The sequence below is a fragment of the Coturnix japonica genome, chromosome 2 (genome assembly GCF_001577835.2).
Source record: "Coturnix japonica isolate 7356 chromosome 2, Coturnix japonica 2.1, whole genome shotgun sequence".
NCBI lineage: Eukaryota > Metazoa > Chordata > Aves > Galliformes > Phasianidae > Coturnix > Coturnix japonica.
Window position 1 is genome coordinate 124,083,257 of NC_029517.1, and position 72,089 is coordinate 124,155,345.

The following is a 72,089-nucleotide window of genomic DNA, read 5'->3' on the forward strand; positions in this document are numbered from 1 at the left end:
CTTAGTTCTGTTCTGCTTCCTGCTGTCCCATGGCAGACCATAAAAACTTTGCCAAGAGTTACTTAAATAATGTCCATTTTCATAAGGGTGATAAAAATGTTGTTTACTCTCTGCAACTGCCAAGGTGTTTTAGTTGGATTTGGATAAATGCTTGTTTGCAACATTAGCAATTTCACTGGGGGAATCCAGGCTGGAAAACAACTATGTTTCTTCCTCCAAGTCCCAAACCACTCCCAGCTCTTTTATGTGGCTTTTCCCTTCTCTATTGCCACTTCAGCAACACAACACTCAAAGACACTTACCTATGTAAATAATAACCGTATACTAAATAATAAACAATAACCTAAGTACCAGAGTATGTCTCTCAGTTTCACAGTGATATAATTCAGCATTGTTTAATCTTCTCTTTTTGTGCTATGTCTTAAAAAGATAAAAACAGATTAATCAGTTGCAATGGCATACAAATGGTACGAGCTTGTGATGCACTCTGTGATAATCACTTATCATAGAATCACCAAGGTTGGAAAAGACGCACAAGATCATCCAGTCCAACCATCACTTATGTACACAGTCTCACACTTTGAGTAAATTTCCCAATTTATTTCATACAGATTCCATGGGTATGAATATACTACACCACATCCAACAGAAAAATGCCACAGTTACTTCTCTAGGCATCCAGTAAGGGGGTCCTAAGCTTAATATGGTTTTCCAGTGTTTTTGCCTTGATTCCTAAGCATGGAGTGCTCCTGAACCAATTCATTCAGTGCTGTTCTGTTCAATGCCATCAACAGAAGTCCTTGAGTCTTTTTTGTAGCCCAAAGCTTACGCCTTGAATAATTCTTACAAATCTTCACTAACCTCCGGTTTTTCAGCATCAAACCTTAAATACTAACTTTATAAATGGAAACAGAAGCACATACGCTGCTGCTTTCTGAAAGTCTGGAAAATTTAGAAGTTATCAATTGAGTGCAAAAACTGACAACAACTAAAATAACTAGGCATTTTTAGAAATGTTGACCCTCATTGTTGAGTATCTTCCAGCATACATCAGTAAGTGTTACTAATACCTCATCTAAAGCCACTAATTACACGAGTTTCACTGGAAGAGGAATTATATCCTCAAGACCTGGCCTTAAACTCTTCATTCCAAAAATTGTAATGAGTTAAAAGAGTTGGCACATGCTGGTGTTTAAAACAAGGAATAAAAAAGAACTCCCTGGCTTTTCCTGCTTCAGTTTACTTTAACTAGGGACCACAGTGCAAATAAACAAAATGAACTGCAAAAGCAAATATTCTTTCCCCAATAACCCTAACAGCAGTTGTGTTCTCAGGGTTTGCAAGGAAAAGGAATATCTTTTATTAGTCCAGCTAAAACAGCTGTAAGGACGTGGACAGCTTTTGGACATGCGAGCGATTTGTTCGGTATGAAAGCTGGAAAGGCTGCATTAATTCCCTCCTGTCCTCAGTATTTTCAAGGGGGTGTGAATTTTCTATGTTAACAATTTAGAATGATTAGGAACTTTTCTAAACGCATAATGATTTTGATCTGTCAAATGTGGCATTGAAAGTAGAAATTTAGGGGGGATTCTAGAGTGCAGACAGTACCTGCAGGAGGTGAAGGAGGTGCAGAGTCTGCACTTTGGGTCAAGACACTGGGGTTTAAATCAGCATTATCAGTATAAAAGAGAGCAATTTGATTTGAGCCAGATGAGGAATGCATTGACCAGACTGAGAGGGGACTGTGTACTATAATAGGTAGCCTATTCTTTAATATATCCGTACTGTGTTGAAATTTTGTTGCAAAGTACTCATTGGAGGAGGTGAGGCACGAGCCATCGTGAGCCTTCTGCTGTCTTCATCTAACCTCTCTGTGTCTCACCTTGACTCCTGGGAGAACTTCCCAGCTCCCAGGGCTCCAGCAGTACCTTAAGTTCTCTGGAAATGTAGGCAGTGGCAGACACAATTCCCTCCCCAGCATACATCACATAAACTCACAGTCAGTACATCAGAATCCTGAGACAACTCTCAGAGTAGTCATGCTGAACAGCTCACACATAACCACTGTTGACAGCTGACACATCGGCAATTGCACGTCGTATTGGCCAAGCACAGAACAAAAGTAGTTTCTTTAATGGTGAGTGAGATTTGAACTTCAGAGTTCAATTTGGAGATGGTCTGACTGTTTCTAGCTTTCTAAATCATAAAGTAAGATGACCTTTTAGCTAGTGAACTCTTCAGTGAGTGGACCAGCTGATTAGCAGGTAGCTACAGGGTATCATTTGTCACCAGTTAACAATTCTGCCTGAGACTGAGATTTCTAACATCAGGTCTTTGCTCACTACATAGCTGCATGCTAGAAGATGAAGATACGGGGCATTTTTTTACCACATGATACATCTGGAAATTCAAAGTTAACCTGCATTTGGAGAGTCTGAACTGAAAAATAAACAAAATTTAATCATCTGTGGCTTCACTGTAGCCTTGGAAACAGCTAAGGCTTGAGTGCAGCTGTGTTTGTTATTTTGGTGCTTTCCAATATACTACAGTACATTACGTCTCAGTTACAAGGAAGTTACTCTTCTGTTATATCAGTCAGGGTAATCTTCTGTACTGTGCATTTGTTGAATTACTGTTGGTGGTGTTGCCAACGCAAGAAATCTCATGCCCTCGGCATTGAACTTAACTTACAGCAGGTGTTTGCAGAGCAACCATCCATTTCACCAGTTCAGAACACTTGTGTGTTTCAGAAGACTTCACAGGGTGCCCTCTGCAAACCAGCACTGCAACCTCTCTCCCACATACGTGTTCTGGCACATCTTACCACCCCTCCTCATGTGACAGTGTTGTGCTATGAGTTTATTGATTTGGCCATGTAATAATAATAAAACTCTTTTAAGCCTCTTCCAATATCTTTTTAGCAGCTTATTCCATGGACAGAAAAAGAAAACAAGAAAAAGAAAGAGAAAGAGAAAGAGAAAGAGAAAGAGAAAAGAAAATGTAAAGGAAAAAATGGAAATGGAAAAGGAAAACGAAAGACTGGTTCTCAAAGGTTTTTGTTTTAAAAAAAGACAGATTTTTTTATACTATAAAAGATCATAAGAACCTAATTTGTGTTTTATAATGTGCTGAAGCCTGGTAGAAACAGTCTTCTCCAGGAACACTACTGAGATCTGAAAACTGAAGAGGGAGTCACTCAGAGAAAAAAAAAAAAAAAAACAGAACTGCCTTTAGCAATGGCTCTCAATTTTCTTTCCTTCTCTGGCCTCAGGATTAAACTTCTTCCTATGGAACCCATGCTGTGTCACATGGCCTGTAGACCTCACAGAAAGAGACACCCATGCATTAGCACTTCAGCATTTATCACTTACTGAGTGGGCTATAGAGGCTGCCCCAGTTTACTGAGGCCTTGTGAAGGGGTCTCCAGCACACTTGGTCTCTGCAACAGGACTGTGTTTATGTAGTAATTATAGCCATGACAGCTAATTGAGTTTTTCCAATCAATCACACTGGAAGTTTTGTTTGTTTTCCTGTGCTAGGGAGCAGGAAGGTTTTGCCCTTTTCTAAACACAGAGGAAGAAATGAAGGCTATTTTTCATGCAGAGGCTGAAAATAATCATTTAAGAAGGATTAAATTAGTGAAATTCTACTTACTTTAAGCAGAACACTTTGTGTAATGATACTAGATTTTATCCACACTTCATAGTAGATAATTAAAATAATTTAATAACAGAAGTCAATTCCCCTTCGTCTATTACATGGAGAGGGAGAATAGATGTTCTAAAGTCAGTCAATGGTCTGGAAAAGACTGACAGGTCACTGGAGCACTGCTCTCCAATGATCACCAGACTATACAAGCTCCAGACAAGAACTGCACAGCTAATCTCACATCCGGGTTTGTTTGCCAAAACAGGGAGTAGAAGGAGTCTGTTTGCTTCAAGAAATCCAGCCTGCAAGGGCAGGAGCCCCTGAGACAAGGAGCTGTGCCCTTTCTCTGTCCTGTGAACAAGTTTGACTCCAACATCCATAAGGCTGTCAAGTCCACATGTGCACAACTCCGTGTGTTGGTCACTGTACTGGGTAACTGCTCAATAGGAGAAAGGCAAATGCTTCAGCTCATTGCTTCACACAGTGGAATGGCAACTCTTCTTTCATGAAAGTACTAGCACAGGTCACATCACGATTTCTGTCATTGCATTTTACACACCTTTTTTGTTTATTTGTCACTTTGGTGACAGATTTTATTCCTATGTGAACTGTTCCTATGTATCTTTTTGGCTCACTGGAGAAATAAAAAGACACAACACATCCCCTTCATGCTGCATGCCACTGTTCAATGCACAATACTCTGAGTTTGGTAAATATCCATCTGCATCTGTTGATACCATTCCTCTTAACCTCAGGGCAGGGGAAGGAACTAATCACCTGGTTTCCGCCTTCCTCTGTTTGCAGATCCCTGAACAAATATCCATAGGAGTGTGTGCCTTCTGTAGAGCAAACTTCCTCAGTGACAGCATGGCTGTCCAACCTTTCACAGGCACAGGAAAATCATTTTAAAAAGTTATTTGCCAAGAAACTGTGAATGCTAGCTTGAAGCCATCTGTACACAGTGATCTATTGGAGCTCCCTCCCTCCTTATTTTAGGCATTTCAAATAAAACTGTGTATAGTTCCTCAAGTGGTTTAGCATAAGGAAAGCTGCAATCTGCAGTTATTGCACTATAGGCAAAGAACACTCGTATCCCACCACTACTTCAACATTCACCTTTCCTAACAGAAGGGAGAAAGTCCTTGTCTCATGGGAAGGCTCCTTGTTGAAGCACCTGGTGCATAAAGAGAAGCCTGTGGTGGTCAGTGAACTTACAGACAGGAAGAACTCTGACAAACACTGTCAGCTTGTGCTCCCAATCTCACACTTTTCTTGTTGGGGATTTCATTTAACAGCTCCGTCTACCCAGCTTCTGTCCTAAAGAACAAAGAAGCTGGAAGGTCACAACAAATGTTCTGCTTTCTTCTAGACCCAAAAAGCAACTTTTTTTTCCCAGTTGTATAAACACAAATCAATGTCCTACTTGTAAACCTAACCACTGACCTGTAATTGTGTTGCAAAATGCCACTGTGGGAAAGTGGGGAAGCCAGCAAATCAGATAACGAATGAGACTGACAGACTGTATGGAATGGGCTTCTGTTTCCTAAATGGTCCAACAGCAAGTTGCTTCTCCATGAAGCTCTAACTGATTCCAGCTTCACCTTTTATTAGCATCACTGAGCAGTGGTTGCTGGATGTTTCCCATGGAAAATGAGAGGTGAAAAATGGGATTTGATGCACCACAAAAAAGAAATGCTACGTGTTTACTTTGCTTCTGGAAGGACGAGATGCTTATCAATGGCAAATGGACAGCAGATTGCCAGTGACCCCTTTAGTCCCTCTTGAACTATTAATTTGAGGCAAACTGAGATTTAAATTATAACAAAAACTTCTGCTTCTTTTCTTCCCTTAAGACATTTTTACCTACTTCATTTAGAAAAGACTGTGTACCAGGTACTACCCCAGCTGCTCTGGAAACTGACCAAAGGTTTCTTCATTGGATTTCATCTGAAAAATTGGAATTTAACAGTACATAACTTAATGAAAATTACTGTTTTCTGATGTGTTGAATTTCTTTCTTTTCTTGCAGTGTTGCAAATGCCAGCTTCCCAGGATACTAAACATTAAAAATTAAACAAACAAACAAACAAACAAACCCTTCTATAAGGATGACATATTGTTAAAAGGTTTGGATTGCTTATGGTTAGGTGATTCAAAACATTAACTCAATTTTGTATTAATGATGATTCCCTTACTCTTTTTGCTGTAATCTCTGTTTACTTCAAGCTTTTCTCTGCTCATACCATACTTCTACCACCAAGAAGCAAACAGAAAAACTGGAGACACAAAAGGGACCAAAAAAAAAATCCAAGGCCTCAGCTATGCTTGGATCCAGTTTTTTGCTTCAACCTAAAACAAATTACTCGTAATGTGTGTGGAATTTATACTTAATTATTTTTTTTCCTAATCCTCACTGAGCACAGTTATTGGGGTGATCCCCAACAGACAGGCAGCAGCATTTGATGGCAAAGGAGTTATAAATCAGAAGTAATCAGAGATTTTAGGCTTGTATCTTCCTTAGGTGAAAGGATATATTTTTTACTTGAATTAGCTACCACAGCGTTTAGCTCTAATGAAGACAAAGTAGTTGATAGCTTTCACAGAGGTTAGTGGGTCAAAGGATACCCTGGGGCTGCCGGAGGCTTTAATCAGCTCTGCTGACATCTACCTGAATTAAACTATTTTCCTCTGGATTTTACCTCATCTTTGTATGCTGAGTCCTTTCCATTAGTTTAAAAATGCCCTCTTTCTCCCTAGTGAAAATGAAATCCTAGAGGTAAAAATAACAGCAGGTGCACTGACATTTCAAGCAGCGGATAGGAAAGCCAGCTTTTCTGTTTGTTCTACTAGGGCAGCCGCTCCAGCTGTAGTTGCAGTTCCCACTGCTGCTTTTTTGTTTTCATTTATTTCTATGCTCTAGATGTAGCTTCCACCTGCATATCAAGTTATGCCCAATCCATGGGATTATACCCTTCAGACAACTGGTAGTACTTACTAATACACCAAGCTTCTGACCCCACAGAAAATACAAAGAGTGGTGAAATGAAACAAAGGGAGCAAATCCTCTGGATAAGATGTAGCCCATTGAGAACTCTGCTGTTCTTCTTACCTAAGGTGAGAGGACTTCTCTTTCTGTTTCATCTTTTCCTGTATTATCTGTCTAATTGCAAGCTTACTGTGACTGCAATGTTCTCATCGTCATTAGGTTCCAATGACAGTATTACTTCAAGAGCAGTTCTTTAGAATGAGTTTTCTGTGCTCTGAGTCCATTTCAGTAGTGATCAGTGCATGCTAACAGATAAATGTGGCACTACTTAGACAAAAAAAAGCATAATATACTGATGCTGCATAGATTGATCCAAAAGTAATGCCTTCTGTTTATTTCCATGGAAACATCAACAGATAAAAACAAAACAACACCACTTGATACAGCCTATTCTCAACTACAAAACACTAGGTTTCAACACATGCACCACCATTAGCTTTGTGATGAAATGAGTGCTTACAAAATCTTCATGGCCATCAAGAACATGACTTGTCTTTCACAGTGATGTCACCACCACTGCAAGGCACCACCCACCACCTCTCTGTGCTCACATCCACTCTTTGGATTCCATAAATGCTCAGCAAGGATCAATCAATGAATGTCAATGGGTGCCATTATTCCACATGGAGCAATTCAGTTCCACACCTTTGCTTCATATGCATTTCCATATCAGACACCATTTTGTCAGGCTGCCCTTCTGGTGCCATCTGTCACATGGCAATAAAACAGAACGGAGTATTGGTGGGAAGGTTCAGCCTCTACTGCCACACCACCAACATCTGTCTATGATATAGTGGCCAGCATAATTAAATAGGAGGCATTACTTTCAGTACAGCCATCAAATATAGTAAGTACGAATATCTGACATAGGGATTATGACAACAGAGTTGTCTGGATCATAAAGCAACTATTAGTTTTTATTAACATTTGAAGATTTCATAATCTTCATTGGTCATTGAGCTTATTGTTCAGATCCTTCAAGAGTTGGGTTAGAAGCAGTTCAAAGTTGCTTCCTATAATGTCACTGTTGACACTCAAGACTTATGTTAGCTGAGAGAACATATGGGAAAAAAGGTAATTATTCATAAGTGGATGAATAAAGCCACTTCATAAACACTAATTTTCAGGACTACTTGTCTGCTATTTTTTTGTTTAAGGTTCAAAGTCCAAATCCATAGTTTCTTTTTCTTCTATGAAAACAAAAAGCACTCTTCTTTTCCTGGAATAACAGAATAAATTTCAGTTCCATCTCACACAGCCCGAGTATTTTAGTTTCCCTGTCTGCAAGCTCTGTTTGTTGAAAAGACATGATGTTCATTTGGCACTATAAGGAGGAAATAATTTACTTCTTCATTGCCTGTTCTGAATCTCTGAAATTTCAGAAACCATCTGAATCTTTTATATTCTTTTATAAAATTGTACAACACAATAATTCCTACCAAATACTCTGATATTCTTTAAAATTATTGTGGTTGTTTTGTCATGGGTTGTGTACATAATGATGCAGAGTAAATCTATTTTCTATATACTTGCAAAGGAAGAATGAGACCTTAATAAATTATTAATGAATACAAAATAGCAGTATTTGAGACCAGTATTCTAGATATCTCAGCTCAAAATGTTACCCAGATAGGAAAAGCTATAATAAAATCTAGAGATACTATTTGTATTTCATATTGTAATGCCTATTAGGGGAAAACTTTCTCTACTTGACTGGTAGTGAAAACTCTTCTGCAAAAAGAAGACAATAATCATTACATTAATCCTTGGAAAGAAAACTCTCTATTTGAAGTTCCTCAGCTGCCAGGCATGAGAGAAGTGTTCTAATTAAGCAAAGCCATTAAGAATGGTTAATTGTCTTTCTGAGCACTCCAAGGATCAGAATTAAGTATTTTCTCTTCCTCTGCTTTGCCATGCTAAGCGTTCGTAGCATATCTGCCACATGTATGTGACATTCTAATGAACCCCTACTAAGCTGTGAATTTACGTCACTTCTTCATTTCTCAGGAGTCATTACATTCAAAAACATCTGGAAAGTCTCAGTGCTGTTCACCTGTGACTCCTAACTGTCTCATGCCTCTTGCACTCAGACAACATGCCAGAGAACTAGATCTCTGTGCAATGAATCCTTGCCATACGGGGTTAATTTGAAAAATGCCTCATAAGTTGATCAAAAGCTGAAAACCATTAAGAGCAATTTGTTCTTTTCAACAGAAATAAGCTTATGAGCATTTTCACTTTGATGGTTTCCATTAACCAAAAAACATGGTCCTGAAGAAAGCCCCCCTCCTAACAACAGCCCTTTTATATATGAGGCCTCAGACAATAGAGCAGGATCTGGTTGATTTCCAAGCTCCGTAACATGAACTGATGGAAGAGAGAGATTGAACTTGATGTATAACATTATTTATAAAAATGAATGCCCCACTGGCAGCACAGCGGAAAGGGAAGCTGTGTCTGCATTACCAATGTGGATGTGGGAATGGGTGAAGACAGACATGAGCTACCCTGCCCACGCTTCAGGTTAGCCAGATGTAAGCCAGTTCCAGGCTGGAAGTTTTATAGTTAACTTCATGCAGAGTCAGTACCCTGGCTAATATAACCTGCCTCTCAACAAGGCTTGTTACCTCACATGCAGTTCCCAGTACACCATTTTCACATCAGAGCCTTTAGTATTTGTAGACCCAGCACAGGAGTTCAGGTCTGATTTTAGAAATAGATACAATCTGCAAGCAAGAGAATGTAAACTAGGAGATGTAATTTTCTTAGGTCTTTAAGACACATAGAATTCAAGGAGTAGGAATGTATATCTGGTAGAAACTGATAAGTTCTGACTCTTTCATTGCAAACATCAAAAACATCATTTAAAAAAACACAGCTTCCTCTTTTTTTCCTCATTACTTGGGCTGGAGGCTGTTCCAGAATCTCTCTGCTAAGATTATAAGTACTATCCTTTCCAGACTAAATGAACTCATGGGCCATTTATATGCTATTGCTCTCATAGGCCATTTCAATTCTTGTGTTTCTGGATTCTGTTGAATCATCTTTTGTGAATTCCTGCCAATACCTCAGCCATGAATAGGGATTCTTCCTGCCATACTGCCAATAAAAATAAAGAACTAAAAGGATAGATCCTACACTATAGTGCTAGCAGATTTAGTCTAAAGGCAGACAGTAGAAACAGACAGTTGAAAGGGTATAAAGAAACCATGGGCAGCATCAGGTGGGATGGCAAGGGCATAACCAGAATGGCTGGCCTGAATTAGGCCAGGCGTTGTCCCATGCCACCTGACATCATGAGGAAGGCCATACTGCTTCAGGGAGTTGGCCAGGGGTAGCTGCTGCTTGGGGATTATCTGGGCATCAGTTGGTGAGTGGTGAGATGTTGTGTTGTTAGCAGGATGTAAATCAGTAAGCAGTTGTATTGTCAACTGGGTGTCGGTCAGTGGTGTAGCTGTATTGCTGATACAAATATAATCACTTTTTTGTTTCCATTTTCCTTTTCTGCCTTAGTAAATAATTTTTATCTCAACCCACAAGTTCTATTTTGTTTTTCATTCTCTCCCTCATCCCATTTGTTGGGTGGAAGTGAACAAATGCCTGTGTTGTGCTGAGCTGCTCCTGGGTTAAAACACAACGCTGCAATTGCTTAGGATACTGTGTGGCGATATCAGGATGGGAATGTGAGAAATGGACAGTAGTGTTTTCTAACAGCCAAAAATACTCTGTAACTTCATCATGCAGCAGATGCCCCCTCACATTTGCCTATGCCTGCTCTGGGGATCCATTACAATTCAGTGAGAAAAGTTTAATTTATTAAATCAGTAACAACACTTTTGATTGTGTATGTTTCTTGGGAGGTCAAACTCCAGACAAAAGCCAGGCTCAACTCTATTTAGCTCATGAAGTTCGACATGAGCCAATCCTGTCATGAAATGTCTACAACACAAATTATTTCCTTTATCTGACTCTGAGTTATTTTGTTTCTCATTTGCTGAATTTTATTTTAAAACAAAAGCCATTTATCTAAATGAATGTTGTGACTGTACTCTGATCTTCCCCATTATATCCACACCCTTTGGAGCAGCTAGTGGTGAAATTTCCTCTTGCTTTATTGATCATAAATAATTTCTACGAGACCCCTTTGAGCCATCAGTATTTATTGGCCTATCAGAAACATAGCTGAAAGCTGGCAGAATAGTCATTTACCTGTATGTATTTCTAGTAGCCAAGAGTAAAAGCGCACCACTTCCATCAAACATGTTAGTCTAAATAAAAGTCATCTTTTCTTTAACCGGCATGAAAGATAATGTGCATAGTCACCTTTTTTACTTCTGAGAACTGGCAGGAAAAATTGTTCTTTCTATCAGCATCTCTTGGCCTTTGGACAGAGTTCCTTGAATATCATGGAATCACAGAATGTGACTGAGAAGGCTGCAAAATCTTGCAGTGGTGTCCCATGAAGCATATAAAGTACCCTCTCTTGCATCCATTATGGCAATTCATGCCAGTAAGTATAAACTAATGGTTAACATGTGATGAGAACCATAAAGTTGCATTTGTTCTTCTCAGTTTCAGAGGATAAAGACATAGTTCAGCTTCAAACAACCTGGAAGAATAAAGCAAGAGAACTCTGAAACAGAGAAACAAAACAAGATTTTTCACTTGTGCTTTTTATTACGATTCCATCCTAACAGACCTTTTCCAAGAACAAAAATGGGCTTTGAACTCCCATCTCAGTTACACAACTCTTCCTCAATGAAATGATGGGTCAGGGCAAAACAATAGGAAAAAATAATTTTTTAGGAGTTAACAAGAGATTAGTGGTTTCAGATCACTGACTAGCAGACCATGTATTTATCAACACTCACCAAATTGGTCTGCTGTGATGCATTGCTCATTTTCCATAATGACAAATTTCATAGATACAATGCTCATTCATGAAACAACCCAGGCAGTATCTCCAAGCAATGCTTTGCTATAGGGATGGTGTTGGAAACCTTCAAATAGTACAACAGCTGCTAGCTAGCATACACCATGTCTGCCCTCTGTTTAGGAGAAGGGCAAAATATTTTAAGCAACAAGGCTCTGGTTTGGAGGTGGACTAGGGGCTTTCCTTAAATCTATCCTTGCTGAGAAAAGCGAACTCTAAGGGGTCTTCCTGAACTTAAGAGGATGTGGTTATGAGAACTGTGATTGTCATTTAAAATTAAAATAAAAATAAAAATGCACTGAAAAAGAATGAAGAAAATGGTGTATGGAGACAACAGGTAGTTGTGAACTGCAGATACTACACAGGTTTTTTCAACTTATGTTTGCTTCACAAATTTATGTGATGAAATTGAGTGAACTGTGAACTTCCTTGTTATTTTAGGGTACAACAGAGGCAAAAAATAGTAAGGCTCTGAATTTGCTGTGCATCGGAATTTACTTGGCTCAAATATCACAGGAATTATAATCCCTGAAATAGGAAAATGTTTCTCTTTCCAGGATGCTGCAGTGTGAGTTCAGTGATACCTACAGCATGACAGTAAGAGTCCTGAGAGCTCTGACTCCCAGTAGCAACCATGTCTTCACAATCATCTGTGAGCTTCTGTTATGCACTCTCTGCATCTAAGCCCAAGCAGTTGAATGTTATAATTCAATTGTTTGGCTAGTGCAACTATTACAGCAGATGCCAAGGCTATAATAAAAGGCATTAAGCTATAATGCTTTGATATGAAATTAGCAGATCATATTCAACCTTATTGTGTCCCAGGAATGCTAAGTACTAGTTAAAAAGTTGGGTTTTCTTCCCTTCATGATCTCATCCTCCTGTTTTCTTTCATTAAATTTTGTGTTCTTTTCAAAAGTACTGTACAAAAAACCAAAACAGCAATCAAAATAAACAAATAAATAAATTACTAAATAATGAACAATTTAACACGTGTCATAGCAAACACTGACTTTGTATAGGACTCCACAGCCTAAGGCTTTTCTATATTCACTGTAACACTAATTAAACCCTTATCTTAGTGAAAGATTATGACCAAGTTTTTGTTTGTTTTATAAGAGACTGAGACCAAATGTCACAAATACCTTGGTAAAATATAAAATAACCATAGCATATGCTGATTGAAATTGTAAATCTACTAAATAAAGTTCATTTCTTCAATAAAAAAGAGGGGAGGGGGGGAAATACCCAGGTGCGTTGCATTCCTGGTATGGTTGCAAAAGTAATTAGGGTCAGGCACTGGTGAACTAATGAAATGCAAACATTCAAACTTTCTATATTCTGCTTGCACCTGAAGTTCTATAGGATATTTCTTTCAGTTTTCTCTACGGCTTTCTGATCCACAAAACTGACTGTCCAAAGAATCTAATGGGCCCACCAGAAACTCTGAGCATGCACAGAAATTCATTAGGAGATAAACTAACAGTTTTTAGTGAAGTTCCCAGTGAATGGAGTAGGGGAAATGTAACCCTCATTTTTAAAAGGGGGGAAAAGGAATACCTGGGAAATTGCAGGCCATTCAGTCTCACCTCTTGTCCATAAAGATCATGAAGAAAACCCTCCTGACGACTGTGTTAAAGCATATTGAATACAAAGAAATGACTGGGGACAGTCAACATGGCTTCATGAAGATCAGATTATGCCTGACAATTTTTGTGGCCTTTTACAGTAAGGTTACAGCATTGATGAATTGGGGAAGAGTCACAGATGTTGTCTACCTGGACTTATGCAAAGCACAAGATGTTGTCTAGGTGTACTTGTGCTGCCCTATATAACATTCTTCTCTCCAAAATGAACAGACAACAAATTTGATGAATGGATCCCTTTCTGGATAAGGAATTGGCTGATGGTTGCACTAAAATCATTGTGGTCAATGGCTCAATGTCCAAGTGAAGACCACTGACAAGTAGTTTCCCCAGGGGTCTGTACTGAGGCTGATATTGTTTAATATCTTTGTCAGCTACATGGACAGTAGAGAGTTTGGTAAGTGGGTTTTGTTTCTGATTAGCTATGATACACAGATTAGCTTCATCCTGTTAATGTGTTTTTGAAGAGACCACTTTAATCATACATGATAACTCATCTTTTCCTGCCATCTAGTGACAAAAACTGCAGCTTAACAAGTTTATGGACATTTTATTCTGGTCCTTTTTTTTTTTTTTTTTTTTTTTGATCACACAGAGGCAGCAAAATACGACCATCAACTTGTATTTCCTGGGCATTCCATGGCATTTTACATGATCTGAATGTGGAAGACAGCACAGTTTATGCTTTGCCCTGCTATACCATCTTTTTCATAATTGCGTCTCTCAGCCTGTGCATAATGACAAGATCGGTCCTGCAATGGAAAAAGTACATCAATAGCACAGAAATCCACATCTTTAGTGAAACTTGCATTCTAACCTGGTACATCATCTGTGGAGACTCTTTATGTTCTTCTACTGAAATAGAAGACACTTCACTGGTGTCAGTACTTATATGCTTAAATGTAAGCATATGTCTTAAATGCTTTGGTCAACCAAATCTTCCATCTCCATTCAAATATAACATTGTCATGGAGATATTATATGAAATGAGAGGTTTTTTTCTAACCCCACTCCAACCATTGCCTTTTCATAATGTATGAAAGAGTTTTATGGCTGTTTTTACAGACATGAAAGTAGACACCAGAAACCCATTTCTGGTTGTTTCTTTTTAGTACCGCCTGAGATTCAAAAGTATTTCTATAAGGCTTCAGTGTGCTGCATGATTTTTCCCTAATTAAGAAACTTCATTCAGATCCCATTAAAATTATTATTACAAAAAAAAAAAAAAAAAAAAAAAAAAAAAAAAAGCATAATTCAGCAAGTCTCAATACACATTAGGTTAGTGTCAAGATAAACCCATGGAGAAATAATGGTGACATTCAGCCTCTGTACAGCATATACATAATTATTGGCAGAACTGGAAAGCAAATTACCTTTGCCTGTTTTTCCAGACAATGTCAAAATCATCAGATAGGATGAGTGAGACTGACAATATGCATAATCACGTCATTGCTAACTTTACATTAAACATTGCAGCCTTATTAACAACAGCTGGCCACCTTGCTGTACTCATTGCAACAACTTTACAGACAAGAATTAACAAAGCAAAGCCATTATTTTGCATAATTTCCAGTGAATGGTGGCATTATTTTCTACTCTCATAAGGGGGTAATTCTACTATATCTCATTTCATATGTCAGACACAGGCATTATTAATAAAAACTCTGAGCATCTGGGGAGATTCTCATAGGTGCTTGATTGAGCAAGATTTATGTATGTGATTCTCCTTGTCTGTTATACCACACTGGCTCATAAAATCTCTCTTCTAACAACAGTATACTCCATCATAGAAATCTGACTGTCATTTTAATGAAATGGTTAGGACTACTGTCTATGCCAAAACATTGCATATTTAATTTCAAATAAAAAAGACTTCATATAAAGATTGCATGTTAATAAGAAGCAGTTGTGAGAAATGGTTATGAAAACTCTAGCTGGATTTTTAAGTGAGGTCAATGGAAATAAGAAGATGTATAAAATAATGAAGCATCAGCTGGATTTTATAACCATCTCACAGAAATAAAGTTCATATCCATGTGTTGGTTTTTTTTTAAGCAAATGAATAATATGACCCTTCTCTAATTTTTGCTTTCTCCTTCTTCTTCAAGGCTCTTCAGTTACATCACGTTGCATCTGAGTGAAGAGATCCTTATCTCCAAAATGATAATTACAAAGAAAAAACAAGGCCAACACTATTTTGTAGTTTCCATTAAGTCAAGGTCCTTGCTGGCTTGTAGGCAGCTGTCCTGATCCCCAGATACTCCAGTGACACAAGTACAGAAGGGTCTTTGAAAGATAATGGAGTGACAGAATTGTAGGTGTTGGAGGAGACCTCTGCAGTTGATCTAGTCCAGCCACCTTAGTAAAGTAGGTTCCCTAGAATAGGTTGCCCAGGAAAGCATCCATATGGGTTTTGAACATCTACAGGGGAGACTCCACAACCACACTGACATACTTAGTGTTGGCTCTTAAGAAGTCCACCATTGCAATTCTATTTATTTCTTTTTTTCTTCTGTGCAAGATCCCAAACTCCACCATCTCACAGTCATTCATCCAAGGCCGTCCCCAACCTTCACATTTCCAACTAGTCCTCCTTTCTTGTTTATAATAACAAAGTCCGGCATCACACCTCTCCACACTGGCTTCTCCACTGCCTGTTACAGCTCAGAAAACACTTCTGGAATAGTGAACCTCACTCCATCATATTTCATTGGAGATGAATGGACTGTAATGTAGTGCCAGTTGACATCCCTGTGCCAGCGCCACGGACCACACCCTAACAGCACAAAACAAATTCACAGGAAAACTGCCTGCTTTTTATTTTGATTATTTTTATTTAAACAGAGACTAATGGACAAGCCATTAGTTCAATGGATATAAATAAAATTAAGCATTCATTCAAGTCTGTAAAACTTTAGGAACTTCATTTCTATATTTTCATAGTGAATGATTAATAGGAGTAATAGAGGTGCCTAGCAACAGCAATTCAAGAAATAACAACCTGGAGTCCAAGTATATTAGTCATACAGCAGTGGTTGGATTGTTCTGACTATGCCCAAGCACCTGCCTTTGCTTTGCTGTCAGTGCAGAACAAAGCAGTGAAGTCAGCAGAGTCATGGTGCAACCCATCTTACCATAAATTAGTTGTCAGTATTTGGAGAACGTGGGTCACGGCCTGAACTCTGTCACAGACAGACAGGGTAGAAATACTCATACTGGAGACACCTAAAGATATCAGCAGCTTCTTGTTGATTTGGTATTAATACAAAACTTTTATGATATAATTTTTTGCTTCTCATTTGGCAAGACACAAGGAAAATGATGTGTAAATGTAATCCAAAAGGCCACTTCACTGCAGCTGTTTCTCTTCGTCTGGTTAAAGGGCTAGCTATCTGAGGACCTCACATGAAGATGTTCTGATTGTGGATGCTGATACACTTGAGTGTTTTTCAAGTTCTGTTGAAAATATAAGTGCTTATATGGAAGGGTTTAAAAGAGCTCCCAGTAAGTTGAACAGGTATTTAAAATAGCCACGTCTTTTTATGTCACTATTAAAACAACATACAATTTTATTTAAACTCAAGGTACATACAATATCTATCTTAGACGCAACTTGTGGCATGAATGCCTTTAGTCTTTTTTTCTAAATTATACGTGACTTAACCAGAATTCAATCCTGGAAAAATTAAGCTATTGTCAAATCAGCGAATAAACCCTATCCAAATTTACTTCTCTAACCACAACTCCACACAGCCATTCTGTGCACATATTGACCTGTTTGCAGAGGGTGTGATGAAGTATTTGTAAGGCTCGGTAATTCTTGCATCAAAACCCTAGAGAGGAAATGCTGTGACGACAGCAGTGCAAAATGTATGTGTCAGTTTTAATTACACTGATACTTACATACTGAGTGTAGACACTTGTGCATTTAGAAACAGATTGAGACAACTGGCTGGTGTAAAACTAGCCATGAAAGAGATGTCATATGGTTATAGCTGTAAGTGTGTACAAAGTATAGACATAGATGGACTTCTAGCTCTGTCTTTTTTTATGAGGACTGCTCAGAAAGTAATGCCCCCCATTGTGTTACGTTGGCCCACATCAGAGGTGGATGTTGGTGGTATGTCAGTAGAAGTTGAATCTTCCCACTAATATTTCATTACAGATGACAACAGAGGGGCAGTCTGACAAAATGGCATCTGACATGGAAGTGCACATGAAGCAAAGGTGCAGCATTGAATTCCTCCACGCAGAAAAAAATATCAATGCTTCCTTGACTTCTATGGTGACCAAAGAGTGGATGTGAGCACAATGAGGTGATAGGGGTGTGCTTCAGCACTGGTGGCAGTGACAGTGGTTCACCTCTGCTGTGAGGTTTTGACAAGCTTGCCATGCTCGCTCCTGTTCATTGCTGGTGAAAATGCAGAGCTAATGGTGGTGACTGTATCAGAAAATTGCTTTATAGCTAAGAATTTGCTACATCAAATTGTGTTACTGTGCTTTTTGTAATCAGAGGACCTCGGTCCCAGGGTCAGAGTGTGATTTTCAAACAATCTGATTGTGTTGTATGCTGTTTTACAAGGTGTAAGCAGGAGCACTTCTCTACTTCTCACATCAATCCCCCTTCTTCCTTCACATGCCAAATGAAGGATACTAATTTGCAATTGTTCCATAATTGCAATAAATCATTTCTAACACTCAGTGACCATTTTGCAGACAGGAATACAAAGGGAATGTTTTACTTCTTCCCTTCTGAACATGTAATCCAATTTATAATCTCATTGCAAGTTATGGGAATCAAGGATATGTTCCCAGATCCCACACAGTCTCTGTGCAGCACGGAGCTAATTCCAGGGAAGTACTTCAGACTTTTATTCACTAAGGGCCATGAGAGTCTGATGGAAGGAGTTAGTTACATGCCAAGTATTATTAATAACATTAAAATATTAAATACTATCAACTTACCGCCACGCAAAGTAAATCATCCTAGAATAGTGGGAAAATCTTATTCATTAAAAAAGAACAAAAGCCACAGAATTATTTATTCTAAGGTCTTAACTAAGGAATATATCATTTCAGACCTCAGACCACATGCAATTTTGGGCGTGTTTTCAGGCATTTTCTTCATTTCTTTGTCATCAAGCAGCAGGCTGATCCACAATCATGTTGTCAGTTAGTGGGGACTCCTAGTAGATTTTCTACTCATCAGGGACTAGAGGATCTCTGACATAAAAGCTGGGTCTCCAGTTTTATATACATGTATATAAACTAGCTTTCCCTTGGGAAACAAAAGAGGCCAGTGCACCCTTAGTAAAAAGCTTCCCGTGCAGCAAGACAGCCTCAAAGCCAAACACCTCAGGGAAAAGGAAGGAGGGAGATGACTGGCACTGCTGTTTGCACAGGCTGCCAGAACATCTGACTGTCGGCTCTGTTCCCAGGGAGTCAAAAGTAACTCTAGTTACTTACCTACAGACACAGCTTGCTATTTGTTACTTTTAAGCAAATGTCATAAAAACAACCTAGTTGTGGTAAAAAAAAAATTCTCTCATTGCAACCTTCGTATCCATTACTGTCCTTTTCCAAATATGATGACTTTTTGATTTTCCCTGGTTTAGACAGAAAAGCTTCTGCAAACATCTCTGCTTTGGTCATAACTGCTCGGGATTGTCAGTGCAAATCTATCGTGTCAAGGGTAATTGAACCCATTACTGGTCATAGGACCAGAAATTTGACTTTGTCCATGTCATTCACTTGAAACTGCATGAAATACTACACAAGTCACATAATTAGGTGAAGTCTCAAACTGTGTAGAAGGTGGAAAGTCAGGTCTTTTTGTGGCCTTGGACCAGGGGAGCAGTAAAGAGACAGCTGTCTCTACAAGTAGAACTTTCTACTACTGTTTTCTGAGTAGCACAGAGAAACAGACAAATAGCATGTTGATTTGCATGTACATAGGCTGCTCTGAAAGTACTGTCTCCAATTTATTTCCATGGAAATTACAACCAGTATGAAGTGCAAGGTAGCACCATTTGAAATAGAAAATTCTCAGCTACAAAGCACTGCTTTTCAGTACAGTCACCACCATTAGCTCTGCATTTTCACCAGCCATGAATGGGAGTTTGCATGCCACACTCTTAAATGCACCACCAGAGGTGCTGAAACACTCCACCCACTGCCTCTCTGTGCTCACATCCCCTCTCTGGTCTACACAAATGTTCAGCAAGCATCATTGAATGTCAGTGGACGCCATTTTTTCCTCATGGAGGAATTCACTTGCACACCTTTATTTCATACACACTTCCATGACAGGCATCATTCTGACAGACTGCCCCTCTGCTGCCATCTGTTACAAGGCAATAAAATGTGACAGAATATTTGTGGGAAGGTGACTGTACCACCAACATCTGTCTCTGATGTTGCGGGCCAATATAATAAAACAGGAAGCATTACTTTCAGAGAAGCCCTCAAATATATGAGATGGTTTACATAATCAGTACCGCAAGTACAAAGTCGAGTTGTTGTTCTAGTTAGAAAGTCTATACATGCATATACTTCCATAGCTAGAAGTTTATACATTTACACAGTTGTAAAAACAGATACGTATGACCGTAAGCATATTTGTGGTGCTCTCAAGAGTGTACTGACTTTCACCATAAAAAGTGGAATTAAACTAGTGTTCATCACTGATTTCTAATGGAATACCATTAAGTATTTTATGGTCCTGAATATTAACTGTTGTCTGTGAGAAGATGGAGAAAACTAATGCTGTTGAGGAACTGCATCCTAGAAATCATGATGGTACAACAGAATGGGTCCATAATTAATTTCCAGAATTGTGCAGTAACCATATGTACGTAAAGAACAGTTGAATTCAGGAGGAACTCAGTGGAAAAAAATACTTGCTCTTTTAAAAAGGTAAAACAAAAATTCCATAGTATTTCAGTATTGAGCCCTGCATGCCTTTCCTTTCCCTCTACAAGTCTGTTACACTTATCCAGATTTTCATGCAGAACAATATCCTGTGAAAGTGAATGTGTAAATGCCACTAATTGCATCAGCTCGTGCACTATCTCTGAAGATCATGTTGGGAAGAACACTACAGTTGAAGGAAAATAAGTAGAAATGTTACACACCATGATGACTTAATTCAAAAAAATTTCTTGGTGATAAAAGAGGAAGCAAAATGCATAGTGCATTCCCAAGCAGTATGGCTCTTTTGCTTCTTTGGAGCTACTGGCCTAAGACTAACCTCATTTTACAGCCAGCCCCATATACAAGCACATTAATTTTATTTTGGCAGAATCTAATTTTAACAAGAGGTAGACGTATTTTTAATAGCTGGAAAAAGAATTTCCTGCTCACCTCTATTTACAGCTCTTCCAGAGTGTTTCGTTCTCTTCTATTTAGATACAGCTTTAACAGCTAACATGTTAATGAATGGTTACAGAGATTTCCTCGGGCAGACCTAGTCCTGATGAAAAACTAAAGAGGATGTTTCTAAGTAGCATTGCTCACTGGTAATATTACATTTGAAATGTAAAACTTCTCATAAGATTTAGCTGGGAAAGAAATTTGGAACAACCGTATTTCAAATTCCAGTGGTTATCCTGACAGACTTCTGTTTGTTAGCTACGATGTCAAAATTCATGTTGCTATTTTATATTCCAACCCTTTTTCTTCCTGTGGTTAATTTATTCCAGGTGAAAGTTTTGGAAAAACTCTGTTTGTAGAATCTTCAAATAGCTAGAATCTCTAAGCAGGTTTTATTAAATAGTACACAGTACTCATCAGAAATTAAAATGGCACGTCTCAGCAATGATAAACAGTGGAGGACAGCAGAGGGAATACCACATCCTCCTGCACCAAGAACCAAGAAGAAATTCTCTTGGGAAGGTGAAAATAGATTTACCAAGGATGAAAGAAAAAAGGGCGTAGTGTGAGAAGATCCCATTTTCGCAGCCTTAGGCAAAAAGTATCACATTTTTACCAGCTAGAGAAGAGTGTTGCTGCTGGTTACAAAATGGTTGTGATAGAGCCACACTCAGTTTTCTGAATTCAAAGGGCTCTATGAAATCATAGAATTATACAGTCATTTGGGTTGGAAAGGACCTTTTAAGATCATTTAGTCCAACTCCCCTACAGTGAACAGGGACACCTCCAGAGAGATCAGGTTGCTCAGAGCCCTGTCCAACCCAACCCTGAGTATCTCCAAGGATGGGGCATCCATCACCTCTCTGGGCAACCTGTTACAGTGCCTCACCAACAGTAAGTAAAAAACTTCATCCTCATATCTGATCTAAATCTCCCCTTTTTTTAGTTTGAAACCATTTCACCTTGTCCTATCACAACAGACCCTGCTAAAGATTCTGTCCCCTTCTTTCTTGTAGCCCTCCTTTAGATAATGAATGGCTCTCCTGTACTGAGGACTCCACATCTGAATTCAGTACATCCATGGAGACAAGATATTAGGGGGGAAAAAAAAACCACATTTCAATGGAAGAATAAAACTCAATGAGGACTATTAAAAAGAACCAGGAAATTAAATCATCACACAGTGCTGCTCTCTTAACTAACACGGAAAGTGATACCAATCATCTGCATCTCTTACAAATTTGAATTATTTCAGGACTAAGCCTCAGAGGAAGTGCTGAAGCCTCTTGTGGATGAGCTTCTCTCAGTTGCCTCCTGCTGCACTTAATTTTTGTGGGTGGTCTTCTTCTACTGCATATCTCCAACATGTAAAAGTGCTTGTTGGCTCACTGATGCTACTGTTTTGTGTTTATCCTACAGACTGAACTAGCACTGTGGAGCTGGTCAGACAGTGAACGTTTACTCTTGTCTTGATGAAATTACACAAAGACTTCAAGATTATAAACAAAAAAGTTTTAAACATGATTCTCCTATTTATTCAATTGCAGATGCATACTCCCAGTCTTACTGTGGTTTCCTTTTGACTATATGCAGTTCTTCATGGTAGCATCCTAATTTAATTGCTAGCTTCCTGGACCCTTCTCTAACACTCTTTGTAGAAGCATTCTTCATGATCTTGACCACATAGGCATCAGCTTTCCCATGTTATTGTTGCCTACAATGTTTTTGGTAGTTCAGATTCTGCATAAGAAAACCTCAAGGTTTAATGCTCAATGTGCCAAATTCTAAACCAATTTATATCAGCACAGCTTCACACAATAAGGAAAGCAATGCCACTTGATATTAACTGACACTACACCCACAGTCCAGGTGAAAAGTTCACATTTGGAGGAATAAATTGAGACTGTGAATATTTGAACATGTGTATTTATTCCCAATCAATTCACAGACATGGCTTAATAATATCAGCAGTAATTTTGTATGATTTTAAATAACAAAAACTAGCAAGATGTATGAAGAAGAGGTATTTAAATTGTAGTCTGGATTTTTGAAGCTATTCTCTGTACCTGGGGTCTTCTAATTTTAAATGTCTACCAACCAATACTATTCTTAAAGCAGGTCAGAATGTCCATCTTTGTATTACAGAACCGTAATCCTTTGAACAGGGAAACTAGGAGCAACTGTGTGGCTACTACAACCCCAAGTGTGTTGGTGGGTTTGTAAATCTCCAGTTTCACAAACTAGCCCAGGGTTTTGAATAAGCTCAATTTGTAAAAGTTCACTGACCTGATCACCCAGAGGGGCAAGGTTGTTCAGGGTCTAAGAAAACAGTGTGTTCTTTAGGTCATATTTCTTTGCTAATGTAGGGGAAGACTCTCTTCCTGTTCATTTTTCAGACCAGCAGTTTCCCAAAAGGTGCTGGGATTTGGCCATTCTGTCACAACCCTGCATTTCCAAGAGTGTCAGTGAAGAAGTCAATGGCCTTAACAAGTAATGTGAGATTCAGTCTTACATTTCTTTACTATCACTGCAACAAGGTATTTTAGGAATAACTTTTAAAACACCTCTGATTTATTCAACTACTTCTGAAATTTTCTTGTACAGTGAAAGTGTACAGAGGAGTTTCTGGACAGAGCTACCATAGAACTGTATAATCAGTGTTAAGAACTCGCAGCACAAAAATTTCACAGCAGATGCTTCAGTGATTGTCCTGGATTTATCAGAAAGATACAGATAGCAACAAAACAAACGCAATAAGGCTAATAGGGTTACCTTTATTGTCCTAAGACATCTGCCAAGGAATTAGTGCTCCCCTCCAGGCCACGCAATGTAGGTCTTCTAGCACCTTCCATAAGGACAAGGCATTAACCAAGACCTAGGAAAACCGTCAGTCTTGCGAGGTTGTAAACCTGGAGGAAAAATTATGAAGGTTAAATGTTCTAAAGGCGAAATGACAGAGGATGAATAAAAGGCAAATGATGTGAGAGTTGAGAGCTCAAAACAGACTGGGAAGGCACTGGAGGGAGACTAGAGAGAGAATAAACCAGCCCAGCAGTGTCCACAGCTCAGAGAAGACCTCCAGGCCATGCCGTATAGAGTGGTTGACACCCTCACTGCTCCACACTGATCCCTTCACAAAAGGCTGTGGCCATGTTCCCCCTAGGAGTCCTCAGATTCTGCTGCAAATGCAGTACTGTGGGGAGTCAGTTCCAAGTGCCTGAAATTATAAGCTTTCTTGAGAGATAAACTTTAGTGTAATGACCAGGAAACACATCTGAAAGAGGACAAGCATATGAGTCTGGAACCTTCTAGGATAACACTAGGAGACCATATGAGGATTCAGGTCTACTAGAGCAAACCTGAACCATTTTGTCTGTATTTCTTGTATGGAGATACCTTCTTAAAATGCTACTCCAAGAAACAAACTTGGATTTTATCCCAAGCCACACAGAAGAAAAATAAAATCAATAAGCAACACTGTCTGGGCTCAAGCCTAAGCCTCACACAGCTCCATTTTTGACAAGGAAATGAAATAGGTCAGCCCAGCAGTGCTTTCTCTGAAGAAGACAACACTGATGTGGAAACAGCTCCTTTGGCTCTGAGTTGTTTTTGCAGAGGGATTATTTAGTGGCCATATATGACTTGAGAGGACCTTGTTTAGCTCCATCTCCATGACATCAAGGAATAACTGTGGTCTGAACCCGCATGCACAAACCTTGTCCAATATCAGAATCACAGAACGCCCCAGGCTGGAAGGCACCCCAAGGATCATGAGTCTGTAACCCCCCCGCCACAGGCAGGACCACCAACCTCCACATTTAATACTAGTCCAGGCTGCCCAGGGCCCTGTCCAGCCTGGCCCTGGACACCTCCAGGCATCCACACCCTCTCTGGGCAACCTGTTCTAGCACCTCACCACTCATATAGTAAAGAATTTGCCCCTGACATCCAACCTAAATCTTCTCTCCTTCAATTTAAAACCATTTGAATCAGCGGCCAACAATCCTTTTTCATGTCACATAGCTTCTCCAAACACAGGTAATGAAGGAAAATGGACATTTCTGACAGATTCAAGGTGTTATTTTGACACGTTGCCTTTACTTCATTCAGTTTGCCATTATATCTTGGCACACCATTAGACAATTTACAGGATCTTTCATGTTGTTTCTTGAATAAGAGGAGATGGGCTGTTGGAGTCCAGCATCTTTTAGGCAGTCTTGCTAGATATAGAGAAGGTATTATGTTGTGCTATTCCTGGACCCAAACATTTTTCAGCTACCTCATGGAAAACTGCAAACTTCCTTCTTATAGTTACAGTCCTAATGCTCAACATTGTTATGCTCTTGGCTTTCACATAAATTTTTGTTATCTTTTGCATTTTTTACTTGTCTGCTCACGTTCTCATTAATTCATGGAAACAATAGCTTAGTCTTTATGCTTATATTTAATTCAGACTGAAAACACTCCAGACCGCTTGGATTCCTGACCAGCATCACATATACCTTTGTTTTGGATGATGTTTCCCATTGCTGCAACTATCTAATTTCCTAAGGAGTATAATTTTTTCTTATATTTGTCCTGAATTAAGGACAGCTGTTGTACCTGTTAACTTCCAAGTTTTTTTTCCAACCAGAATAATAACATACAAGCTTTCTGTCAGTGGCTTTTAGTATTAATATAATATTTATTTTTAATTCAGTCACTGACATTTACTTATTTCCTCTACAATCTACTGGTTTGGAATAATCTCAGTCTTTACCTCGTGTTCTGCTACATAGCACTCCCATGACTCTTCTTTTTACACTGTAGCATCCCTATTTTCTAAGGCACTCCCTTATCTGTTTTTCCATTCTTTCAAAGACCTTCACATTATGCTTACTCAGCTAATACCTAGTTCTTTCTGTAAAAATTAAATCCTGCTATCCAAATTCTTAAGTCACACAAACTGCTGGTAACCTTTCTGACCTCTGTCAAAAATTGTTTATTACACCAGCTTGTTATGCAGTCCCCTTGGTGGATACATACCTTGAATTTATTACTTAAAAACCTGCTCCATTCTTCCTGAAAGACAGAGGAAAACTTAGTTTATTTTTTTATAAATAATCTTCTTCCTCACTTGAACACACAAACCTTCCCCAGCTTGTTTTTGATTCATAAAATGACTTGCTTTTTCAAGTCCTTGTTTTGAGGAAAATATTTTCAGTTGAAATTCATAAAAATATGAATATTGTGTTTAAATTACAGGTCCATTAGTTGCACTCAGCAATAAGAAGATATACCAGAGTGCACTAAATCATGTGAGTTTTCGAAACCAGCTGTGGATCAAAGAAGGCATAATAATGATATCCAACAGTATGTAGATAGTAGCTTATAAATGGACTGTGGGCATTTCAGTTTCCAATCTCATACACTCTCACAAGTCATCAATATGTTTAGCAACACCTGACACCTATGTTAACAAACTCATCTGAAGTCTCTGTCCTACAAAAAGCAAACACTCCTCTTGTTAATATTGAAATAATCCTACTGTTGGGAAAGCTAAAGAAACAAGGTTAAAGAAAGAAAAATACAAGAATGTACAGCTTTTCCTCTGGGGAAGTTTTGCCCTTATTTAACAGGCTTTGTATCAGACCCTTCTGGAGAAATCCTGACTCAATTTAATCAGTGGGAATTTTGCCGCCTCTTATGTTCACATGGACCCAGATCAGAACCCATGTGAGTCAGTGGCCCAGGGGTATGGTAACCTCTTGCTTATGCCAAGTTTTTCTCCTGCTTCAGCATAACCCAAGAGATGACTGTGGACTCTCGTCAGTGTAAACAAGAAGTTCATTTGCTTGGAGATCCACTTGGATTTCCACTCTATTGCTTGAAGGATTCTTTTCTTGAGCAAACTGCTTCTCAGACCAGACAACAGGGCAGACTTTTCTTTCTTTTTCTTTTTCTTTTTTTTTTTTTTTCCTACTTCTTTAATAAGCAGTGAAATCCAAAAGCAGTTTCCTGAACCAAAAATATGTTCTTGATTGTTAGACTAATGTGATCCATGCTCTGAAATCTTGGACATGTTGCAAAATGTAGACTACTCCAACACTTTCTTTTGTTTTCAATTACTGTTTGCTAACTGGTACATTTTATATCAAATGTGAATCAACAAGGAGATGTATGTTTGTGATAGCAAAGCTTGAATGGGCGTTCTTCTTTCACAGTCTTCTATTCTACTAACAGAAAACGATGGTGGGTTAGTGGGAGTAATTCATTTAGAGGCATGCGTTGACAAGTTTAAATTAATTGCTTTCTTCATCAAATTTGGTTATATTTCGTTCAAGCCCATAAAATATTAGTCACTAACAGGAATTGTAGAATGACATTTACTTCCAAAAAACTTCAAAAAATCTTCCAAAGAACTGCTGGAAAATATTAGGAAATTATTAACTATATTAGATAGAAAAGCATTCTTTAATCTGTTTGCAGAGGGTAGTGATATTTTAGGCAAACAGATTACTTCTTCAGACTCTGGGTTTAAATAAGAATCTAATTTATCTGTTCTACAATAGCATTATTTTCCTCTATTCTGTTTGATGAGCCATCACACTGTAACAGAAAAGGGGCATAAAGCTCTTCTCATGTGTACGTATAATCTAATGCTCCACTGGGAAAGGATATTTTGTATTTACTTAGTAGGAAATTTATTCAGGTGAAATTATACTGAAATTATATTGCTTTATTTCTTGTTGTTTTTATAGGTCATCCAAAAAAAAATGCATATTGTAAAATTAAGATGCCAAATTGTGCCTTGAGTTTGTTAGACATAAATCTGGAAGGCTACTTCCTGGAAAACAGACTCAGTTGTCAAAGTCAAACAAGATAAATGTTTAGAGACTCTGTAAAGTTCATTAGAAAGCCCATGGTAACCCCAGGGGAGGTGTGATCTGCTGCTGGAATATTCTAGCACTAATTTACTACATATGCCTTAAAACCTCTGGTTAGCTTGAGTCTGTTTGTTAGTCTTGGTCCCTGTGTTTGCGAAGCAAAGCTGGTCATTCAGTTTCTCTGTGCTCACGCCTACCCAAAAATGAAGAAACAAGCCATCAGTGCTGAGTTCCCAAAAATCTGCAGGTTGAAAAATAGTCAAAGTTGTGGAGGAGAAAACTAAAGCATAAAATAAGAAAAATATCACATGAAAAACAAGGGATTCTTCATGAACTTGATATCAGCTGTGCAGGATAATTGATAGATCATTTTTACCCTACAACTGGTGTTCAGTTCCTCTCAGCCCTCACTTCAGCATGCTAGTCTTTGAGGAAGGAGATTAATGGGGGATTGCCTAGCTTGAGAGGGATGCCAGCAGCTATTGCCAAAAAGTACTGTTAGAGACTCCATTCTCCTTAGAAAACTGAACTGCCTGGAAATGATTTTTGAAAACATTTTGCCTGAAAAAGGGCAGGCAAGCACAAAAGACCTCAACAAAGGTTAGAGGTAATTGCCAACCAAGACTTGCCCCATTTACTTGCTCTTGACTGTATTTGTAAGATCTCTGATTTCAAGAATGGACACTGAAAACATTATTTAATAAGAAAGAAGAAAGAAAGAAAGAATAGAAAGAAAGAAAGAAAAAGAAGAAGAAAGAAAGAAAGAAAGAAAGAAAGAAAGAAAGAAAGAAAGAAAGAAAGAAAGAAAGAAAGAAAAGAAAGAAAGAAAAGAAAGAAAGAAAAAAGAAGAAAGAAAGAAGAAAGAAAGAAGCAAGAAAGAAAGAAAGAAAGAAAGAAAGAAAGAAAGGGCTATAAAAGATACTTTGCATTGCTCTTTTCATGGATGTTGTTTTATTTCCTTAACAATAAATCAACCCCTCCCTTTGTTCAGATAATTCTAACATAGTAGTCTCAAATAGAATGGATTATATGCTCAATTGTACACAAACATAAGTTCAAATTTTGCATAAAATTATTTCAGAACCTTCTGAGCCTTTATTTCTGGTTGGATTCAAGTGAGAGATCTCTCTTGCTGTTTGAAGACAGCAGAGTTGTTTATCAGAATATGGCGATACATCTGTCCCACTTCCTTATAATAAAAACTCATCTCTGAGATACATTGTCTGAGTCGAAATCTACTTCCTGTCTGTCTCTGTAGGTGAGCTGGGGTTTGTCCTGCCAAAAAGTTCAAGATAACTTCATGATCAGAAGTTATCTTGAAGCCAAGTGAAGTTCCCAAAAGTACCTCTTGTTGAAATGTGGGTTTTCTTCAAGGCCAGTATATGCTTTTCTGATTGAACTACTTAACATTCTCTCCCTTTTACACTGCCTTAGCTTTCTAGAAGTTGAAAGATGAGGACCATTCCCCATACGCATACACATACTATAATGCAGAAACAAGTAGCAAGAACAAATAAAGATTAATAAAAGGTGATGATGTTTCTCAAAAGGTGATATGTTTCTCTGTATTCAATTACATTGATAAACATTGACTCACATTTTTAAGTGTCTGTGTCCAGACTTGCATTAACAGTCTTTCCAGTGACTGCAAATAGCTGGGACACAAGTGATGCTGTCTGCCCCACTCTTAGCAGAGCTATTTCCTCTTCCTCATATACATTAAAATCGTTTTACAAATACCAAGCTCTTATCATTTAATCATTCAGCAACATAGTATTTGATTATTACCACTACTAAGCGCCTGCCATTTCAGCTTTATGCAGTATAGCTGCTGATTATCATAATTTGGTCTCTCAGTTTAGTTCTTCACTTCTCACCCAACTCTTTGAGAACTTTTCCTGAAAGTCTAACTAACTATCCTAGTTGTAATGGGTTGATGGTTGGACTAGATGATCTTAGTGATCTTTTTCAATCTTAAAGATTCTGTGATTCTGTAAGTGCTCACTATATATTTCTACTAAAAAAAAAATTGTACTGTTCTGTGCCGTTCCAGAGATATAATCAATATAAAGAAATAATGTCGAAATCTGTCTTCATACAATCACTTAAAACTCTGTGGCTTTTTTTTATGTTTCTGTCTGAGAAATACCACAACATTTTTCAATTAGAGTAGGTTCTTGTTGTAACTGCTATCAAAGCACTGTTATCATAAAACATCTGTCCTAAATGTAAGAACATCTGTTTCCCAAACTCTTTCCTGGTCCCTCAATGACTCATTTCTTTGATAGATTTTCTTCATAAGGGAAGCCTTTTTTCTTCTTCTTTTTTTTTTTTTTTCCAAGTATTTGGCTCTTAAAACTTTTTCCTCTTCATTTTAAACACTAAGCTTCACAGTGTTAAGCTGTGCCATTCTGTGCTTTTCTTGTCATTCTTTCCATATTATAATACTCAGCCCTGTAACATCATGATTTCAGTTTCTCTTAGGATTAAATGTTTCTACACTGATTCTTAAGTGCTGCCAGAGCAGCAAAGCAAAGAATCCCACATTCCACTCTCCTTGAAACTCTGACTTTGAGATTGTCAAAACAGCCTAAGGACCATGAGCACTAGGTACAACTCTGGTTCATTAGAACTCCTGTAACTTCTTTTGAGGTTTTTATTTACGTAAATCCTGCTGTCACCGAGCATATTAATGCAGACCTTCTAAATAACCTCTCGATTCTGCAATCCAGCTCTATGGAGAAGAGCAGAACCTCGTCACCCTATTCTACCAGACTCAAAGGAAGTTGAAGTTTCAGCAAGGTTACACGGAGCTGACTGCACATCATCCCCACTGAGACACTGGAGATAGCTTTAAATGACAAATTCTGTTGCAAGTCTTACTTGCAGTTTCACCGTCCAGCTCAGTGCAAGCATTTAACTGCTGCACTGTCAGAAAGGTTTTTGATGTTTATTTCTTTTTTATTTAACTTGAGCTGTGACTACTTCGATCATGCCTTTTAATTCTGAATTACCCTGAGCAGCGCCTATCAGGCTGTGCTGCACACACCTTGGGTCAATTACTGCTTCACAGCTGTATCATGTCTTGCTGCACATACTGTTTCCTCTCTGTCTCCCTTCGAATTACCACTCCAAGCAAAGCTGGTTCAGCTGGTGAGACCTGATGCCTATGCATACCAAGGGCTTTTAATTGATCTTTCAACATCCTTATAAAGTGCCATTCACTCACTTGTCTATTCCACTGAGCAAGTGAGAAGTGTCAAACCAAATTCATTCTGGACATAAATCAGCATCACTTTAGGGGGCTATACTCAGTCTCACCAAGTAAGGAATGGACCAGCCAGCAAGCAGGTCACATTATGTGCACAGATAGATAGTCCTCACATTTTCATGACAGCTTCTGATATAGACTCCTGCATCAATTTAGTAAATACTAAAACCTACCCTGAGTCTTCATAATTTCCCAGAATCTTCCGCACAGAATAGGGAAATAACCAGATGTTGGTATTAATATTCATTAGTTAAAAGAAACTTTAAAAGACTTAGTGGTTTCTGAAACGTTCACAGTGTGATTCACAAGTGACATAGAGCTTTGAGGAACTTCAGATTGGGTTAGACATCCAATCCCCTAACTGTGCGAACTCTGTTTCTACTGAAATAGCTGGGAGGAACAGCACTGTCTTCCAAAACAGCTTTTTGATAGACCTGAATCAGTAGCAGGAATATTATAATTTTGCAAACTGGACTGAAATGGTTAACTAAGCTTTGGCAGATTCATAGCTTCACCCCCAGATATTTCTATGTCACTACACTTTCAGTGTTCTTGTTATTTCTACAGGTGATCCTTCATACACACTTTGTTGCCAACTGGTTTTCACCAAGTAGAAGGATCTGTCATTAAGCTTCCCATGCATCACTGCAGTCAGCATGATTCTTTTTTGGACTGTCAGCTGTCTGTGTTCCTCTGAGGATGCAAGTTAACACTTCTTTGTAAATGGGTTTGGAAAGGTATAGGAACTTCAAGAAATCACAACAATGGTGACCTACAAATATGAATACTGAAATGGCTTCCAAAAATGGAAGGTTTCCAACACTGAAAACATTTCTGTCTTCATAGCGGTGAGCATCTTGGCATGCCTCTCACCCTGAAATGCTTCTGCTTCTACCTTCTAGTCACTGTTCTACCAGTCATTCATCCAGAACTCAGTTCAGAAGGTTTTACCACAGCAGGTTTAGGACATCAAATGCCCTAGGCCAGCATAAAAGGATGAGGGCCTAGGGACCCAGTCGGCACCAATACTTGTATAGATCAATGGCAGAACGTAAAATGAGAAAAATCAGGGTCCGGTTACTTGTGCCACTTAAGGAATTTTGAGCCCTTACAAGGCAGTTTCCAACATACTACAGCTATACTCAGTTCATGAACTTTTTCCACTTTACATGGAATAATAAACTACTAATTGAATAAGAGTGCATGGAAAGCTAGAACAAATCTTTACATACAAAAATATAGGATTCTTAGCTGAGTTCTGTGTTTGAAGCAATGAACACTTGACATAGCAGTGGGAGCACAAACAGAAACCAATAAGGACTTCAGTCACTCCTACACTCTTTCATATGCAGCAGAATAAATATTGCTGAACAAATTAATTCCAGTGACTCTTTAATGTCTGCTGATTCAGCCTTTTATTCATTCATTTGAAACACTCTTGAGTTAGTCATTCATTGTAGTGCTCTTAAATGAATACTGTGGATGGAAAAAGAAAGTACAATAAAACAGCAGATCCCTTAAAACAGTCATACAAATGTATGACTTGACATTATAGAATTGCATGGGCCAAGCTTTTCAAAATAAGCATGTAATATAAGGCTATTAAATTCACAGACTCGGCATCTAAGTTTCCCAAATAGAACAACTGGGACTATCTTTTGCCATATTCTTCTTTGATGAGATTCTTACTTGGGTACTCATGTTGGTGTAGTAGAGCCAAACAACTGAAGAAACAAACCTTAACCTCATTGTGTGTGTTAAATATGGACTTGTCAGCTAGCAGTATGCAAAGAATTCTGTGGTTTTAAGCACGTAATGAGAATCAGCAAAACAAAATTCTGCAGTGTCACAAGGAAAGAAAAGAACAGATTGGTTTCACTGGCATTTTTGGCTCCTGCAGGCTCTTTTCTTGTGCCACGGAGTCTTGGCACAAGAAATTCTTCCTCCTAATTGAGTCTATCAGAGTGACCAAAAATTACCCTACAAAGCCCACTGTAGCTCCCAGATGTGTTTTTGTCTTGGATTTGGCTGGATCTGATCTCTGTTTTCATAGACACAATATAGAACAGAGCTGCACTGATGTACCAAGCCCTGGAAGGAGAGTGATGGAGTGATCTGAGGGAAGAACCCTCACATGAAAACCAAAGGCAAGAACTGCTGCTTGCTTGAAAAACTGTTAAGTATTTGCTTTACTGGTTTTCTTATAATACACCACTTATTCTGTTGTTTGTATCCTCTGATCTATCACTGAGCCCTTTGATTTTCAAAATAGTCCACTGACAATGCTGAAGTAAGAAGACTTAGTTTCATTTTATTTTATCAACCCAGAGCAATAAGTGATGTTCTGAGTCAGAACACTTCCCATGATGCTGTTACTTCCCAGAAAGAGGGACCCCTTTAGCCTGTCCCCAAACGCCATCATAAATATCACCCAGAAGCCTCATGCTGTGTTAAACACATGACATGACTGCTGGGTACTATCTGCTCCACAGAGACCTTGATTTATAGAATTATGACACAAATGCTCTTTTGAAATCAGGATGTTCTTTCCATAACATTTACGGAGGACTGAAAGATGGGCTGTGTTTAATACGCAATTAGATAAACTTTAGATAAAGTTTTCACTTCCAGAAGATACTCAGATGACAGCAATATCTAAAACAGTCCTGTGCTATAACTATTTCTGAGATGCAGGTTTTTTGCTGCCATGTTTTACAGCAGAATGGTTAAATGTGTGAACATAGCTCCTAAGGGACCAAACGGTTAATCTATTAAGAAGAAACTGAACATGCTTATTCCTAGTATTGTAAATCCTCTAATCTCTGTGAGTACGCAAAGTAACACGCACACTGGGAAGCACTGTTCATGTGCTGAAGCAGGGTAGACAGAAATGAGGAAAATGGCTGTTCAACAGTTAGGTCACAATTTTTTTCAACAAGAAGATTAGTCATATGAACTTTTTTGTTAAATATAGATATCTTCCATGTCAAATTTCAGGTATTTCACAATAAAATAAGTACCATTCCTTCAGCAAAGTGGTTACAGCTTGAATTTTTCCTCTTTTGGATATGTGAGAAGTTTAAGTCTTCTGCAGCTAAAAGAAAATATAGACAAAATTTCCAACCAGAAGTAAAGAAAAAGACTAGCTCAAAAGAGGAAGTCATTTCAGTGGTGACTCTTGGGAGCTGAGGGGTTGCAGTTTGGAGGCTGATCTCCTATTTAAGGTGGCTGAAGCGTTGTTTTTTAAGACATGTCATACTCAAGGTGCTGGAAGCTCAGTGTTACTTATGAAAGGCACCAACTCCCTCTTTGCTGGAATCTAGGGTTGATTTTAATGCTGAAATATCAACTGTTCCTTTCCATCTACATGTGGCAAGCTGCAAGGCTGTGCTCTGCTTTTATCCCATTCATGGTGCATAGAGACCCAAGAGTTCTCTAGTTGCACAGAGATCTTGTACAGGTTACACAGCCTCTTCCCATTCAGGATCCCAGTATGACTCGAGAGATTTCTGCCTCACCTGACTTTGTGCAGAAAGCAATTTCCTGGCTTAGGAATTATAACCATTTTGATTTATTAATTCAAACTACAGCAAATCTTGCTCATGATTTGCAAAGTCCAGATGTTGAAACAAACAACATTTTTAATGAATCTTGAAAGATCCCCCAGTTTCTCCAAGCTACACAAAAATCACTATTTGACAAGCCACTCATGGATCAAAAATCTGAACAGTCAAGATAGCTGACAACCCGCCCTGCAGTGTGAATATATGCAAGGAGAAATACTCATACAATACAGGCACTGAGGAAGCTTGCATATAGCCAGGCCTAATTGTAAGTTATTTCCCAGCCCAAAATAAGTAACTTTGGTATGCCCAAACACTACCCAGTCAGCTCCACTCTTTGTAGGAGCTCTTTTTTCTTAATTGTCTGAGTTTCTTTTGACAGCAGATTGATATGTGTTACAGGAAGTATTGCAATGATTTCCCTATCAAATAACATGCCGAGAAAAATGTCTGTAGGCTGTGGTGGCAAAGGCTTGGTCTGACAAGGAATTCTAGGGCACTAAGCATGTTATGTTTGTCATCTGGCCAAGTTTTTGTGGAACAGCATTTCACTTCTCCTTGTAGTTTTTGTCTGGAGCCCTGTGTGAGCAGCAGTTGTGAGCCAGCTTTAGAGAAAACAAGATGAGTTACAACAGTAGTTGTGGAACAATATGTTTCAAAAACTTATTTTTCCTTTACTCATTTTAAATCTCAGAATAGAAAATTACTCACCTGCAAGTACAGCAAGATCCTTGGTGGCTACACTTCGAATTCAGGATTTACATTTCTTACCTAAGTGTCAAAATTTCTTGACTCGGTGTTAAAAGCTATAGGTACCAAAAGATCAAGAATCACAGAGGTTTTCCATCTGTCACCATCATAGCTGCTTTGCCATGGTATAAGGCAAAGATCACATGTGATACCATTCCTTGTCACACTTGAACTTTTGGCAGAACAAGTTAAAAAGGCCAAAAGGCAGAGACAACTGGGATGCCTTAGATTATAAATTCTTACTGCATTTTTCTCTCAGAAACAGGTGCTTATCCAGCAGAAGTACTCTGCATTTCTGATAACTTCTGTCTTTTAGACAGTTACATTAACTGGATATAGAATGCTTGCATATCAGCAGAAGTGATATACTGAGAGAGCTAACGCTGTTGGTTACATAGCAGTCATAGTTGCATGTTTGATATATCTGAGAAATGAATAAGGACGTGAATCTAATTAGGAAAGTAAATACTTTGTTCACTCCTCCCTTTCCTTTCTTCATGCCGCTTTTCAGGCTTTTTGTTGCCTATTTATTTCCTTATTTCCTTGCAAAAGTGATGATCTCCAAGAGCTGTACTAAATGGTGGCCCCAGGCATTACCATGATGCAACGTTAGAGGAAACCCAATGGCCTCTGGTCTTCGTCTTTCTTTTCCCCTCAATGGAGATGCATTCATGCTCCTTGCACCTCCCCCTCACCACCAGACTGTGTCCAGCCCTGGGCAGATTATACACTCCTAGCTCTAAATTTCTGATTCAAGGGATTATTCCAGAGAGACTGAAATTTTTCTGTTGCTAGTTAAATATATCAAATATAGATTTTTAAAACAACAAATATAAACAAACATTATGTGTGTACATCTGTGTTTAGAACACATACTGAGGTTTGAGATGGTTTGTATTAATGCTCAGAAATCAAAGCGCTCCACAGAACAGATACGCCAGAGTTGGAGAAGCAGTTATGAGTGTATTAATATGGTGCTTTAACTTTCTTCTTTAGTAAGGAACTCACAAAAATAATGTAGCTGTGGTTTTCCAGCTGGAAAAAGAATCCTTTTCTAAAGGAGATCCCCTAGCTACAAATCAATGGTAGGAGCAAAAGTCTGAATAAATCCCTATTATAAGCTTCTTTGCTTCAAACACAAACTTGAAACAATCATTTTATGGCTGAATAATTTGTGCAAAAACATTACATGTGGGCCTTTTTGCTTTTTACTGTGTAATATACCATCAATCAGTTCCATATGGTATCATGTACTCTACGATTTAAGGTTTCTGGAGTATACTCTTCCATTTTACTTCCCTGTACATGTACAGAAATATAGAATACATATTTTTCTATCCTCTAAATTAATATGTGTAATTAGTTTCTACTACTAAGTAGCACTGTGTCCAGCACACACAAAATAGATACTAAGCAATTTTTCCATGACTTATTTAGAAGTGTAATATAGTAAAACTACAAATTACTACACAGACATAATCCCCTTATGTTTTCAGCTGAATCAAACTATATCATATGCTATATGTGCTACAGGCAGAGTAGAGAAATGAAAAGCAGTTTTTAGCTGTAGGTCTTTATCTACATTCATGTTTATCTGTGAAGTGTTTATGAAGAAACCATTCGGGGAGATGTTGCTTGCAAGAATCCTTCAGAGAGCAGAGCTGGTGAGTCAATAGCTGCATGAACGCATTTGGTGCAGACGAAAGCAAACTGGGAAGAGGGGTGAGAGGGAAAACTGAGGCTTTGCCATCAAATAGAAAAAGAGTGATCTCTCCCATCAGATGCATCTCTGATGGGGCTGTTCATCCCACCCTGATGTTAATGTAACTTTTCACTCTTGGAAAAGGAATCATTCCCTCTCACCTTACATCCCTAGAATTATCCATTTGCAGGTTTTGCCTACAGAATGACCGTAAAGTGGGTGGATCACCTTTCAGCTTCTGATGTGATATGAGAGAGTCCATTCTCTGTGCCTCAGAGCTAAATAAACAGAAAAATAAGATGAGTCCTTCCTTTTTGGGTATAAATCATCTTTTTGGGGGTTAGCATTTTGGTGCAATCACCCTCCAGTTTTCCCATGCTCACACTGTGTGCACTCCAAGGCTTAACAACCTCTGTTATCTAGGACATTTGCTGAGGTTCAGCCATGTGAGCTTCATCTCAGTCACCCTCTTCAATTACTTTCACTGCATTTTTTTTTAACTAAGAGCATAAGACACGTCCTCCTGAGTCAAATCAAAAGACCAGTGAATGGATGTTGCTTCAGTGCTGATTTTCCTAATCTTGGGTGTTTGTTGCAAAGCTTTCTGAACTTTTTCCTGTTTATTAACATCAATTTCAGGCTGCAGTTGAGATGCTTGAACATGGCTTTCTATCAACAGTTTATATTGCCTACACAAGTCACACCATTCTCCACCTGTAAGATTTAGTAATTTGTCTTGGAAATATATTTGTGGATAAGCACAACAAAATGGAACTTAGGCAGATCAGTACACCTCAATGGTTCAACCTCTTGATTATAATACAAGTGAGGTACTTTTCTCCCAGCAAGACAAAACTGCTATGAGTTTCTGTGAGTATATCGAGGAAGTGAAGAAGTGGTGCTGAATCAACATTAGAGTAGTTGAGTACATTGCACCATCCTTTCTGATCAGAGAAAGTGAGGGAATCTAATGAATAGCAAGTCTTCCATCATCACTCCCACAAGCACTATCCATCCACACACCACAAAGCACCACAGAGCTGAGAGATACTAATCCATGGGAAACAAGAAGATTCTGCTCACCACAAGCAGTAGTGTGATTAGTGGTAGCATCAGAAGAATCTGATGTGGTGGATGAACCCCTTGCCTATGCACTTCCCTAATCAGATTTCTCAAATGCGACTTAAACAAACCACTGTTCCAGGGTAACCACATAAAGAATGCAAAATACTGCATTCCTGGGATTATATGTAAATGCAGTCTAAGTTTGCTGACCACTTTTCTGTCCTCCCACATTCAGCTCATTGTCAACCACATGTTCTTTAGCACAAGATATCACAAATTTCCCTTCCCACATTCAGAACAGGCACCATCTGCTCAGTGCCACCACTTCAACTCTGCCACTGGTGATGAAAGAAGGTGTTTTGGGAGCAATATAGCACTAAAGTTGGGAAAAGGAGTTCCCTTCCAAAGGGAGTAAGGCATGATCACTCTCTGCTAGCTCCTCTTACTGTGGGCAGTGCTTCTGCCCATAGAAACAGCTGCAGGGCCATGACAAGGGACAGGATGGAGCATGAGGCTGCTGGGGAAAGGTGAGACATTTTCTAGATGTTGAAAGGAGTGAAAAGAGAAAGAAAATGGATAATCCAGTGTCTGGGCGAAAGAAGAGAGATGGAAATTGGCTTTTTGAGGGAGAAGAATGTTTAATAACCAGGCTCTGCCAATGGGTACCAGAGTTAGAGAATATAACTGATCCACTGTTTTTATTAGCATACATGTAGCCAAGTGGTGAAAATACTGCATTTCCCATCTACGTTCCATTCGTGATCTGAGCATAACTTGGAAATGAATGATTAGATCACTCTGTTACTCTTCACAGAGCACACCATAGAAACACACTGAATGAACACACCAATTGTCTGCAAATCCATCCTTGGAAGTTTACTGGGGATGAACAACCTGCTTGCAGGAGCACCAGACAATCCAGTTCAGTAGCTGCACTGGTGAAATATGTGCTCTTGAGAGCTCCTGCTTTCCTCATCACATTGCATATACATCACAAACCATACATACAATACACAGAATTTCACTATCAGCAGTGGTTGGTGTTGTTGCAGTCAGAGTTGTACTGAGACATGGACAAGGAAGAACGAGTGTTCTTCTACACCTCATGCCTCTCCATGTGACTTACAAAGTCACAGATATTCTTTGCTGTTTCAGAAAGCTCCAATAATCAGTAAGCCATTGTATGAATATGTACTTGATTCGTTCTTGCATCTGACTTTACAAATATGTAATATCCTCCCCGATGACTTTCATAAATGATAGTGAGACTGAAATGGCTGGTTACTTTTTTGTGGAGGTTATTAAATTAATTACAGTGTTAACTGCATTTGTTTCCAGTGGAAGTGTGCTTTGATCTCCAGATGAGGTAATACATCCCTTTACCTCTTCTGATGTACTCTGCTCTCTTTAGAGGTGAGTATTGCATGGCTATCAGTTATTTGAAAGGTTTGCTACATGAAGATCTGAATGCAAAAGTCTCTTTCTGTGGCTGAAACCACACAGTCCCTGCAGTCTTTTCTCACAGTAAGCATTGGAGATATTCAATTAAATACCCCAGCAATTTGGACTTCCTCAGACCAGTTACCCATTATCTAATCTTCTCTTCAAAATCAAAGCAAATGAGATTCCTGACTCCAAACCAAGCTGCAAGGAGAATGAAGTACTGACACTGGGCACTGGTCAGCAAAACTTCATTAAAGATGAAATATATCTCCCTAAAAATAACCAGTATTCAACATGGGGCACATGACTGATTAGATGTTTAGAACACAGCTCCTCTGTACCCTCTACCCTCTCTCCCCCCTCTCCCCCAACCCCCTACCCTATCTATTCAGAGGCCATTACTTCATGGGCATCATGTTGCCTTCATCCAGTATGTTTTGCTGAGCCTCCTCTTAGTACTACCACACCAGTCAAGAGACTCTGGCTTTCAAATCTTTCTTAAGTGTGACTAATATTAGAACAAATAATAAGTAGTTAACAACAAAGGTCTTTAGAGTAAAGGCAACACAAAAACCTTCAGAAAAACAGTGTGGTATGCTACATCAGTCCTTCTCCACGACAGCACATTTTCCCCACTCCCTAAATGTGTCCCATGCACAGAATTGCAAGCATGCAAATCAGAAGGCCAGGGGAAGAAGGGCTACAACTCATGAAAGGCTTCTGCATCCCATGAGTGTCTCACATGAGATAGCTGGAGTAAGCAGAGACATCCTCCATAAAAACTGAGTTTAACACCTTCCACAAAATGCATCCCATTCACTGACTTGTTGTTTAGCAGTCGTCCTTCCTACAAGTTAATGGGCTTACACCAACCTTAAATTTATCTCACTGCATGTATAATTTCAAGCCTCAGTTCAGATGCTCATTGGGGAATATTATACGATGCTCATCCAAATCCTGTGATATTGACACTCAGCTGAATCCAGGTGGCATATCATATGTATACAGCAGGAAAAGTCACCTTCCCAAAAACAGTAGAGTAAAATTTTGTTAGGGGAGTTTAGAATAATGTTTTACAATGCTACTTCTCTGCATGTCTCTGGCTGGCAGACATGGTACGAATTAAATATTAGCTGTACTATGCCAGCGCTGCTAGATGTTTTGCAAATGTGGCCCCAATTCTTTGAAAAAACTGTGTCATGAAACTCTTGACTTGCTTGTTCAAACAATGATGACTACATGGTTATCCCATATACCTTGGGTCAGGAGTCTGAGACACTCACCCAGAAGGGCTACAAATGTTAATTCAAGAGGGGCGTGTAAGTTTTTCTACGCAAAGGGAACAATGGCGACTTTCCACAAAAAAATTTTGATGTGAGGGCACTGCCAGTCAGGATGATCATCTCTGCCTCTGATTTTAACTCTTTTCCATCCATTTGTTTATCTGAATCTGTTCACTGCTGTAGAATTTAAGTTATTCAATATATCCCCTGTTTACTTCCCCTTTTATACAGCACCTTGTACATGGTGGGGAGGAGGGTCCATTTCCTCTCCGTCTTAGATGACTACAGTATTATTAACAGGTAGAGATATTTTCTTTAATGATAATGGAACAAAAAGACAGGAGACTTCATTTCTAAACAGACCGTGCACATTATCTGTCCAGTAGGAAGAAAATAGATGCCTAGTCCTCATCTGGTGTAAACCTTCATGATGGCATGTAGTGGAGCTACATGAATTTACTGACCTGGTCTGTGAAGTGTAACAGATACTACAAAAGAAGCAGAAAGCTAAATCTGGAATGCATTTAGCCAGCAATGCAGGAAAGACCTCAACAAAACTGAAATGCAACATGTTCTCCAGAAAACTAGACCAACAACACTGATTAATCACATTTAGCCATTTTTAAAAGAGATCGTCAGAAAATTAGATCATCTCCAAGTGGAGAGAAAGCAATGAACAAGGAATAAAACAGCCAAGTAGTGAGTTAGTTTTTAAAAACTGTTGGAATTCAAAAGAATTAAACACTAATTCCAGTTATTTAAATAATTATTTTAACTGTACTTCCTTATCGGCCTGATCCAAAGCTAATCAAGTCATAATCTGGAAACAAAGGCCTGTAGTTCCACTCTGAAACCAGTAGGCCTTTGTAGTGTAATCTGCTGTGTATGTGCCCCATAAATTATATATACATAGTTTTCTTATTAATAATGATGTGAAACATTACCAAGGCTGAAGGTTAAGTGAGAGAAAAAAAAGTTGCTTAAGGCCATTCAACTGTTATAACAAGGCACAACAGAGCAAACCTTGAACCAATAAAAATTTAGGCTGAATCTCGGGGAAAAAAAAAAAAAGAAAAAAAAAGAAAAAAAAAGAAAAGAAAGAAAAAAGAAAAACATACAACGATGTGTATTAAACTGTTAAATAGCCTTTCCAGACCAGTAAGAAATTTTTCCCTAAGTATTTAGTAAGACTGGATAGAGACTTGCCAATGCAACCAACAAACTGCAGGGTGATTCTCTTCAATGTAGCACATAGCCTGAAGAGGTATTTTACATCAAACTTCAGCAAGGTAGATACATACAGCCCAATTTCTACATGGTACCTTGAAAGAAATACAAACCCTAAGGACTTGCAGCAACTCTGGAGACCTAAGAACGTGTCTGTTTTGTACACTGATTTACAGCACAAAGATGATACCTTGATGGTCAGCCAAGTTGCTGTCTCTTTGGCACCATGCAGTAGAGTGAGCTCTGAGAAGCTCTGCACTTACGTAGTTTTGATAGCTCATTGTCTTAAGTGACTTGGTAGGACAATAAAGCTTTGCAACTCTTTCCAGTACTGCCAGTACACCTCAAGCAAACTTTGGCATCTGAGCAAATGCTGCCTTTCTAGTTATTCTTGCCTAACCAAAAAAGGGTATATTTCCACAAAAAGAAAAAGTTCTCAACAATGTCCTCACTGAACTTTTCTGGAAGTACAAGATTATAGAGAAAGTTTTTGTATTTGTCTTTTTGTCAGTGGTGTTTTTTTCTGGAAGAACAGTTTTAAAATGCAAAGCAGATGACAAATTTCAAACACATAAGCCAAGCTTTGTGAGAAAAGGAAAACTTATTAGCACTAATCAATGGCGTGGGTAGTAATTTGTCTGACACGTAGATAGACTGTGTAAGACAAAACACAAGTAACCCAAGGAGGGTATTTTGAGGCCACTTTGTGCATTCGCATAATGAATATTAGGTACATAGATGCTTTTCTTTTGCCTGCTGTCCTTCCATAGTTAAAAGAAAGAAACACCTTCAGATGGAAAATCATGCTATATGGGTCACTGAAACCTATTACTGCCCCTGTCCCTTGACTTTAAGCTTGAATTAGGTAGTTAGCTGGGGCATTTCAACAGAAGTATAAAGTTAGATGGTCAAAAGCTGGCCAGGCAGGTCTGGGAGTCTATTGTAGGCATCTAAACAAATGTTTTCAAGTGAAAGAACTACCCTCAAAGCAACATCAGGTCCTGGATATCTGTTCATTAAAGGGAAGAAATAGTCATGACAATTACTTTCAGAACCTGCCATCTTCAGACTCTTCTCTCCAAAGTATTACAATTTTTTACTTCCTCCTTTTCCCCATTTGCAGCTCACACTGAGCCCTGCTTACTTGTGTGTGGGGAGTCTTGCTAAACCATTACTCTGATTTCCAGCTTGTCCTCTGCATTGCATGAGCAGAGTCTACTCTAAACAAGTAGCTTATTCTGCCTTCCCTCTTGGGAATCATGCTGTGGGTATATGAAGGTCTTACAGCTACACAGTTTCTCATTGAAAACCAGTATCCCATACTCATGCCACCAGTAAGTGAAGTTATTATATGTAACTGTTGAAAAGACTCATAGCTGCATCCCACTGCATTGAATGGGAATTAATTCAAAGAATACAAGCAGTCAGCATGTAATATTGTTCTAATAAATACTCAGAATAACAACCATAAGTCCTGGCCAATACAAGAAAAGCAAACGTCCATGCAAATTTTCTGCGGTAAGCGCTCCCAGTGCTTAACATATCCCTAGAGGCTACCGTTGTCATTACTGCACGTTCAAGTTCTTTTGAGCTCTTTCACTTCTGCGCACTTCTTCAACAAAGCCCTATGAATTGATCTACCCACTGCAAAAACCTTGAGGGATATGTAAAGGACTGTTAAACTCCACGCTGTAATATGGGAGCAGAAGAGCACTTTTGTTCCTTTTAGAACACAGGTCTTTCACAGATGAATGTTTCTGGTCATTCAGTACTAGTTCTAAGCATTTTTCAGACTGTTTTGTTTCAGTGATACCTGCCTAATGAATTCTCCTCAATGTTAAAGATATATTCATGTCTAAAATATCTCTGATACAGAATCCAGATGTAGATTAGAACCTGTGAATAATAAACCATGTGAGCTCTCCCATTCATCTAATTATATCCCATCTAATTATATTGCTGTATAATTAGCTAAAACATGATGTTGACATTGAGGAAATAGAGCACAGAAATAATACCAAGAACAGGAGTAAACAATAACAATTATAGATATACTTTTCTGTGCCGTAGTAACTGTAACTTTGCAATAATATTCAAGTCCGGGGAAAACAAGGGAACCCCTAGCAGCCTCGCTCTAAAAATAGAATTCTCCCTGGTATCATGAACTCCAAATATTAGAAAAGCAAAGTTATTGTCCAGAGGTGTCTGACACATGAAAAAAAAAAAAAAATGTTCCTCAATGTTTTTTTTCTTTTGGATGATCTTCTGGTTCTGCCCACGCATTGTACTCTTAGTCCTGCTGTGCAGTGTAACTAAGAGGCCACAAAGTCTACATAATACAGGGTGAAATGCTGAATCTGAAATTCTTTTCCAGTTGTGGGGAAATGAAAAGAACTTCGCCTTCTTGGTGTTGTGGACTTGTTCATAGAATAAATTTAGTTATTCTTGGTATGGCACATTTCCTTTTGTATATCCCTTGCAACCATTTAAAAATAGCTTTCTAAGACTCATAGAATCTCTCAATATGTGCTATGTAAAAACAGATTCTTCTTTACACAGGCTTAAGCAAGAGATACTTATTGACGACACATCATTGTCCTGGGTTTCTTTGTACATGCATCCATCTTCACAAAGGCAGTAATTCTGCCCCAGTGCTGTTTATAACAGGGTGTTCATTGCTAAACTAGGACAAAGACTTATTCTCTGGATCAGTTCTACGAGCTCTTCTCTCATGCCATGAACACAGTCATTTACTTAGCTCTGAGGATCTGAATTGCAAATATTTTTAACAAGAAACATATTCCCAGAAACATGGCTTTCATTTTTTGCCCATCATAAAACACATAAACTATTTTGCTCTGTTCTGTCCTTCATAAAGACATCCAAGTACCTCAGATCAGCTGGTAACTGCCATTACCGCATGGTGACCATCACAAGTTCCAGCCCAGATCCCCAAAAGAGTAGATACATATTCACACCATCTCCTGCACCTGCACCTGAGAAAGATTGTGTCAACTTCTTCCAGAGTCTGAAAGAAAGTACTGAATCTGTCCTTTTTGATATGAGGCTGACCAAGACCTTCATTTACTCTCTTGATTTTAGCCACATAGCAAATGCTTTGGAATATCACTTTGGGTCATTTAGAGATAGTGTGAGTACTGCTGCACAGACAAAAAACATTTCAGTAGATTAAGACCAGTAGATTAAGACGAATCTGGTTTAAGTACACCAGCATATGAATATGCCTGTACTTGCTAACCTAAACAAGAACCTAATTGAATTAGACGTTTTCAAATAAATCTTGGGCTTGATGAAGTTCATGCTGAACTACCCAGTGAGCAAACAGACTATGATTAGCTCAAACTAGACAATGACCATGACCATCTTAGATTTACATCGGCTTTAAAAGAAAGAAATAATTTTAAAAACCTCTTTTCTGTGTCCACTGTAGCTATGGGAGAGAGCAACAAATTTAAAATACTGAAAGAAGATACAGCTTTTAAACTATGAAAATATAAAATATAATAAGTATAAAAATATAAAATCTAGCTTTTAAAGTATAGTCACAAAAGGTATTTCTGTCTTTGGAGATACTGAAGCCCTGCAATAATTTAAACTGCTGACCGTACAGTGTAGGGAAAGTCATGATATTACTGGTTCTCAGCAAAACAAAACAAAACAAAGAAAGAAATCAAGCTCTAGAAGACACTGATCACACTCTGAAATAGTCTCTCAAAATATTTTATTTAAATCCAACCTTTAGGATACCTTAAACCACAGAATCCCATTTCTGGTCCTTAATAAACAGTCACGCCAGTGTAATAAACACCTGAGCATTTGCAGTAGTCACCCACATCTCCACAGACAGTGGCTGCTGCTGCACAGGCCACTGGGAAAATGACAAGTAAGTACTATAAACAAACTCAATTTAATTTTATAACTCCCAAGTGATGTGTATATTTGAGGTCCAAGTGCATTCTGCTTCCAGGTGCATTCTGTCTCCGGAATCCAACTGAGTCTTTGAACCAAGTGGAGACCTTACCTTTTCCTTGTTTTTTCTTTCCTCTGTTGCTGTCTGTTAAGTATTAGCCCATGACCTTTCACTGATTGGCTTCAATTAAGGCCATGGATTTCCTCTTCCTGAACCAAAGTCAGGTTACAGTGCAAGAATAATAAAGGCAAAGCAACAACGTTGCAGTTCTCCATCTAGTCCTCAGAACTTGGAGTTAAATCTTACTTGGAACTTCCACTTCTGCGGGGCCTCAAGAAACAAACTGCTGGTAGCTTTTAGAAAACTCAAGTATTTCTCTGCATGAATATTTCTTATACCTTGAGCAAGACTGTCCACATAATGGATTATTTGGTTAATAAGGAGTTTTACAGTTTATGGCCTTTAGGTAGTTAGCACCACTGGGGATTCACTGGATTTCAGCAATACCAAGAAAATCCAGGTGAGATCAGAGGTCTGGATCAGCTGTTGGAAGAAAAATAATCAAACTGTTCTTCCTTTAGAGAATGTTCCTTTGCTAATAATTATTCCACTAAATCCCCCAATTTTCATCAACTTACTACATAAACGTATTTCCCTCAGGGAAAATTCTTCTTACTTGCAAGAATATATCTTATTCCAGAATCTAGTTTATTCTCTTGTTACTGATATCACCTTTTCATTTCAAAAGAGTTTTTTTTTTCTCTCTCTCTCTCTTTTATATTTTTATTGCAGTTCCATTCTTCCTGGCAGCATATATCTTCTGATAAGTCATAGTATAAGACAAATATTTGGACCATAGCAACATATGCAGAGGAAATGCTCATCCACTGAAATGTAAGTCAAGACTAGAATGTCATGCGTAATTTTGCCATGTAGATGTCAAAACTAAACCCTGCTTATTTTATATATATAGTACTATATATATTTATATGGTACTGAAGTTCAAGTACTATGCACCAAGTGCTGCTTGGAGATAGATACTTTCACCAATTCAGAAAGCAGCAGCACATAGAGGGTCTCCATCATTCTTTATTTAGGTGCCACTCTCAGTATGTCTTTATGGAGAAGAGAGGTTTACTGCATAGAACACCACCACACAGACTTCCTGCAGTGCCAAAGGCTGACCCAAGAATCACATTTCAGGGCCAAGGGCTGAACAATTTCATTCATTCTCAAAAGGCTGTTGCTCCTTCTAACCAGAGGGCAGCAAAGTTTACACGACTTTCTCAAGTTGAAAGGCACAAGACATCGCAAGCGTCAGTCTGCATCTGACAACTACTGACATAACCAAAAGCTCTCGTGAAAACAAATCAAACAAATAATGGTTATTTGGAAAAGTGATTTAACTTGATCTTTCTGCACTGCAAAAAATTGGATTATGTCCAAGTTGCTTGGGGTATGGTGTGTTCCACAATCCCTCTTTTATGGGGCACAATCAACTTATCAAAAATGATCCTGACTAATTATTTATAATACTGGTTTTCAGATGGTGTTGGTTTTCCCCTGGTTTGAAAAGCAGCCAACACCTATATTGCTTCCATCTACCGCCAGGCTTCCTCTGCAGAGGGGATTTCATACTGTTTTGAACAGAGGAGATGAAGCAGCTTCTCGTGAACTCAGGAAAGGCCAGTCTGTTTTAGAAGATCCATCTGCTTCACTTTAAACATTTCATCCAGGAAAATTTAAAATCTGTCATGAAATTTATGATGTCCTGCTGGACAAATGTTTTCCTTTGCTTCATATGGCACCGACTACTGTAATATAACAAAGTGGAAATTGCTTTCCAGAGAAACATATAAAGATTTATCAGAGATATCTCATTTAATCACATTCCAGCATGACAGGGTCACTACCTCATCTTTAGGATGAATGCAGGTTTTAAATTATAAGGTAATCCATTATGAGGTTGTTGTTAAAGTTTTTTTGGAAATGAAGTATCTGTACACAAAACAGGAAATTACGAAAATGTTCGTTTCGGTTCTGTGTGCACCTTGTAAGAACAATTGCAAATTCAGTGCCAAAGAGGTATGACTATTTCTGCTTCCTTAGGAACATGCATATCAGGGAACTACTGAACTTCAGCTGCAGAAATCTTATTTTCTTCTACAGACCAATGATCCAGCAAATAACCACATAGATTAGGAAATCCAGAGACCCTGTGTAACCTCAAGCAACAAGGCTCTGTGCAGTGGAGGAGATCCTTGCACTGACTGCAGTTATCTCAGCCAGTTATGCTGATTGGCCTGTTCTTCCATGTGCTGGCAGGTTGCTGAGTGATTAAATTCTGAGTTGTCGTATTAGCTGAGAATACATTGCTAGGAAAAGAATAAGAGGAAAACAGAGGGGCCATTGCCCTTGAGTGTAAAAGTGGAGCACTAATTGGGCATGAGGATGGGAAAAGTAAAGGAGAGACGGTACTTTGATAAGAAAAGTAGTTGGGCTTGTTATTAAGTTCAAATCTTTAACAGCCCACTCATTCTTTTGAGTCTGCTGCCTTCTTTGTAATTGCTTTCAAAATCTCTATGTTACCCTGCCTATCAGAGCAAGACCGATCTGCCAGAGCCAATCTTCCCAATGCGAAGCAGGTTCAGCAGTTTTATCAGCTCTCTCCGTAACATCAAATTAAATAAAGAGCAAAGCTGGTTCAGTGGCTCTGAGGACAAGCAGCACAGTATATGACTTCCCTCTGCAAGGGGGAAACTCTCTCCCTTCCTTAAACAAGTCAGCCTCATCACTAAAAGTGGTCAGGAAGAATCCATGCCCAAGGTAATGCCTCCACTCCCACCAGGAGAACAAAGCTTTTTCGATCACAATGAGAGTAGGTAAAAAGAATAGTAGCATACAGATCTCAAACCCCAGTTTAGGAGAGGCAGAGACTCAGCTACACAAACTCAATATGAAATGTTGATGCTCTTTGGGGGTACTCATGGAGCATTGATGTGTCTCAGGACATATATTAGAGGGTCTGGAGTGCCACCTTCTGGTACAGCATCCTGTCACATACCCAGCACAAGTGCAAATGCAGCAAATGTGGGGAACATCCCCACTAGGCTCCAGCCGCTTTGCTGGTCCTGCCTGAGCACAAAATGGCTCCCCAGAAATCCCATCCCCTTGAGCTTTCGTGGTGCCTGCATGCTGAAACAACATAGAAAGAGTCTCAAACACTCTAGAACTGAAAGGAAGCACTTGCCTTGTCTACTCAGGCACCATTGACAGAGGAGTCAAAGAAAGTAATTGTGTATTAAACTCAAGAAATTTTCCCATCAGTGAAAGCTAAGAAGAAACCAAGTATCAAATATATTGAAAGGAGAACACTATTTGAAATATACAAACATTTTTCTAGATTTCGCACAGAAGTGGTAAAATTCCATCTCCAGTCACCTGAAAAGTGATAAATGCTCTTTGCAGACAGTCCATTCATGAAAGTGAACAGAGAGCTCTGTGCTGTGTGTGAACTCCTCAGTGGTGTACTACCAGGAGCAATGACTGCATGCAGTGATCCTACCAATCTATAGTTCATGTAATGTGAACAGCATGTACTACACACAGCTTCTGAAAGAATCGGGGGGGGGGGGGAATGCACCACAGAGAAAGAGGAGCAATGATAAAAAAGGCAAACTCACATGGACATTTCCTGGAACACTCTCTTTGTCTTCCCAGCACTGTTCTGAGGAACAAGCCAAATGCAAATCAGCATATACAATTTCAGTTCCTGATCTGGATCAATTTTATGCCAACATGAGGATGTCTAAAATGATATATTTTCATCTACTTATGATGCAACTACTGGTTATCTGTGTAGTGATTCATCCTTCTCCATCCTGCCTCACCCCAAGCTGCGCATGTAGACTGAACACTCACACCCAAAACTTTGCTTCCTATTGCAATCTGGGAGTTCAGATCTGTGGCACAATTTGCTAGAGAACCAGGAACCTGTCACTGGAGCTTCTTACTGCAGCTGACTTACAGAGAGGACAATGAACACAGAGGAGATGGATACTAAAAGCTCTGGTTTTGCTCCTAAGAACACTCTGCTCATCTCTTGGCTCTCACACACTGTGACATGCTGGGCAAGTCCCTGAAGGTGGCATTTGTCTCCTCAGATGTAAGAGAATCATGTACCTTCCAGCTAGTGTTGATGCTGAAAGGTGATACACATAGATGCACAGGGTGGCCCTACCCTTTTTCACCATGACATCTGAGGGGATGTACAGCATCAGATCATTGTACAGCAACTCACTTGTGGCTATCTGCAACCAGCTGAGGTGAATCTCACCTTACTTATCCATTCCCCTTCTTTCTTGGGGGAAAAAAAAGCATAGAATCATAGAATATCATGAATTGAGATGTACTCATAAGGGTCATCAAGTCCAACACCTGGGTCCTCATCTTTTCCTTTATCTATTATAGTTAGCTGAAGCAGCAGGAGTGTCTATAAGCATATTCACGTAAATAGAGAGACACAGAGAGACACTTCGCCAACAGAAGGGAAATAGCCAAGGGCGTGCTCTTCACTTTAAAGCTTTACTCTACTTTACAGCCCTTCTCTGCAATTAATAAGCCTGAATGAACTTGTAAGTTTTGTGTAAGATTCTGAGTGTGACAAAGTCTGAGCTTCATTAACTTTTGGAGGCCCACAGCTGCTCAACACTGAAAGCTTTTGCCATCTCTCTGGAAGCTGATCGGATTCTGGGAAATGACTAAAGCTTCCAGCAACACAGTGAATCACTCCTGCTGCCTTTTCCCTCAGGTCTTTTCAAGGTCTGAAAATCTCTGCAGCCATTGAAAATCTTCCACTGTTCCACAATAACAAACTCATCTGTCCATCTCTCCAGCAACCGAGTTTCTGCAGGCCGGGTCTACCTTGAAATTTAACAACAAAGCATTGGATGGTCCTGTAGCAAAATGAAGTTCACCTCATTTGCTTTGTCCAGCTGCATCAGTGGGTGTAGCGCCACACATTGCCTCTCTTTCTAGATGGCATGGAGAGCTGTTCATCACAAGTCGCATCCATTTTAATAATTAGCCCATAAGATTTCTTACCCAGTAATAAAAGTTCAACAGACCTCAGTAGCAACTCTGCTTACCAGCAACATAAAGATAGATTTCTCTTAGTAGTTAGAACCAGTGCCCTTATGTTTTCCTACTGCAGGCAACTATACAAACACCAGCCCACCCTAGAGAAATTCAGGGAACACTGGAAACCTTGCAGCCTTTCACAGTGCCTCAGCACAATGGTGTTTCACTCAGCCCTTTCTGTCATTTGATACAGGGTAAATATCCAGTGCTCAGCAGCCTCCACACACCATTTCCACCTGTGTGGCAGGCCAGTGCTGGCCTGCTGGTTTGTAACACAAAACATGTGGGAATACTGAGAGTCTCAAGAGGTCTGTCTTACACTTCCTGTTCTTTATTTACCTTTCTGCGTTCAGTTTGTTTTTCCATTTATATTTAGCACAGATAAAAGCGGGGTAACCAAGCTCATGTGTCTTAGTGAAATAATGGGAAGAGCTAGATGCAGAAGCCATCAAAGGGCAGGATGCGGCACCTCCACCCCTCAACAAAGAACAGAACTTTGAGCCAGCTTTGAACCATAACACATACAACCAAGTACTTTTTCCCAAACTCCTTAAGCAGGTGAAAATCTCTTTCTCATTCACTCTTCACAGGTTGAATAGATTTGTTATATTCGGTCAAAGTGTTGGGAAGGGCATAATTAGGAGACAGCTTTGATCACATCATGCAAAACCCAGCTCTTGGGGTCATGCAATTTCAGGCTGCTCCTTTCCCAGAATCATCTGTTCATTCAGAGCCAGGATCAGGGTGATCTCTAGCTCAACCTGCCCAAATGGTGTTTGATAGGACCATTAAAGGGCCTTTGTGTGATTGCACAGTCTGGGTGCTCACTGCTTCCTGACTCTATCCACTTGAAAGGCCACGCTACCTTCCGCCAAGCTCTGTTTTCTCCATCCTATCAGCCCCAGATGGTGAACAGACGAGATGAAAAGCCTGGAGGTTTTGAAAGGTAGCATGACAGAAGGCTGGACCTGTACGTTTAAATATGTATCTGATATGTTAGCACAGCTCTGTGCTTGGCTCCTGCTGAAAGTCAATACATGCACCGTACTTGCTGGGACACTCATAAGAAAAATCGTTAAGTGTATAAGACTCCAAAATGAGAAGGTTAATACTTTAAAAAACACGTCTTAATTAACACTTCAGACAAGCTCTAAAAGTACCAGAGTACCAGTGAAAGATCAAGGGAGAAAAAGGAAAGATATTTCTCAATCCAGGGATACAGTGACCTATAGATATTAACTGAATGCTCCCAGCCATTGTCGAACAAACAAAAAATGCAGAGGAGACATTTAATTTACTTCCACTTTTTCAACAGTGAAGATTTGGAACTATATGATTAATCTTCCCAAAATATGCTCAGCAGTCTTGCAGCACTTCAAGACCAGATGCATAAACATCAATATGAATGCACATGCATGTAAGGATGATAGATAAGAGGCACTGATTTTGGAGACCTAACCTGTGAGCATCCATCAGGAGCTGGTACAATCTAGTTAACACTGTAGCTCTCCACCATGCTTATAAATCACCATTCAACAGATCAGCCAGTCCATTCTGGATGAAAGTAAAGCCAGCTTGTCAGTGGGATGCTGCAGAGAAAAGCCCTCTATGACATAAAGAGACTCAGAATCTGGTTAACACAGCAACTTATTTACCCCACAAGCCCTTGTGCAAGTTTTTACCAAACAGAAATGTGTGTCTATGATGAGATTTGTCCATTGATTTAAGCTTTGTTTTGAGATTTTTTGCAAGATCTTTGGCACTTTTATTTTGATGATTCTCACACCCAAAGACATGACCACCTGCAGTGACCTGGAATACTTTTGATAGGGTGTTTATTCTGAGCCCATCCCTGCTCTCACTGTTACCAGAAGTTGTTCTATGGTGTTTCAGGAACAGAGCAGAATACAGCTTTTTATAAGGTGTGTGTAGGTTTTCCCTCAGACCCTGATCACAGCTTTCCTTTATTAGGGACAGAAGGGAAATGTGTTAAACCTTATAGCCCTAGTATAAATTATAGGGGTCTGAGCCTGTCTTCCAAGCAGACCTCTGATGGGAGGCAGAGTGCAGCCAGCATCCTTCTGAGGTGGGTCGACAAGCCATAGATAGTAGGATTGATAGTGCCTGCTGGCAGTGTACATGGTGAGATCTATGACTTTGATTTCTAGGTACAATCCCAATGCAAGATATAATCCACATTCACAGCCTCTGAGCAATTCTGCTCATGCTGCAGTTCCCCACATGTGAGCCAGGGCTGGCACAGTGACTGCTCAGGAAAGCTTCATAAAGTGGAGTGGAAGATGGGGCTGTGGGGATTTGCTTTGAGCCCCTGAGCTACACTACACTTGGCTCAGGTCAATGACTCTTCCTAGTCAATGTTAAAGTCATTCATGATTATTTTTTTCTTAAACAATAAAAGTAAAGTTTTATGTGTCCAGAAAGGGTAATAAAAGTGTAATGGACACTCTGAGAGCCTAAATCAAAGTCCACTGAAGACAAAGGAAAGGGTTTGTGATTCCCACAGACTTTCAATCATACCTTCTTTACTTCAGGTAGCAAGGAGGAAAGATCTTTCATTTTTTAAGACAGCAGTTGTAGAATTATTCTCCACATCTCCTTGAAGTGTTTACCACAGTGCTCCTTAGAACAAGGTGTAAAAAAATAATTCTTCTTAATATAAAATGTAGCAGTATCTTAAGTCAGGACATCAAAATACTGGACTAACAGTACTGTGGCACTTTAGGGGTGAAAAATCAGATGGAACCCCATGGGAAGAAAAGCTGTAAGGGAAGGGGCAAATTCTTTAATGACAAAAGGCACTTGTAAGCAGGAATGTCTGCATGATACTGTGTAGGTTATTCTACCTTCTTTGTGAATTTCACACACAAAAATCTCTACGGACTTAAGTAAAGAGAAACAAAATGAGCTCATGGGTATGGTCATGTCATACTGAGTTACCCAACTGACTGTGGCTGATACTCTTTGTTAACACTGTTTGTAAGTACTGGTGGCCAAAGCCTCCTTTACTGTACGTAGAAAAGCTTATTTCAGATGTAAATATGTCTTTCAGCCAAGTTATCCTTTCAAAGTAAGCAAAATCCCTTTTTGCAAATATCACTGCATGTTTAGCCACTGATTTCTAAAAGAAATAAGATACCTGAGAAAAACTACATCTCTGAGGATTACACCCTTCAGTTGGGTGGAGCTGTTAAATTAACGATTGAGCAGAACTAGATATTACCAATGTGTTTCTCTATTCAGACAGTCTCACCTTGCTATAGCCCAGATACTTTCAAGCAGAGCTGGAATTTCACAGTCTTTTGCAAAGGTGTGAAACAGTAATCAGTTTTTAATAAAAAGTAATGAAGTAAAGGTGCCTACAGACTCTTTAAGGAGGGCTTCCTGACCAAGAGGACAGAGTAAGCCATGCAGTTTCAAAACATGTCTTTGCCAGAACCACTGTTGTTTCATATCTACTACATACACTGCAGAATTTCTCTTATGCACAAGTTGTGCACAGATTACAGCTTTATCCTTGTGACTCCGGCAGAGCATAGTCAATGAATCACAAAATGGCTTAAATTGGAGCAGACATTACAGATCACCTAGTTTTAATCCCCTGCCATGGGCAGGGCTGCCACCCATCAGATCAGTCTGCCCAGGCCCCATCCAACTTGGTCCTGAATATCTCTAGGGATGGAATATCCCCAACTTCTTTGGGCAACCTATTCCAGAGAAGCTGCTAGTGTTAGTCAGCTTTTCATAACTTGTTTGCTATTATTTGTATTGTATTCCTCTAGGTCAAGAAAATCTAGTGCTAACAAGTTTACGATTAAAATGTAACACTGGTGTAAATAATTGGGATCAGCCCCAGCATCTGACCCTGCCTTGAGTCCATGACTCTGGCTGGCAGCCTTCAAAAGGAGCATTCCCTTTTCTTTAGGAGATGTCTCAGTTTATTCTTTAAAGCTGGGTTTAGTGGGGCAGCTTTCCAGTCTGTGTGGCTTCCCTTCCGGACCTTTTTCAAAACAGCCCTTTAGTCTCTTGCTCTGTGGTTTTTTTCACATTTGAGACAAGCACTATTCTAAAACCAGCATGTTAGGATCTGGGATTAAAAATAGCCGCTGCAGACGGGTGAGCATGAAGAAGCCATTCATTGCAAACAATGGCCACACCGCAGCCTGTGCCAAGTACTCAGCCCATGTGAAGCAGTGCAGCCCCATTGACAGGCATTGTGCCTGGCCAGAGCCTGTCCTGGACACTCTCAGTCCTTTTGTCTCTTCCCATCCAACATGCAAAATATGCAGAGTAGATCTGCTCTTCCAGAGGAGATCCACAGCACATCCAGAAATGTCACAAGCGCTTGTGTTCAGTAACCACCAGCAAATGTCTAGGTTAAGCTCCTACAGCCAGCACTAAACACCAAAATGCAATAGGCACAATCCAATACTGCAGGGTATTTCACAAGATCCCTGTGAAAATCTGCAATGTGCTATTATATGTGAATTAGTTCCAGCAAATGTAGAGAAGCACCTATAATTACTAGGTTACGATATGCAAAAGAACAGAATTCCTTCCTCCAGATTGTACATAAATATTTGTTTGTGGTCACAAATCCTTTAACACACCTTGAATCCTTCAATTTTCCTCAGAGAGTTGTTTCAGAGCAATAGTTTCTCTGTTTGAGCTCTATGCACATCACATCCCTGTGCCCCATCCCTTGGCCAGGTTTCACCCCCTTTCTCCCCATTACCTTTCCCTACTCCCTGTTTCAGAAATCATTAACTCTTCAGTATACCTCTGTCCCACAATCTGAGACCACATGGCTATGAATTTTTTGCTACTATAGAATTTAAAACAGTTATAAAACTGCAAAAACTGAATAATCATACTTATATATTCATTTATTATAAAATCATAACTAACTTATGGATTGTTGTTAATAATAATATTGACTATTATTCATTAGATATCATAATTATATAATCATTATAGATTCATTTTACACACAAGCTAAAGCAATGGGACAAAGTCCAGCTGGGCTAAAAGGTAAAGCAGGAAAAGCCACATCTTTTCTTGGCAGAGCTTTACCACTGGCTTCATTAAGTGCAAGATCAAATCTCAGATACTAAGTAGGCAAATAAAGTGGCTTGACTTTCCAACCTGCTGGACAGCCAACAAGTCCTGCTGGGAACATAGACAGTTAAGAGCTCAGCCAGAGTCAAACTTGAAACCTTCCTGATCAGTTTCACACCATTTTACTTGACCTAGTTATTTATATGCCTAAATATAACAATTTGTAGGTCTGTGCATACATATATATATATATTCAGGTAATCATTCATGGTGGTTTTCACAATTCTTGACACAGAAATAAGTTAAGAGAAATCAGATTTTCTTTTAATTTAGTTATAATACTGATCCTTCACACAGGGAATTTTTCTCTGTGTCTGATTCTTTTCCAGTTCTCAAAGACCTCAGAAAGCTAAATACTGGGATACTACAGAAGAAACAAGTTTAAGTGATGTGTAATTTCTCCAGTGTAAAAGAACAAATTATTCTTGTAAAGCTTGTCTTAGATTTATAGAAACTCTGGCCTGAGGGAACATGCAGTGGTCCCTAATTCAGCACTCCTTTCAAAGCACAGTTTTAACCAACATCAGGTCAGGTGTGTTATGGTTTTATCTAACCAGTGCTTCAGATCATCCAAGGACAATGACTGCCCCAGCCCCATATCTTCACTCCAGTGCTGTACTGACCTCCTGCTTTTTGCTCATGCTCAAACTGAACTTCCCAAAAGCATTTACTGGTATTGACTGCTGTAATTCCTTCTACTATATCACAGAGTGGTTTGGCTCCATCATCACCAAGAGGGTGGTCAGGCACTGGAAGAGGCTCTCTGGGGCAATGTTATGGCACCAAGCTTGCTGGAGTTCAAGAAGCATTTAGACAATGCTCTTAGCTTCAAGGTCTGATTTTTGGGTGGTTTTGTATGAAGCCAAGAGTTGGACCCAGTGATCCTTATGGGTCCCTTCCAATTGGGAACATTCTATGATTCTGTAGTTCTATGATCTGTGTAACTCCTTGCTGAGCAGCTTTTGGCTGCTAGTCAACCACCTGAAGCCACCTCTTCACTAGAGCATGGGTTCTCAAGGGTTGTAGCTTCCGCTCAAGGCTTAAACCATCCTGGGTATTCTGCTCTGGAGTAGAGCCACTTGAACAGGAGACCTCACAGCTGAGTATCTGGTGATAACTGAAGAAGGATAGAGAATCTCTTCATCTTGGGTGAGTTATCTTGACTGGATCCCAGAGAGCAGTTTTCCTTATTTCTAGTCTAAATGCATTTATATTGAACATATCAGCTTAGTGTCAATCACACCTCTGTGTTCTTTTAAGAAGGGTGGTTTTTCATCCAGTCAGGTCCTTGGCTATGCTGATACAGAGGATATTCTTTTCTGTGTGTAGAACTTCACAACCTTCCTTGTTGAACTTTCTAAGTTTTCTGTTTTGTTTTTTTTTTTTTCAGGAGTAAGACAGTCCTGAGAATTCTTCACAGTCCTTCAGAGCTGAATCTTTTCCATGTAGCTCATTGATTCCTCCCTTTAATTTAGTTCTCTCTATATATTCACTAAGAATGTGCTCTCCCTCCTCATGCATTGCTGACAATATGACCAACATCAATGTCAATATTGAGCTGCTACTGTCACCACTCTGAGGCTGGTGCTTCAATTCTTACTCACCAAATGGACCTTGGGCCCTTTGATCCTGGTGGTCCATACAATTTTTAACCCACCTAACAGTTTATTTTTTCCAGACGGAAGAAGGTTGACTTCTTTCCCTTTGCCTCTTTCTCTCTGAAGCTTTTCTTCCAGCTAGAGTAAAAGAGGGTTTACAGTAATATGATGCTCTGTATTTTAACCAAGTTCACTAGTTTCCAGAATCCCAGAATTCAAGAATTTTAAAGATAAGGGCATGGTGAAAATTGATACTTTTGTCACCACATTAAGTTTCATCCACTGAGGTTGTCTTGGAAGCTTTGACTAAAGCTGGGAAACATCTTTTACATTTTACATAGAGGAGGGAGCTGGCAACTCAGAGACTAAGAAGAGCCAATTCTCTTGGCCCCACAAGCTACACAGCAGCAGCCTAATATGGCTGGGAGCCATCAGGCACAAACCACCATGCACAGCCATGCACAAGTCAGACCTCTGGAAGGAGGATGTAGGAGGAGGCACCAGGACCCTGTCGGAGACCTACCACTCCATTACAGAGCAGAGATGGCTTCCAGCTGGCTTCCAGGGGGAGCTGGCAGCTTCTCACTTCAATTAAGTAATTTTCTGATTTTGTTGTTGAAATCCTTTTCCCCTCATTTTTAACCAATAGTTCCATTCACTCAACTTCACTTTTACAATGAGATAATAAATTTCTGGGGGGAAAGCCATGCATTTCAGTCTCTACTGCACTAAACATAAAATTGAAATAACAGTGTGTGACTGTTCTTTAGTGGCTTTTAAATTCTTAGGAAATGAGAACTCCGTGAGCAGGTAGAGTGCAGGGTTTTGATGACAACTTATGAATCAGACAACACACAAGGGAAACAAAGGGAAAGAGAGAAAATTATCCTCCTAATTTGTTCGCAAACAGATTGTCAAATCGTTCAGCTTCCTGCTGAAGTCAATTATTTTAACAATGAAATGACTGGGTACAAACCTGGTTCAGTTGTGAACTGATGGCATGTGAACCGCTGAGAGGTGTAAGGACAGTACCAAGGAACCAGCACAGTGTGTGTCCAACAGCCACCATCCAGGTGAACGCAAATGAGTCATCACAGAATCACACCATAGTGACATCACAACTCAGGCTGGTGGGAACATTTAAGTTCATACAGTTCCAACCCCTGTGCCATTGGCAAGCTTACCACTCAGCAGATTGGACTGCCAGGGCCCCATCCAGCCTGACCTTGAACACCTCCAGGAATAGGGCACCCACAACTTCATCAGTATGTGCATTTGTACCTTATTCAGCTCACATAAGCAAGCTTCCAAAAAAAGAAATTCCAAAAAAAGCAGTTAGTCCCTGAAGACATTGGTTCTCAAAGCAAATGGATTGAATTCAGAACATTTTAATTGCTCTGCAGCCCCAGTATGATGACAGGGTACACTAGGCCTATACTGTGACTGGGAACAGTGCTCTGAAGAACTAAGGTGGCCTTGACAGAACATAGATTTTTAAAAGATGATAATAATATCTGGGTATCATTAAAAAAAGAATGAGCAGGGAAAACGAAAGCTCATTTAAGGTCTGGCTATTAATCTTCAGTATTAAAAAAGAGAATTTTCCCAGGTATAGCACCGCTTTCCACAGAACCTGAGGATTCTGTAAATGATTTCATCAACATGGGAGACCAGGAAGGGAGGACCCTTCATCTCTTTCCATCAGTGGTCAAACCTTCCCTGAGCTGACATGGGTCTGCCATGGGCAGTGGCTGTGGAGAGGCTCAGAACCATACCAGAGTACCTAGAGACATCTCCGAGCCCAGTCCTGTTGGTTCTCCAAGCACCTTCCACATGATGCTGGACATCCACCAGAGACTCGCATACTTCACCTCACTGTAAAACACCTAAAGCAGGAAGTGGTACTGATGCTACCTTGTGATCTGCAGGCTGACGCTGAGTCCAGGCTGTCTCTATCGGTCAGCACAGCAACACTTATGTCTGTGAACACCAGCAGGAGATGACTGAAGTATTAAACCTTTGGAAACACTCCTTCGATGTTTACTCCTGGGATAAACAATCTAGATTCAACTGAAATGCAGTAGGGGCCTGATCCTCTGCTGCCTTCTCAGGCTACCGGCAATAACAGAGAGCTTTCACCGAACAGAGCACAAAAACACAGTTTTTAATTCCCCCTCCTCCTCTGGTATGTTACTACAGCCTGTGTTTCTGTAAGCAGTCATTCATTTCATTTTCATTCATTCCCATCTGTGAGCAAAAACAAAACGTACTGTTCAGAAGATATGAATACTAAAATTAGACTCGATTCTTTTGCTGTGGCTTCAGAGGTAAAAAAAAAATTAAAGCTTCCCTTTGTCAAATTTTCGTGGTGATTATTGTTATAATAAACAATTAAGTGATGGAGTGGTTACATGAGACCAAGGGAGACAGCATCTATCTGTCAGACTGCATGCTGAAATGGTGTTTTTTTCAAACATAAATATGTCTTCATGGGCACTGAGCTCCTAACATCCCTGAGGTGCAATAAGCAGGTGATTTATGACGGCACGAAGCTGCTTGTAGCACAGATTTTGTTGACTTTGAGATCAGTCATACATAGAAAAGTTCTTTTAACGTAAATGTGTTAAAAAGAGATGCCGAATCTGACAGTGTACAATTCTTACAGTTCTACCTGGTCTTCCATAGTGTCGAAAGGACCTTAGTATTTATGACAGGAATTTTCAGATAAATAATTTGGTTTGTTCTGTAAATCAGCTCTCACAGTTTGTAATCCCTCAGATCCCTCTCAGATGAAAGACCTCCCAGAGACTGAGCTGAGCTATTGTTTGCCATTTGAAGCGACAGCCGGGCCAAGAGTTAGCACTAAAATGGAAACAAGAAGATCTTATTTTCACCCTAATGGAAAGAAGTATTTCACAATGTGATAAGAATAAAATTATAGAAATATTGTAGTCTTTTTAAATCTTGTAATACCCTTAAACACTTCTGCAATTGTGAGTAGACACACAGTTATCATTTAATCTTTCCAAGGATTTGGAACCCTCCTGAAAAATAAACACTTAAATCAGCTTTCCTTTCTTCTCACACCATTGACTTGTGTTTGGGCAATGCACTGAAGAGGAGGGTACCACGAGGACAATGTGCAGCTGATGATGTTTTAATTGGCACTTGAGCACAAAGTGAAGAGCAGAGTCTACCCTCCTAATGGCTGATACTACTCTGAAAAGTTTCTTCTTTCTTTTTTTTAATGAAAACAATTAGGCATCAGTCACCCAGCACCAAATCTGATCACACTGTGCAGAAAGCAACCTCCTTGCCCCTTGCTCCCAGCATGACACAGCTCTGCAAAAGAAGTGGCCAAGAAGCTCCCTGTTGTGTCTCTTGGGAAAGCATCAGTTGGGGCAATTGTCATTAGGAAGGGGAAAGAAATCTTGCTAGTCCAAAAAACAAGTCTGCATATCACTTCATCACAGCTGAACTAGGCCTCCAAAAGAACTCCAACAGCAATCATTTATTCTTTTTGTTTTTGTCAGTGCTGATACCAGATGGGTAACTGACTCAGAAAACATGATGAGATTCACCAGAAAGAAAAACAGCATGGTTCCTCTTTAAGTGGCAATTACAAATGCATTAGATGTAGAATAGTACATCCAATTGCTGCTGCCTCGGGGCTATTTGCAGACAGCTTTCAACCTGTATTACCTGTGTTTTAGTGCACGACCTCCTTCCAACTGCCTTTTACAACCTTTCATTATCTCACACAAGAGGCATTCAAGATCACTACCCGTGGTGATACTGAGTAAAGGTTAGACTGTTTTTTAGGCTCAAACTGCTGGTTGGAAATGATGTGATCAGTGGAGTGGATTAAATCTACTACAGTAAATGCAAAAGATGCTCCAGGGTTGATTGTTCATGCTTTTCCTCCAAGTAGTATTGACCAAACTTTGCATACATTTACCTCCGATAGACACCTGGCTCTTGTCAGCTGCATGTGAGCTCACCCATTCCCAGTGGAGGGGACCCAGGAGGATCTCCCTTATTTCCAGATGGCTGAGCAGAAATCCAGGTCTTGTCTTAGCCTGAATGAATGGAAAAAAAAACACCCGCCCAAGTCTCACCTAAATTTTCCTTCCAGGTATTTGCAAGGGTCATAAATTATCCTTAAAGGTCAGTATTGAAAAAAGACCTTTAAAAACTATGCTTTTTCAAAAATCATCTTTTTTATTATGGATTCACTGATGATACCTTCCTTTCCTTGGGAAAACATTACTTGAAGCTTTCCCTGCTTTTAAGCTGCAGAATGCTGTTCCTTTTACAAGTGAGCAAATGGATCTATTGTTGTGAGCAGCATCAACAGTTTGCAGAAGCAGTTGCAGCGTGGGCTGCTTGCTATTAGCTGGTTGCCACAGCAAATCCATGCAAAGATCTTCCCAGAGGGAGCGCAGAAAATCACACTGCGTGCCACATGATTTTGGGCTCTTATTGTGTGGGTTTTTCTTCAATTTTTACAAGGGAACAAAGCCACACTGTGAAACACAGAGCAGTTCTTACTGAACCCCAGCAAGGCCTTGTTTTTGGAACAGCTCCCAAAACTATCTCATCAGATGGAGAAAGTAAAAAAGAAACAATTGTGAAATGTATCAACCCGGGGCCTTGGAGAGCTGATCTCCTTTCAACAAGCTACATTTTCCAAGCATGTCATGAAACTGCAGGTGGAACTGATGGGGTCCTGATGAACTCCAAATGCGGATGCCATTAACGCAACCATTCTGAGAGCCCCCCTCCTTGCATTGCACTCCATAACCTGCTGCACACCCGGGTGTTCCCATCCATTCTCCACTCACAGCAATCTTAGATGCTGTATTGATTGATTGGTATTACTTGCAAGAAAATAGTGGCAGAAGGAAATAAGCTTTCCTGATACAAAGAAAATAATTACTGCAAATTCAAAGTGACAATGTATCTAAGACTCAGCGAAGCCTAACTCACAGTAAAAGTAGAACAGGATGTATCTGAATTTAAGGTAGCTCTCTATGTGAATTTAAAATAATCTCCTGTTGTTCACTGTTTAAATAGTTTTCAAAGCATAGCGGATCAATTATTAGGAGAAAAAGATCAGGAAAAATGCTTATGCCACTGAGATAAAGCAAATAAACTTGACTGACAAGCAGCAAACACCTGGCTGTGTTCTTAAATGAAGGAGCAGTATAGCACGGCTTTCCTCAGTGCAATAAAAATATCACATCTTCTATCCAGTTTCTACAGGCTTACCAGGAAGAACATTTCTGTGTATATTTGTTCTTCTCTGTCTGACTATGCTTCCTGAAAATTTAGTGCTCAGAATGTCCAGGGCCCTTTAAAGCTAGAGAAAAAGAGAAGGCTTTTAGCACTTCTTTGCTTCCTTTGACATGATTTGCCCATAGCTTAACACGGACTCCTCCCTTCTGAGCTGAGAAAACACAGCTGGTTGTATTGCTAAACTGCAAACATCAATGCATGCCAGCTAGGGGATGAACTTTTTATAAAGAAAAGGAAATGCAGAGAAATGCCCATTTAAAAATGTGGGTTATATGTGGACATCTTTTTACTCCAACTTTAGATCCTCAGCTTTTACTTTTTAGTTCATTTCCTAGTTCCAGCAAATACACACAGGTTCTGTTTTCAAAGTGTATGAAAATAGAAATTCTTATATCTCACTGTTACCTATCCCCTTTGGGACTGTATCATGCTCTTGTGTCTGCCATTCATTTCTCCTTGTCACACACTTCCTGCTGTGCCTTTTCTCCCACACTCAGGGGAACTGTGTGTCCTTTCTACCCTGCTGCCCTTCATCTCTGCCATTCCCTTTGTGTGGTCATTCAGTCTCTTTCTTCACATCAGCATCTCTTTTCCCCTGAGCCTGTACCTGGTTCTTCTTCTGACTATTTGTGTTTTTTCATCATCTGCTGTTGGCCAGTATGATTTCTGGGAAATCAGTCTTCCTAATGGCCTGCTTCTGCTCCCTACTCAAACAGCCTCCCAAGCACTCAAGAGCCAGAGGCTGCTGTTATTTTTATCCTTTAAATACTTCCCTCTTCCCTCCTCTTTTTTTTTTATCATCTACTTTTTTTCTTTTTCTTCCTAACTCCCCATGAGGTGTTCTCCTTTTTCTCCTCTGCAGTTTCACCATGTGAACAAAAGTCTTTCAGGATACACGTTACTGACTGCAAAGATGACACGACTGATGGAGTTAATTGCACTTTCAACATCTCACCCAGTTTCAGAGGTCTAAAACTTAGCTGAATAATTAAGCATTTTTATGTACTTATGGAGTGTCCTCTTCAAAGCCCTCAATTTACATACCAAGCAGGGAAATTTAATCAAACCATTGCAACAAAGACAAGGGCTGGAGCACCTTTCCTGTGAGGAAGGGCTGAAAGTGCTGGTCCTGTTCAGCCTGGAGAAGAGATGGCTCCAGAGAGACCTTATCAATATCTATCAAAACCTTATGGGAAGGTCCCAAGAGGATGAAGCCAGGCTCTTTACAGTAGAGCCCAGTGCCTGGACAAAAGACAGCGTGCCCAAACTGGAAGATAAGAGGTTCTGTCCAAACATCAGGAAGAACATCTGTGCAGGTTACACAGTTGCGAGGCTATGAAGTCTCCTCCTTAGCACTCTTCAAATGCCACCTGAACATAGCCCTGTGTCTCTTGCTGTGGATGTCCTTGCTTGAGCAGGAGTTGAGCCAGATGGACCCTGAGGTCCCTGCCAACCTCAGTTATTCTACAGATCTGTGAGTCTATCAGTTCACACAGTTAACCCATGCCTTTACCAAACCCATTCTACATATTTTCACATTTATTAATTAATTAGAGTGGTAGCACATTAGTAGTTCCAATGACACTTTCCTTCAAAATCTCATCTTAAAACACCTCTTGTTTTCTTTCCTGTTGGCTGTTATACCTCTACCTCATAGTCATTATCAAAACTTCTATCAAAAATTATTCCAAGCATTAATTTAATCTTACTGACACATCTGACACATTTTATGATCCTTAACCATTACAAATTTCTTACTGTATAACACTCCTTTTCCTATAGAACTCAATAATTTTCTGTTTATTTGTTTTACCATATTTTGCTAGGTCTATCTCAGCTTGACATTTGGCAGTTCACAGTTCATTCCTCCACGTCCGACCTCTCTGTCTGCTTTTTCCATTTCTATAAAACTCTCTCCCTTCTAATCTCCTTCTTAAGGCAGCTATTTATCTTACAGAACCTGGAGAGCTTCTCTGCAGGATTTTCCTAATGGTCAGAATACAAAATTCTGTCACTTCAACAAAGAAATTTGTGACCACTCATACCCTGGAATACCTGGGCCTAGCTGTCATCAGTGCCATTTGTTCTCCAGTCTACACCAGTCAAATTAAGGCGTCTCTCAGTGCTTAACACATATCAGCATAATCCCCAGTAGTCTGCATCTCCTTAACACTATTATGGTATCTACTCATACCTATTGCTTTCCCTGATACTTTTCTCCCACCCTTGAGATCCAACACAGCATCACTATGCGAAGAACTCTTGTTACCAAATGACTAGGAATAATTAAGGTTTATTCTGTCCTTATCTTTATTTCTGGTTATCTTGAACAGTGTTTTCCTCAATACACAAACAGGAATGCTATTCTACTTAAATATCTTGCAAGAAAGAACTGCATCAAGTACTCAAGTATTGCATCTTCAATATTAATGTCATCCCTTTGCATCCCTTGATCAACCTCCTAACCTTGTTTCACCTCACAACCTTCCTCCTGCATTCTTGTATTCTTCCCAGAGACTGGAAAATTGCATGAGTGTATCCCAGTGTAAATAGCATTTGATAGTGTTGACTGACTCATTTGTAGAGCAACATTGGAGCTTTGATACTCAGGTGATTCTTTTTGTACTTGCAATCACATCATAGCTTCTGCATCCAATAGCTCCTTGCTGAAGAACCCAACTCTCTCAGCCTGTCCTTGCAGGGGAGCTGCTCCAGCCCTCTGATCATCTTTGTGGCCCGCATCTGGACATGCTCCAACAGCTCCAATGTCCTTCTTGTGTTGGAGGCCCCAGAACTGAATGCAGTGCTCCAGGTGAGGTCTCACCAGAGCAGAGTAGAGGGGCAGAATCACCTCCCTTAACCTGCTGATCATAATTCTCTTGATGCAACTCAGAATACTGTTGGCCTACTGGGCTGCACGCATAGTCCAAGACAAGACAACAATAATCTTATCAATATTCCCTGGATAAACCCCTCCTTCTTCCTCTTCTCTTCAGTTCTTCAGAATGTTTTCAGAGGCCGGCTGTGATTTCTTTAAATGTGTCTTTTGTTTACTGAAAACTACAAAGTAAAGACACACAAGGAGACAGTAAAAAGGTCTAAACTAACATAGTTGTTTATTTATGAATCTCAAAGAAAAAAATAACCCTCAGCAATCATTCTGACTTTCTGATGAGCATAATTATCAATGTTTCCAAACAAATAGAGCCAGTTTTTCTGCTCTATTCTGTCCTGGACAAGTTCATAAAGCTGTTATTTGTTTGTGTAGTGAATAGCTCCAGTGACCTAAAGCATTAAGTTGTTCCATTTTGTTGCAGTGGAGATATCAGCTATAAGAACATTCCACTCTTCCCAGTGCCAGACAGAATGTAGTAGGGAAGACACTGAGCTCATAGATTCATTCAAGGCACTGGTTAGTTTACATCCTGGCTGCAGTGAATCAAGGTGGCTCCATCAGAGGTGTGGCAGGGAAAAGATGAGTGAATTAAATTGCTGAGGTTGCTCCAAATGTTTGTCTCTCTGAAACTGCCTTTTCTCTGCCTCCATACTAGCTATCCATGAGAAATTTTACAGTTTCCCATTTAAACATATCCTTTTTATCAAGGATCTACTATAGAGCAATATTTTGTTAAATGTATTTATGGGCGACTCTGTGCCGTCATTTAACTGCTGACCAAAGGACTTTAACATAGGCAAACTAAGACATTCAAAACACAAAAACAAAATGTTTGGTGGAGTAAGTTAAGTCAGAAAGGACATCTGAAGGGCATCTGATCACCCGGTTCAGTCACATGCTGAAAGTGGGACTAGCTTCAAATTTAGATTCAGAGTTCTCTCCAATTAAGTTCTGTGTATCCCCAAAGGATGAAAAACCCACATTCTCTTTAGGCAGCCTATCTCTCCAAAATTTGCAGTCAGTATTCTTCAGTATGCGTACATTCCCATCTGACATATGATTTTCAAGAATCACTGTTGGCTCATTTTCATGTTTGTAATCCTGGTTAAAAAAGCCCCACAATCCCTCGAATGTTTGGTCTGCACTACTGTCTGAGATACTGGGAAGAAGGAAGAAAAGCTGGACCAAGAATCATTAGTTTCCACCTTCAAGCAGTAGATAGAATGTTGTTACTGCCTTCCTCCTGCTTGGTTGGACCACACATTCTGGAAACCTTCCATGGAAAGCTCAGGGTGCAGCAGAATGTTTTTTAGCTATACCAGCACATCTGCTCTGTCCATGAAGAAGAACTAGAAGCTCCTATAGCTTTAGGTAGATTAGAGTTGCCAGCTGAGCTGTGTGGAACAAACTTCTAGTTTGCACCACAGTCCACACAGAGTTCTTTCCACCCCAGTGAAAAGCTGTTATGATAATAATCACAGAAAATCAGGCATCTAAAAGAAAGATATGTGGAAAACTGAGCAAAAGCTAAAGGTCTGAGAGCAACAGAAATTTCCCAACTTCCTTTTTGGACCAAAGCTAAAATGAAACAATTCCTGGCCAAGACTTTAGCAGAACTCAGCATCAGACTTGTGACACCAGTGTCAAACCCTCCAGCTGAAGTATGCCTACATACTAGACTGCATGGAATAAAATAGCAGCATGGCCAGGAGATTTAAATGTAGAAACTCAGCTGAGAACTTTGTATTCAGATCCATGCATGTAGGTAAAACAGCCTTTTTCTTAGGAACACAGCACTCAAAGCCATCAGCGCGAAACACAGCTGCTGGGATCCATTCAGTATTTTTTTCCTACTTATTTATTTATTAGCTCAAATAAAAATGTCAGAGCCTAATATTAATCTCCTGCTTTTTGAAACTCTTGGCTTGAGCCTGTTTAGCTTCATTTCTGTCCCAACAAAGAAATAAATCTGCCCAATCATTCAAGTCTTTCTGACTATTTCAGAACTGGAAGACTATCCAGTTACAAGGGAAAAGGGCTTGAAAGGCAACCCACACATGGGATCAGATGTAGGAAGCTCCTGTCAGTTCCAGAAGAGGTGAATTCTGTTTGTGTTTAGGTAGGAGAAATAAAGCACATTTGCTATTTTCAAAGAGCAGTCAGTGAGAAACGTGAGACTTCTTCCAATCTTCCACAAAACCTTGAAAAATGTTTTGTTTGTTTGCAGGAGTCAGCTGAAGTACAACTGGTGCCAAGAGGAACCAGCTTTAAAAATGAGTAACAGCTTGATTCCTTGCTCATACACAGCAAATCTCAGAGAAGCAGATCGGAGACCAAACGTCCACTAGACGCAGAAATCCATACAGAACATTGCTGGAATTAATTCACTGATTGTGATGGTCCCAGCATCTTCAGTGCAAATGAATTGAGCTGCCAAGAAGTTATTGTCTGGAATGACCCAGACTGCAGAAGCCATTAGACGATGACGGTTTTTTAATATCTTCCTGGAAAAATCAAAAGCTTTGTACCAGNGAAGGTATTTGTGCTATTATAGAAGAGAAAGGAGAATATAACAAGAGGAGGAAATAAAAAGTGTTCGTTATTCCCCTTATTTTATCTGCACATATTTATATGCTTTCTGGAATTTCTGCTTTTTTTTTTTTAAGCCATTTAACCTACTATAGACATTGAATCACTAAGGTGCTTGCTATCTGCATTCTCTTCCTAAACCTCAGCCTGCAGGGCAAGAAGATACAATCTAGATTAAATGGCTCATGGGATCAGGAATTACAGAGACAGACTGTGCAATTCACAGAATCATACAATCATAGAATGGCTTGGGCTGGAAGGGACCTCAAGGATCATGACGTTCCAACCCCCTGACGCAGGCAGGGCACCAACCTTCACATTTGATACTAGACTAGGCTGCCCAGGGCCCCATCCAACCTGGCCTTGAACACCTCCAGGGATGGGGCATCCACAACCTCTCTGGGCAGCCTGTTCCAACACCTTACCACTCTCATAGTAAAGAATTTGCCCCTGACGTCCAAACTAAATCTTCCCTCTTTCAATTTAAAACCATTTCCCTTTGTCCTGCTATTTATCTACCCTTGTAAAGAGTTGGCTCCCTTCCTGTTTATAGTCTCACTTTAGGTACTGGAAGACTGTAATGGGGTCATCCTGCAGTCTTCTCTCCTCCAGGTTGAGCAAGCCCAGCTCCCTCAGCCTGTAGGGGAGGTGCTCCAGCCCTATGATCATCTCTGTGGTCCTCCTCTGGACCCTCTCCAACAGCTCTCTGTCTGTCTTGTATCAGGGGCCCCAGGCCTGCATGTAGTAATCTAAATGGGACCTCATGAGGGCAGAGTAGAGAGGGACAATTACAAAGTCTTTTCCCCTTTGGAAAACAAGTTAACAGCTTACATGGAATATTTAATAATATTAATAACACTGTAGGATTTCTAAAAAGCTTCTGGGATAATCAGACGGCTTGTAGTTTGCTCCCAAGTGGTGTTAAAGAAGATGAAAGCATCTGACAGAAAGATAACTGCATACCAGACCCACAAAGATTTGGAGGGGGGGATTTTGAAGAATTTAGGGGATGCTGTACACAAAAGGCTGCTTTTGTTCCAGCCATCACAGTAACCCTGTGTGAAGACATCCTGGTTTCAACTGGGACAGGTTTTTTTACCCTTCGTGGTGTCTGGTATAATACTGTTTCGGCTTTAGGAGAAAAACAGTGTTGGTAACGCAGCAGTGTTTCTAGCTGTTGCTGAGCAGTGTGATAAAGCACATTTCAGTTTCTCAGCTACTTTATACCATCCTGCCAGTGAGGGGAATCATAGACCACAATGAGCCAGGAAGGGACAGAAACATAAAAGCTGACCTAAACAGGCCAAGGCATTATTCCATACATACATAATGTCATTATGGCATACATACATAATGTCATTATGATGACATGTGAAACTAGCAGCAGCACTGTCTGAATGGATGGTTCCTTCACCCCATGACACCAGGTATGCCTGAGTGAGAGACTTATAGGGAATCTTTCTCTCCATCCCCCCCACATTTGCAGCTGTGCCCCCTCCAGCAGGGCTTGGCACATGAAGTGACCAAAGTAACTCGAAGTCGTCAACAAAGAACCAGCAGCAATTTTCTCCCCTTTGCAGAGCTACCCAAGCAGCAAGCAAAGCCACCTGGCCCCTTTCCAATTCCTTCTCTTGGACAGGTCTCCAGGCTCTCTTTTACCACTCCTTTCCTATGTGCACAGTAGCCAGAATTTGTCACCTTGTAGGCATGTAATAGTTACCCACTCTCGTGACACCTTGCTACAAATGCTTTTTATTTGCCCTCCTGCAAACCAACAGATATATAAAATCTGGTCAAAGCCAGGGGGTTCTTCAGATATTTTCTCTGAAAAAAAAATAATAATCATAAAGCGATGAGTTATGGTTATTAAAATAAGATGTAGTACTGCTTTGCAGACAGTCTCTGGCTTTGTTTTCTCAGGCACTCAGCCAACAAGGAGGCCAAGCAAAGAGCAAAACTGCAGAGTGCAAAGTCTAATTTAAAGAATAATTATTATCATTATATTGCAAGACCACATTCCCTCACTGGGACCTACATAAGAAGTTCTAGTCTCCAACTGACATTTGGCAGTCAGGCTCAGAAGACAGGGATCTGCAAGGCTCTTGCAAATGTTATCTATAGCAAAAGAAACAGAGTGGTGGGGTTGGGGCTTCAAATAGTTTGTGGAGGATGCTGAGACCATCCTGCCTCCAAGGAGCTCTCAGCCTGAAAATGAGAGCTGTCACTGAAGTGGGGCAGGAGATGAGACACAGTTCAGAGTGGAGTTATGGAGGCCGTACCTTGCCTTCAGGTGACATCACAGCAAAATTCCATTTGATGTCAATGAAAATCTGTAGCCTCCCCCTGCCAAATGTGCCTCTGCTTTTCTATCTTCAAAACCTGCTACACACCACTGTAGTAAAGGATCCTGGACCCTGAACAAGCAAGATCTTACAAGACACCACCATCCATTCTGGGCAAAGCCATGTGATTTGATGGCAGTACCTAGACTGAAAATATAAACCAATCCCAAGTAGCTCCTCCAGTTCTTGAGGATATTTAAGCATATCAGATAATAACTTGAAAAGGCTGAACACTTAGCAGCATGGAGAGCTGTCTGAAGTTAGCTGATAGCAGATATCAAGTGAAGGAGAATGCCTGAATCCACTTCCCACTCTCTCTCCTTCCCACCCCAGTGCAGGAGCAGTTTGGGACTAAAGTACTTTCAGAGACCCTGAGGCCTGATTTTCAAAACTGTGTTGTAAGGAGCAGAAGTCAATGGTGGGATAAATATAGATATCCTGTCTGACTTTTTGTTTTTACAAAAGCAGCCCCAAGTGACTGAGACATGTTGATGAGTCTGACACTTGAAGCCACTGCACCTACAGAGCACTCCTGCCCACATCACAGTGCTGATTTAATTTGGTATAGGAATAGTTGCCCTTGTGTAGAGGGCTCCTGATATCTCTGACCAAATAAAATGATATCCATATTTAGAAAAAGAGGCCAACCATACAGTACAATGCAGTGTAACTGTACAGAGAGACAAAGCAACCCCAATATGAAAACCATCATCTTTATCAACAGCTGATAGGAAAAAGATAATGTTAGCTAAAAAGGTCTGAAGTTCCCATAAGCCACATTAAAAGCACAGTAATAGTAATCATTATATGTTAATGATGATGATGATGATAGCAATAATAAAAATAATGTCTTTTAAGTGACAAGAGACACAGCAGGAGTGCAGGAGAATTTGCATTTAAAACAGATCGGATAAGATTTTCATTTAATCAAAGCTGGTCAGAGCTGTCAGGCTGAACCCATCTCAGGCATGCTGAAGGAAGTAAGCGGGATGCTGGGGAAGGCCTGAGCTTTGTGGAAGTGTCCATGAGCTTTGACATATCCTTGACACATGTCTACACATCCTCCAGCACCTGGACAGGGACAAGCATATGGCTCTGAAATCTCCCTCTGACCTCATTATCCAAGGGTCACTGGCTCGGCAGCTCCAACAGCTCCCGACTACCTAGGGAGGCTTTAACCCATGACTGCTCACGTGGGCTGAAATGCTGGAGACAAAGGATTCCTCTCAGACATTTAATTGAAAGCAGTTGAAGGCAGAGGCTTTGAGATTTTTGCTTCTTATGAATGAAGCTCTGTGAATGAGTGGAGCCAAAAGGTTTCAGTATTGTCGTTTCACCACCAGCAG

General features: G+C 39.7%; 1 long non-coding RNA gene across 1 annotated transcript; it reads right to left on the reverse strand.

Moving 5' to 3' along the window:
- Positions 1–13,882: 13,882 nt before the first annotated feature.
- Positions 13,883–58,686, reverse strand: LOC107310486. Its single transcript, XR_001553608.2, has 4 exons — positions 58,595–58,686; positions 25,670–25,705; positions 23,417–23,553; positions 13,883–14,025 (listed from the first exon to the last, which is right to left on the reverse strand). It is a non-coding gene; the product is annotated as an uncharacterized LOC107310486 (long non-coding RNA).
- Between the last annotated feature and the right edge of the window lie 13,403 nt (positions 58,687–72,089).